This window comes from Panulirus ornatus, chromosome 40, assembly GCF_036320965.1.
Source record: "Panulirus ornatus isolate Po-2019 chromosome 40, ASM3632096v1, whole genome shotgun sequence".
Classification (NCBI taxonomy): domain Eukaryota; kingdom Metazoa; phylum Arthropoda; class Malacostraca; order Decapoda; family Palinuridae; genus Panulirus; species Panulirus ornatus.
In genome coordinates this window covers 11,660,062-11,721,009 of record NC_092263.1, presented here as the reverse complement: position 1 = coordinate 11,721,009, position 60,948 = coordinate 11,660,062, and the positions used below count along the sequence as shown (strand labels likewise).

General features: G+C 37.3%; 4 protein-coding genes and 2 long non-coding RNA genes across 11 annotated transcripts; 3 read left to right on the top strand and 3 right to left on the bottom strand.

The window, feature by feature from the left end:
- The first annotated feature begins 948 nt into the window (after positions 1-948).
- Positions 949-7,891, top strand: Mdh2 (malate dehydrogenase 2). Its single transcript, XM_071685539.1, has 7 exons — positions 949-1,113; positions 2,476-2,670; positions 3,262-3,429; positions 4,186-4,308; positions 5,552-5,689; positions 7,101-7,243; positions 7,368-7,891. Exons 1-7 carry the CDS (start codon positions 1,036-1,038, stop codon positions 7,543-7,545), a joined length of 1,023 nt encoding a protein of 340 aa, XP_071541640.1. The 5' UTR covers positions 949-1,035; the 3' UTR covers positions 7,546-7,891.
- A 2,908-nt stretch (positions 7,892-10,799) lies between these two features.
- LOC139761401 (uncharacterized) lies at positions 10,800-19,488 on the bottom strand. 5 transcript variants are annotated; one of them, XR_011715507.1, is made up of 5 exons: positions 19,248-19,488; positions 16,483-16,696; positions 14,632-14,844; positions 12,796-13,009; positions 10,800-11,174 (listed from the first exon to the last, which is right to left on the bottom strand). It is a non-coding gene; the product is annotated as an uncharacterized lncRNA (long non-coding RNA). The 5 variants fall into 5 exon arrangements; XR_011715510.1 differs by having other exon boundaries at positions 12,889-13,009; XR_011715509.1 differs by having other exon boundaries at positions 14,724-14,844.
- Positions 19,489-21,290: 1,802 nt separating this feature from the next.
- Positions 21,291-26,417, top strand: LOC139761400 (cystatin-A-like). Its single transcript, XM_071685543.1, has 4 exons — positions 21,291-21,416; positions 22,412-22,499; positions 24,735-24,824; positions 25,573-26,417. Exons 2-4 carry the CDS (start codon positions 22,422-22,424, stop codon positions 25,690-25,692), a joined length of 288 nt encoding a protein of 95 aa, XP_071541644.1. The 5' UTR covers positions 21,291-21,416; positions 22,412-22,421; the 3' UTR covers positions 25,693-26,417.
- A 132-nt stretch (positions 26,418-26,549) lies between these two features.
- On the bottom strand, positions 26,550-31,620 carry LOC139761402 (uncharacterized). Its single transcript, XR_011715512.1, has 3 exons — positions 29,851-31,620; positions 27,473-27,578; positions 26,550-26,735 (listed from the first exon to the last, which is right to left on the bottom strand). It is a non-coding gene; the product is annotated as an uncharacterized lncRNA (long non-coding RNA).
- A 32-nt stretch (positions 31,621-31,652) lies between these two features.
- Positions 31,653-43,176, top strand: LOC139761397 (ganglioside GM2 activator-like). Its single transcript, XM_071685540.1, has 6 exons — positions 31,653-31,789; positions 32,779-32,938; positions 34,399-34,455; positions 35,330-35,431; positions 37,327-37,503; positions 38,476-43,176. The coding sequence occupies exons 1-6, from the start codon at positions 31,653-31,655 to the stop codon at positions 38,632-38,634; spliced, it is 792 nt and encodes a 263-aa protein (XP_071541641.1). The 3' UTR covers positions 38,635-43,176.
- LOC139761398 (uncharacterized) lies at positions 42,056-52,851 on the bottom strand. 2 transcript variants are annotated; one of them, XM_071685542.1, is made up of 7 exons: positions 52,702-52,851; positions 50,298-50,382; positions 49,748-49,886; positions 48,870-48,952; positions 45,920-46,114; positions 45,277-45,348; positions 42,056-45,010 (listed from the first exon to the last, which is right to left on the bottom strand). In XM_071685542.1, exons 2-6 carry the CDS (start codon positions 50,373-50,375, stop codon positions 45,289-45,291), a joined length of 555 nt encoding a protein of 184 aa, XP_071541643.1. In that variant the 5' UTR covers positions 50,376-50,382; positions 52,702-52,851; the 3' UTR covers positions 42,056-45,010; positions 45,277-45,288. The 2 variants fall into 2 exon arrangements, with proteins under 2 accessions (XP_071541643.1, XP_071541642.1); XM_071685541.1 differs by having other exon boundaries at positions 42,056-45,348.
- Positions 52,852-60,948: the final 8,097 nt, after the last annotated feature.

Genomic DNA, 60,948 nt, shown 5'->3' with positions numbered 1-60,948 from the left:
AGACCTCTTATTATCTCCATTTAGAAATGAACATTTGAAGGAACACATTTTATTCATCAAAATACACAAGGGACCTGATTTTTACTTAAAGTCTTGCCAGCTTTTTCTTTAAAAAGAATGAAATAAATGATTAAGCTCTGATTTCCACATTAGAATTCAGTGAAGTTTATTATTTAAGTTTCATCCATCTAAAATGACTCTGCTTTCACTTATGTGTTCATTGTTCAACTCTCTCTCTCTAGATATTACGCAACATATCACTAGTTATCTAATGTTACCTCATACCTAAACTGTTTCAACTGATATATTTACATATCTATATTCATACTGAGTATTTGGGTATCCATTGTGTACCGCATTTATAAAAGCTGATGTCCTGTTCAATGTTTGAAAATGGTGGCGGGGTCGATTTTAAAGATAGCTTGGTCATATGTAAAAGGGAGTCGAAAATAGAGTCGTCTGGCTTTCATTTAAGGGAATGGTACCTCGAAATCTCAAAATATCCATAGATATGTTCAGGTCTCCTAGAAATCACATCAGAAATGAGATAGTAGTCCGTCATAATGCGTTTAAGAGTCAATGTAATCTACACCAGTTGTTGATATGATGATAAAATGTATAGTTTTGTGCCGTAGAAGGTTTGGGTATTTTTATCTAAATTATATATACTTTTCTAGTATTATTTCATCATTCTGTTTACCATTTAAGTCCCTCTCACCTGTGCATTTATTTTTGACTTGGGACTGAGACCCTTAGCGCAAATGTTACATTCAGCATAAATACTTTGTACACACAGGAGTTATATACCCGGTCGTCTTATATCATTCCCTTTATCAAAATATGAAGTACTTATGGCCCATGATATATGGAGTCCTAATAAAAGTATATATAATTTTTTTTTTTAACTTTCTCTGCAAAAGCGCTAAGATGAGCAGTTCCTGCTGGGGACATAGTTAGCAACACTGCCTTTGTCAGCCGGCCTCACCTTGGAGAGACGTAAATCCTTCACCAGAGGACATTAGCCATATATCCATCATGTTTTCCAGGATTTTAAGGCCCCAGACCGTCACCGTTCTCGGTCAATATGCCAAGACCTTTTCCACAACCAATCCGGTGAGGAGACTGTCGTATTTTATGGTTTAAATAAAGACGAAAGCAAGGTTGGTTCATGGCCACTTTAGGATTTCTATCGATTTATGTTGTTATTTTGTTCTCGCCACTTGTCTTAATTCTTCGTCCATGTGGCCTTATAAGGTGGTGGAGCACTGACAGATGTCATGACCTATGAGGGTAATTATTTTGGTTAATATGTGAGGCGAGGAGCCTTGACCATAGGGGACCGGACGGTCATGCAAGGTGCGGCCCACCACAGGTGACTGGGACACCTTTGGGGCTTCAATTAACCTGGTCTTGGCCGGCGATTTTAGCCCATAATACAGTTATTCAACCACACTATACACTAGAATGATAAAGTTCTTATGAATGGGACACTAGAGAAATGAAATGTGGATTTTAAAGTAATTCATATTGTCATAATACAGGAGGAGGGGACCTACACTAGGGGAGACCATGACTGAGGATCTTATGATTAATTTATCCACTGACGGATAAGTGATTTATTGGATTTATATATGGTATTAACTATTTCGTTAGAGTTATGAGGGGGATGACTCGGGGTTATTTTTATTGGCACTCCGTCACATATCAAAAGAGGAATTCGAAAGGTAAATGACAAGTTCAGATCTTATGTAGCGATAAGGGAATTTGACCCTGTGTGGAACAGATGCCATAAATATCCAAACTCACCCTATATATATATATATTTCCAAACTTGATTCATTTGGATTCAGACATTACGATACATTTCACAATTCTGTGGAATACCTCAATAAAGGATATTAGGTATTTGTAATCCTCACAAACAATTTTCCTTTATACACCAACTTCACTCAGTTTGTATATTGACTTACAAACCGAATAAAGCTATTTAGAATCCACACAGGTGCAAGTTGAATGTTTAATATCGCCATCCAGAGGACGATCACTTTTCTAATGTCCTGCTGTTGAATACCTTAAGATAAATGAGTACTACTACAAATAATGCAACACTGTGTCACTTCCTTAAAGTAAACTTTTTACCATGAAAGCAACTTGTATTTTGCTGTACCACACCGTGGTAGGCACAAAACTCAACTAGGGAGACAGTGGTAAGGCAGACGTATTTACAATCTGTTCATGAACAGGAGAAACAGCATATGCTTGAAGGATCATTCTGTACATCAACCCAATCACCAGTATAAAACTTCAGGAAGAAAAACCACAAAATAAAACCATACTTTAATCGCTTAAGTTTCGACCAGAGGCCTTTTTCAGCCTCCGAGTTTCTTAACCACCATACTTCCTCAAATCAGTTATATCTGCAAGTTATTTAGTTATGAATAAAATTAGCATAGAAAATAACTGTTATATTTGCAGGTCACTAAGAAGGTTGGAGTGATGGGTGCCAGTGGAGGAATTGGGCAGCCACTCTCCCTCTTGCTGAAAAACTCCCCCCTGGTGACACAGCTCTCGCTTTACGATATTGTTCACACCCCAGGAGTTGCAGCAGATCTGTCCCACATTGAATCCCCTGCTAAGGTTGTGGGCTACGTTGGACCTGATCAGCTTGCAGTAAGTGGTTGTTACTTAGTTCATAGCTCGTAAGAAGGTTATCAGATTTAAATGAGGGCCTATGTATGATTAGCAGTTTTCTTCCGACTAAGGTATGTGGGGATTGCGTAGAGTCCTGTGAAATTTTTATACATATGATAATTTCAGGCTCTAGTTGTCTGTGGAATTAGGTTTTCGGGAAACAACTAGGATGAATACGTTTTAGATTTTTCTTAACCACCATTCATAAACAAGATAGTAGTTGCTGAAATAAAGCCAAACAAGCGTACAAAATTAGAAGAGTGTAAACTCTGTATGGGTTAGTGCGTGAAATAATTTGAGGGTGTTTAAGATAGGAAGTTTTGGTCAGGTAGTAAATGTGTAGCTTTAAGTTTTTAGTATGTGAAAGCAAAGGAGATTTTGAATAAATATTTAATAGTAGGCTTGATGTGTGCATGTGTGGCTCTGTACAGAAGAGTAAAATGGTTGATAGTGTAAGGAGTGTCTTGGATAAAGTGATTAAATGGTATCGTATAGAAAGTAGCTTGAGGAATGTGGAATGTAATATTTAAAATCTTTGATTTTGTTTTGAGAATGTCCCTTCATTTGCAGGACTCCCTGAAAGGATGTGAAGTAGTAGTGATCCCTGCTGGTGTTCCCCGCAAGCCAGGTATGACCCGTGATGACCTTTTCAACACCAATGCTTCCATTGTTGCCAACCTGGTAAAGGCTTGTGCTGAAAACTGCCCCAAAGCGATGATCTGCATCATCTCCAACCCGGTGAGTCAGCTGATGTAATCATTTCTTTCTTGTGTTAAAGTTAATATATTTTTTACATTTAGTTGTATTTACAGAAGAAACGGTGATTATGATGTCAATATTATGCATAAAAAAGAGACACCTTTTATATAGAAAGGGGTTAATGTGAAGAAATGCTGAAGGGAGAAATGAAAGTGACAGAAAGTGTTGGATTCTTGGTAGTATACTTACAATGAGACACAAAACAGTAGGACTAGCATTAATAATTCACATGGGATGTGTAAAATTACAGTCGGGAAAATACCATATAGTGTTTAATAATATGCTAAGGTATATCTAGACAAATAAGCATATACTTACATTTATAAAGATGGTCCATGCAGCCTCCCACATCAATATAGCATAGTACTAGGGTTTGGATATTTTCTACATATGTGATGGATAAATTTTGTTCACAGTTCATGGAATGAAAGGGTTAAAGACAGATGAACATACTAAGAAAGGGTTAAAGATAAATGAACATATTCAAACAAATATGGCTGTTTCATGTCTTCCTCTTTTGCTATGGTGCTAGTATTTAACCAATAACCATGCCTTCTGCTATGGGAAATACCTCATGAAAAAGTTACCTTCCTTTATTTCTGTTTTCTATGATAAAATTACCTTAGGCTACACAAACAAGTTTTCACTTTTACCTTTGTTAATAATGCCATTTTGGGAATAGGAAGGCTTTATTTTGATAATTTGTCTCTGCTAAGTGTATTTCTTTTGCTACAGGTGAACAGCACTGTGCCAATAGCAGCTGAAGTATACAAGAAGGCTGGTGTAGATGCAAGTCGCATTTTTGGAGTAACCACTCTGGACATCGTTCGAGCTAACACCTTTGTTGCTGAACTTAAGGTACTGCTACTTTTTTTCATCCACCTGTTTTATCTTCTTAATATTATGTCATTCCTTAGGTATTAGCTAGATGTTCGATTTTGCAACCCACTCAAAATTGCATCTGTATGTTCCATTGCATTTGATGAACCTAAATCCGTCTATATATCTATCTCTATATTTCGAACAGCCCATTCCCTCTGGGAACTCCCATCAAAAGGGTGTCCACGACAAGAGTAAGTGCCTCCCTCATAGACTATCCTCACACTCTTCCACCATTTCTCTTCCCCCAGTATCTTCCGCTGTTTTTCCCCATGTCACCTAAAATATATTGTATCTAGTATTGTAAACTTTTTAAAGCATAACAAGCACGTGCATCTAGATAGTGTAATTACAAGAAGGCATATAATGTTGACCAAAGAACCTCTGGAGGTAGCACTGTATGACATACTATGTGTGAAATCTTTTAATCCTTTATGGGAATATCTGCAGAGGTGTTAGGGCATGGATGAATGAAGAATAAATGTCAGTAAACAGTTGATTATACCAGGGCTGTAAAGTATTACTTTAGTTGTCAGGGTTAGTACACACAAGGTGAGAGTAAGAACGCACAAATAGGAACTTAGTTATTTATTATACTTGATCGCCATTTCCTGCATCAGTGAGATAGCGCCAGGAAACAGACGAAGAATGGCCCATCCACTCATATACACACAGATTTTGGCTGCACACTGAAATGTCTTATCTGAGTTTATTGAGAAAGTTGTGTTAAGACACGATACAAATTGAATGAGCAAAGAAGGAACAGATTTGAAAAGACATATATGTAATTGTATGTTCAAAGAGTGTGTGAAAAGAGAAGCAAGGAAAGCAGTGACGACTGTGTAATCTGTAGAAAACAAGTATTTGAGAGAAGTGGAATGGGAACTGAAGAACATGAAAAACAAAATTAAGGTAAGTTTTGTATAGGTTTCCAAAGAATGCTTCAATAGAGGGGAGAACAAATGATTACTTTATAAGTAGGTATTAGAAAGTTGTGTGAATAATGTATGATTGGTATCGAGCACTAGTAAAGCTTATAAGAGGTGCAGAAAATATCTAGAAGAGATGTTAGTGTTGGTTCTTTGGGATGGGTTGAGGGAAAGAGTAATAAGTCTAGACAAGACATTATAGCAGAGGTGTCAAGAATGGTGATACTGCTCAAAAAAAAAAAAAAAGACGAGTTGAAAGGATATATATTTTAATGCTTAGAGTTTCTTTCAAGGGCCTGGATCCAACAACAGTCAACGTCCCTGTGATTGGTGGTCATGCAGGCGTCACAATCATCCCCCTTATCTCGCAAGCTACCCCAGCAGTGGAGTTCCCAGAAGACCAGCTCAAGGCTCTTACTGAAAGGATTCAGGTATGTATACTATTTTTGTTTTACTTATTTGTTAAAACATTGAGAAAGGGTCTTAATGGACATGGACACTCCTGGGGAACTGTAGTCTAAAATCTTTCGGAGACCTAGGCCTGTTACATCTGTGGTTCTTTAGTGAAACTTAAGTTTGTACCCATTCATCTTTAAAGAGTTGGAAGAATGACTAGCTAGTGAAGCTTCATGTTATCTTACACGCTTCAGAACTCTTCAGGTTTCATCCCTTTATGTGCGATTGACACATTACAGAATGTTCTAGAATTTTATTAGAAATCCTGGGGAAAAAAAATACTGACTGGTCATTAATAGAGTACTTTACTAAATGTACCCTAACTACAAAAAAAGTAAAACTTCAGGGTATGCAATTTTTTGTACTGCTACAATGAGGTTTCAGAAAATGCATGCTGTTAGCTGGTATAAACCATTCAGTGCTGCCATACGAGTTCACTTTGTTGCCTTTTCCTGTATTCACATATAACCACCCAGTGGTGTATATTGGTATTTTATTTGTAACCACATATATAAGGATACATATTTTTATGACGTTTCCGTCTATCTGTACCTTTGAAGCCCGTTGTTCCTTTTGGGAACTCCCTCAAGGGGGTAGACACAACAAAACCCATGATCTCACGAACATGAGCCAGGAATGCCTGGTCCCTCAGACAAGGTTGTGAAGTTGACTAGGAAGTGCTTAGCAAGAGTTTTATCAACTAAAGTTAGCAGAACGCACTTGATGACGTGACTTCTGACACTGGTCTCCTAACTTGTGAACTATAGTGATGCTTTTTAGCCTTCATTGCCTTTAGTACCAATAATATACCTTCCTGATTGGTGGCTACCTACCAACTGCAGCTGACTAATAGACTGTTATATTAAAGATATCCACCTGATTTATGAAATTTTTTGGATTCTCCATGGAAGTTTGATGTCATATATGCTTTTAGCATCTTTAAAGTAACTAAAACACAAACGGGAAAATTAATTGATCTGTTGCTTCACATGATTGGTGGCACTGGACATCATTAATATCAGTATTTTTTCATACACCTTACACATCATTTTAGAAAGCAGGAATCCATCCCAATGTGTACCATCTGTATTGCATGAAAATAATTTGAGACTGTACATGTACGATCTACTGTGAGGGCTAAGCATTGCTGTAAAGAAAGGTTTATCCCCCAGAAGTTTGAGGGAAACTTAGCATGAACAAGTAATGGGTATTCAGTATATAGTTATATATACAGTAAAATTTGAGTTGCATTGCATGCATAAAAAATACCACATTGATTAGATTTAAGAATGCAGATGTAACATCAGTGTTGTGCCATTGAAGTTAACAAAGGAATATCTAGTAAGATAATTTATAGGATGCTTACATTTTGATAACTTATTGTAGGATGCTGGTACTGAGGTAGTAAAGGCTAAGGCTGGAGCAGGATCAGCAACTCTGTCCATGGCATATGCTGGTGCACGCTTTGCTTTCTCCATGATCCGAGCCATGAATGGAGAAGCTGGTGTTGTTGAGTGTGCTTATGTCAGGTAAGTATCTATGTCAGATAAGTACAAAACATGTAATTAGCTTGTCTATGTTTCATACATATAAATTAAGGTTTACTCATCATTTATCTGAATATTAATTTCTCAACTTCTTGCCCTTCAATAGATCTAATGTGACAGAAGCTACATATTTCTCGACACCTCTCGTTCTTGGTCCCAATGGCTTGGAGAAGAACCTTGGTTTAGGTAAACTTTCTCCTTTTGAAGGAAAGCTTATTGAGGCTGCACTGCCAGAGTTAAAAGGTAGTATCAAAAAGGGGGAAAGCTTTGTTGCAAACATGTAAACTAGTCTGGTGAGAAAATAGAAGTCTTTGTTGTGGGCTAGATGTAAAAACCTTAGGATTCACTGTGACTAAATACAGAATTGCATGTGTATATAATGTGAAAATCGTTTTCTAACATGCATACAATACATACAAAGTTTTCCATAGATTCTGTCGACAAAAGGTCTTTAGGTTTGTAATGGTCATTCACAGTAATGTAGTCATTAACTTGGTCTGGAATGTACACAGTGTATTGGTTTTTACATCTCTTTATAGTCTCGTAATACATATGTAAAAGATTTAATTTTGGAAATGTAAATAAAACTTTTAAAAATATTTGTTGACAAATAAACAAAAAGGAACATAATAGTTTACATTATCCCAAGTACATGCTTAAAAAGTTTAGTGAAATACTTTTTTTTCCTATGCTATTGCTGATATACAGCATACAAGTATGAAGGCAAAAAGTCATAAAGTTGTAGTGAGTCAGGCAAACTGCTTTCATTATTTGTGGCAAGCCCATCAATACTATTAACATAACTTCAGCATGTTTTAGAAGCAACTAATGGGGTCTGAAAATCCTTTCCTGTCATCACTCTTTGGAAGTTGGCTTAAGTAGTTAATGTTCCTCAAGGCTTAGTTCCTTTATGCTATTTCAAGAAGGAAAAGGCAAGTGTGTGTAAAGGCCTGTCTACACGAGTGGGCCTGATCGGCGGGCTTGCCCATTAACGGGCATATTTGACAGGCAAACGATCAAATTGCCCTAAAGCCCGCTGAGCGAAATCACTGAGCTGGTGCCTGGTAGCTGTAGGTTCTACCCTGCCAGACGCAAGATAATATCGTGAACACAGAGCGGGCCTTCATCCCACATCCCATGGCATAGTAGCACAGTGAACATTTAACGATGGCAGCCCAGGATAACTCTAGTGAGCCACCAACAATTTTTTGGTCTAAAGCACTTACTAGTACTTTGATTGACCTTTATCGTAAGAATCCATGTTTATGGAATGTGAAGCTGAAATGCTGTAAGAACAGAGACAAACGCATAACAGCAGTGAAGGCTATTGCTGCATAGATGAGAGAGCATGGTACTTCTGATACGACGGATGACATAAAGAAAATAGACACACTGCGTAACCAATTTCGGCGTGAATGCAAGAAAGTAAAGCACTCACTCATCCTCAGGTAATTTGTGAAGTCGTGTTCCTCACTACTTTGTAGTTCATGAAGTATTGTTGCAGTGCTTTCAAACATACTTCTTTTCTTTAACCAATCTTTACACCATATCATTTTCTTCTTGAGACACAAAGCTATTATCATAGAGCACAAAATCTTCTTCTTGACAATGCTAGGCACCATGGTTCTCGTACCGCACTCCACCCACTACTGGCAACATCGTCGGGCAGGCCCGGCTGTTCATCACTTTGGTCGTGTTGACAACATTCACGGGCAGGCCCGCCAGAATTTGCACATTAATGGGCAAACCCGCTGATCAGGCCCACTCGTGTAGAGAGGCCTTTAAATATATAACCTTGTTAATATGACAGACCAAAGACAGAAAGGCAGCTGGAACGTGATGCGAGACAGGCTAGATAAAAACGTAAAGACAGTGGATGTGATATAAAGGAAGTACAGCAAGTGGTGTGAGAAGGGATGAACAAATAATAAATGATTGGGTGACAGAGAAGTTTGGTAGTAAAAGAACGATATATGACAGGTGTAGAGGTTGTGCTAAAATGGTTTGGACATTGTGAGAAGAGGATCACTAAGAGGGTATACATAACAGATGTGAAGGGAACATGGTGGAGGAACCAAGAAGATCGAACGATAGAGTGTGAATGTTTGGGGCCAAAACATGCAAGAAGATTTGAGGCACACAAGGAACAAAGCAAAAGGTAACAATGTAGTATAAGGGTTATGGAGTGCTGTCAGTGGGATGATCCAGGGAAGAAACCATGATAAGATCTGCTGGGCCTGGTTGTGGTTTCGGTGCATTAAACGTGACAGAATGGATATAATGTCTTTTCCTTGTGCTACCTTACAAACGCAGGAAATGGCAAACGCATCATTTTTAATGTGAAGCTGTATCATTGTCCTTTAACAAAAAGTACATTCTTGTCCAAGAACCTCTCACCCCAAAGGAACCCATCATTTCCCTGCTACTGTTAGTAGGAAAGCCATGGAGCTGTAACAGCTGCTAGTGTACAACCAGGGCACTTTCAAGAAAGGGGTCCAGAGGCAATTATAAGTACAAAAATTATGGCAGTATTGGACCCTGCCTGAAAATGGTTATGCCATGAGTAAGAAGGAACCTTCACCTCACTGTATCATCAATGGATGAAAGTCTCCTTAAGGCCTTTTCTTCCTCCAAAGGAGTACATAATATCCTTGATTCTGTATGGAGTGCTGCCTTGAAGCCCCATAATAGGGGTCCTGTTGTACCTATCAAGTTAAGGGACATTGATCAGTGGTGATGTAAAAGCAGTGGCAAGTTAAGGGACATTGATCAGTGGTGATGTAAAAGCAGTGGCAAGTTAAGGGACATTGATCAGTGGTGATGTAAAAGCAGTGGCAAAGAGGAAACAGATGCTGCAAGTTCTATTACCTGGCAGAGAAAAAGGGGATACTAGGTGTTATTTTGTTGTTACACAGCATAAACATACTCTTTTTTTTTCATATGAACTAAGCAGAAAAGGAACAGAGAAATGGAGTCACCAACAGGCTTAGCTTAGAAGGCCTGTAGGGCCATCATTAGGTTAGTTTTAATAAGAGGACAAACTATTTACTGGAGTCATGTTTAAACTATGCATATAATGGACAGTAGAATGACAGATTTTCAATGATTTACCTAAATTATGAATTAAATGAAAAATGATAAAAATGGAATGTGAGAAGAGATATAGTCTTAAATTGCTTTGTATAAAAGGGATCTTCATAGCCATTAGTATGGCTTTTCAGTTATCTAATGAAGGTACATAATCCCTGAACACAATTTCTGCAAATTTGTTCTAAGATAGTGATTTATTTGTCCAAAACATTTTCAAAATATTTCCCCAGAAGGCAAGGGAATAACAATTCTTAGAATACTTTCGATCAACTATAATGAAACTTACAAATCCTAGACAGTAATAATCCATACTCTGTACTTTTTCATTATCAGAACAATCTTGGCTACTTAATATTCCAAGGTCAAGTACATCCATTTTGTTCAACTTTCTTGTCATAACTAGCCAGATCAGTATTGAAAAAATCTGCATGAAAAAATAAAGTCTTCCTGAATGCTAAAAAATATATTATCCATGTGGTAAAGGAGAAACAAATTACATGATTTCACGGCAGTGACACAACAAACTAAATACTGTTTAAACAATGAATACCAATGCTGAATGTAGAGGAACGTACATGATTAATGAGCTGATGTCAACTTTTTCTTATAAGTATATAGAACCAACTGTTTTCAGCAATCTATCACTACAGATTTCAAGATATCTTACTATTTTCTGCAATCTATAACTACATATTTCAAGAAATCATCTTTTCTTAAGACAAATTAATGGGGTGGATAGACAGACGTCTTCTTCAATCTGATTTGCTGCCAACTTGGTTCTCACTTCCCTTTTCTAGGTAACATCCTGTAGAAATGATGGCACCTGCAGATTAAAGATGAGCTTTAATGAATATATAAGATCTGAATACAATTCTTACAGTTTTCCGAAGCTTTTCTTAAGCACACAATAAGAATAATCCTGGCTCAATAAATGCACTTTTCTTCAATGACTTCAAAAGGCTCATGAAATACTGTCGCACAAACTTCATTAATCCTTTTTCTTAAACCACAAAACTTGCATAACATTTCATGAATATTACTACAAACCCACTCATACTTGCAGTTCTATGAAGTTATCTAAATAATTATAACCTAATTTTCAGTATCTGAGCTATACTTCCTCAATGTCAAATGATAAACCACATGAACCAGTAACCTAGAACAATCTGAGTTCTTATGCTGTCTCTAATTACACCCCTAAATCTAAGAATAATCTGTATTCTCTTTTACCTTCATCAAAAATTCAATCAATTTCTTGCCACTTATCCCCACTTCACTCAGTTTTCGTAAAAGCTACTTCCGTGAGACAAACAATTGTATAAAGGCATGGGGAATAATTCTAATGTTTGAAATACAGAGGTATAAATTTAAGTATACTTAGTAAGTTGTATGGGAGACTTCTGGTATGAATGAACTATCAGAAAGTAAAGAAACAATGTGGACTGAAGAGTGGTAGAGGGTGTGTTGACCAAGTGTTTGATCTGAAGAATATGTGTGATAAATACTCAAAGGAAAGGGAAGGATTTATAAGTGGAATTTACAGATATGGAGATGAAATGAGCCCGAGGTGGGCAACAATTCCCTCAACGTTGAAATGTGTGCAGAAAGAGGACACTATCTGTGATAGCAAACACAGGTATGGTATAGTAATCCCAATGATGTTGCATGGATACATAATGTAGAAGAAAAAGGGGGACAGATTTGGAACTGAAGTACTTGAGGGCAAATATGTGGTATTCTTAAGAAATGACAGTGGAAGACAGAGGCATGGTAGTAGAAAGAATATGTTCAAAACAGATAAAGAGGGTATGCTGAAATGATCTGGTCATGGGTAGGGAATGAGAGGACAGTGTGAGACATCCATGGGAAAGCAAGAAATGAAGCTGTTAACAATGGGGAGTGTTAAAAGAGTAAGAAAAAAGGAAATAGCAGTTAATAATGACATTCATTTTCAAAGTGTATACAACTAAATGATATTAAAATAACAAAGCAAGCAATAGAATCATCAATCATATAACTCTTTAAGAAAAAAAAATGCTCTTGTATCTAAACAGACATAGGTTAAATCTGCTACTAAATGTACAGACCACTGCTCTAGTCATATCTCAATCATTAGTGAAAATTCTATATTAACATTAATTGTTCCACCATGAATGTGTTCAGTCAGCTCATCAGAACAATCTATGGGAGACAGATCACCAGAGCCAACTATTTGCTCTGCCCATCGTTGTAAGAGTCAAACCATTGTAGGTAAATCTCCTGTATCTGAGGGCTACCCATAAACTAACTAATGTTTGACAATAGTACAATTTCATTTATTCCTGAATTTTGCAAGTTCTGGAACTGGGACTGCCGAGTTTACGTAAGGTCTAGCACAACACGTTTAGGCTAGATTTTTGGGTTGAGACTTTATGTTAGATTCCAAGTTATATCCAAGAACTGACCTTAACAAGGTCTAAACCTATGTTTCTAATGTAAGAACCATGGTGGGTAAAGCTCTTGAATCTGAGGGGTACTCATCTCGACTATATTCTTGCCTTATCTTTTACACAAAGCGTCATGTTGGATAGTCGGCCGTCTTGTTCAATCTGATTTGCTGCTGACTCTGTTCTCATTTCCCTTTTCCAGGTAACATCCTTTAGAAGACCATGATGGCATCTGCAGATAAAAGATAAACTTTAATGAATTTATAAGATCTGAATACAATTCTTACAGTTTTCCAAAGCTTTTCTTAAGCACACAATAAGAATAATCCTGGCTCAATAAATGCACTTTTCTTCAATGACTTCAAAAGGCTCATGAAATACTGTCACACCAACTTCATTAATCCTTTTTCTTAAACCACAAAACTTGCATAACATTTCATGAATATTACTACAAACCCACTCATACCTGCAGTTCCATGAAGTTATCTAAATAATCATAACCTAATTTTCAGTATCTGAGCTATACTTCCTCAAAGTCAAATGATAAACCACATGAACCAGTAACCTTGAACAATCTGAGTTCTTATGCTGTCTCTAATCACACCCCTAAATCTAAGAATAATCTGTATTCTCTTTTACCTTCATCAGAAATTCTATCAATTTCTTGCCACTTATCCTCAGTTTTCTTAAAAGCTACTTCCGTGAGACAAACAACTGTATAAAGGCATGGGGAATAATCTTAATGTTTGAATTACAGAGGTATAATTCAAAGTATACTTAAGTTGTATGGGAGACTGGTGGTATGAATGAACTATCAGAAAGGAGACGAACAATGTGGACTGAAGAGTGGTAAAGGGTGCGTTGACCAAGTGTTTGATCTGAAGAATATGTGTGATAAATTCTCAAAGGAGAGGGAAGGATTTATAAGTATTATTTAGGGATATGGAGATGAAATGGGCCCGAGGTGGACAACAATTCCCTCCATGTTGAAATATGTGCAGAAAGAGGACACTATCTGTGATAGCAAACACAGGTATGGTATAGTAATCCCAATGATGTTGCATGGATACATAATGTAGAAGAAAATGGGGGACAGATTTGGAACTGAAGTACTTGAGGGCAAATATGTGTTATTCTTAAGAAATGAAAGTGGAAGACAGAGGCGTGGTAGTAGAAAGAATATGTTCAAAACAGATAAAGAGGGTATGCTGAAATGATCTAGTCATGGGTAGGGAATGAGTGAGGACAGTGTGAGACATCCATGGGAAAGCAAGAACTGAAGCTGTTAACAATGGGGAGTGTTAAAAGAGTAAGAAAAACGGAAATAGCAATTAATAATGACATTCACTTTCAAAGTGCATACAACTAAATGATATCAAAATAACAAAGCAAGCAATAGAATCATCAATCATATAACTCAGAAAAAACAATGCTCTCGTATCTAAACAGACATAGGTTAAATCTGCTACTAAATGTACAGACCACTGCTCTAGTCATATCTCAATCATTAGTGAAAATTCTATATTAACATTAATTGCTCCACCATGAATGTGTTCAGCCAGCTCATCAGAACAATCTATGGGAGACAGATCACCAGAGCCAACTATTTGCTCTGCCCATCGTTGTAAGAGTCAAACCATTGTAGGTAAATCTCCTGTATCTGAGGGCTACCCATAAACTAACTAATGTTTGACAATAGTACAATTTCATTTATTCCTGAATTTTGCAAGTTCTGGAACTGGGACTGCCGGGTTTAAGTAAGATCTAGCACAACACGTTTAGGCTAGATTTTTGGGTTGAGACTTTATGTTAGATTCATTATGTTAGATTCCAAAGTTATATCCAAGAACTGACCTTAACAAGGTCTAAACCTATGTTTCTAATGTAAGAACATGGTGGGTAAAGCTCTTGAATCTGAGGGGTACTCATCTCGACTATATTCTTGCCTTATCTTTTACACAAAGCGTCATGTTGGATAGACGGCCGTCTTGTTCAATCTGATTTGCTGCTGACTCTGTTCTCATTTCCCTTTTCCAGGTAACATCCTTTAGAAGACCATGATGGCATCTGCAAATAAAAGATGAACTTTAATGAATTTATAAGATCTGAATACAATTCTTACAGTTTTCCATAGCTTTTCTTAAGCACACAACAAGAATAATCCTGGCTCAACAAATGCACTTTTCTTCAATGACTTCAAAAGGCTCATGAAATACTGTCACACCAACTTCATTAATCCTTTTTCTTAAACCACAAAACTTGCATAACATTTCATGAATATTACTACAAACCCACTCATACTTGCAGTTCTATGAAGTAATCTAAATAATCATAACCTAATTTTCAGTATCTGAGCTATACTTCCTCAAAGTCAAATGATAAACCACATGAACCAGTAACCTTGAACAATCTGAGTTCTTATGCTGTCTCTAATTACACCCTAAATCTAAGAATAATCTGTATTCTCTTTTACCTTCATCAGAAATTCTATCAATTTCTTGCCACTTATCCTCAGTTTTCTTAAAAGCTACTTCCGTGAGACAAACAATTGTATAAAGGCATGGGGAATAATCTTAATGTTTGAATTACAGAGGTATAATTCAAAGTATACTTCAAGTTGTATGGGAGACTGGTGGTATGAATGAACTATCAGAAAGGAGACGAACAATGTGGACTGAAGAGTGGTAGAGGGTGTGTTGACCAAGTGTTTGATCTGAAGAATATGTGTGATAAATACTCAAAGGAGAGGGAAGGATTTATAAGTATTATTTAGGGATATGGAGATGAAATGGGCCCGAGGTGGACAACAATTCCCTACATGTTGAAATGTGTGCAGAAAGAAGTCACTATCTGTGATAGCAAACACAGGTATGGTATAGTAATCCCAATGATGTTGCATGGATACATAATGTAGAAGAAAAAGGGGGACAGATTTGAAACTGAAGTACTTGAGGACAAATATGTGGTATTCTTAAGAAATGACAGTGGAAGACAGAGGCATGGTAGTAGAAAGAATATGTTCAAAACAGATAAAGAGGGTATGCTGAAATGATCTGGTCATGGGTAGGGAATGAGAGGACAGTGTGAGACATCCATGGGAAAGCAAGAAATGAAGCTGTTAACAATGGGGAGTGTTAAAAGAGTAAGAAAAAAGGAAATAGCAATTAATAATGACATTCATTTTCAAAATAGCAATTAATAATGACATTCATTTTCAAAGTGTATACAACTAAATGATATTAAAATAACAAAGCAAGCAATAGAATCATCAATCATATAACTCTTAAGAAAAAAAATGCTCTTGTATCTAAACAGACATAGGTTAAATCTGCTACTAAATGTACAGACCACTGCTCTAGTCATATCTCAATCATTAGTGAAAATTCTATATTAACATTAATTGTTCCACCATGAATGTGTTCAGTCAGCTCATCAGAACAATCTATGGGAGACAGATCACCAGAGCCAACTATTTGCTCTGCCCATCGTTGTAAGAGTCAAACCATTGTAGGTAAATCTCCTGTATCTGAGGGCTACCCATAAACTAACTAATGTTTGACAATAGTACAATTTCATTTATTCCTGAATTTTGCAAGTTCTGGAACTGGGACTGCCGAGTTTACGTAAGGTCTAGCACAACACGTTTAGGCTAGATTTTTGGGTTGAGACTTTATGTTAGATTCCAAGTTATATCCAAGAACTGACCTTAACAAGGTCTAAACCTATGTTTCTAATGTAAGAACCATGGTGGGTAAAGCTCTTGAATCTGAGGGGTACTCATCTCGACTATATTCTTGCCTTATCTTTTACACAAAGCGTCATGTTGGATAGTCGGCCGTCTTGTTCAATCTGATTTGCTGCGGACTCTGTTCTCATTTCCCTTTTCCAGGTAACATCCTTTAGAAGACCATGATGGCATCTGCAGATAAAAGATAAACTTTAATGAATTTATAAGATCTGAATACAATTCTTACAGTTTTCCAAAGCTTTTCTTAAGCACACAATAAGAATAATCCTGGCTCAATAAATGCACTTTTCTTCAATGACTTCAAAAGGCTCATGAAATACTGTCACACCAACTTCATTAATCCTTTTTCTTAAACCACAAAACTTGCATAACATTTCATGAATATTACTACAAACCCACTCATACCTGCAGTTCCATGAAGTTATCTAAATAATCATAACCTAATTTTCAGTATCTGAGCTATACTTCCTCAAAGTCAAATGATAAACCACATGAACCAGTAACCTTGAACACTCTGAGTTCTTATGCTGTCTCTAATCACACCCCTAAATCTAAGAATAATCTGTATTCTCTTTTACCTTCATCAGAAATTCTATCAATTTCTTGCCACTTATCCTCAGTTTTCTTAAAAGCTACTTCCGTGAGAAAAACAACTGTATAAAGGCATGGGGAATAATCTTAATGTTTGAATTACAGAGGTATAATTCAAAGTATACTTAAGTTGTATGGGAGACTGGTGGTATGAATGAACTATCAGAAAGGAGACGAACAATGTGGACTGAAGAGTGGTAAAGGGTGCGTTGACCAAGTGTTTGATCTGAAGAATATGTGTGATAAATACTCAAAGGAGAGGGAAGGATTTATAAGTATTATTTAGGGATATGGAGATGAAATGGGCCCGAGGTGGACAACAATTCCCTGCATGTTGAAATGTGTGCAGAAAGAAGTCACTATCTGTGATAGCAAACACAGGTATGGTATAGTAATCCCAATGATGTTGCATGGATACATAATGTAGAAGAAAATGGGGGGACAGATTTGGACCTGAAGTACTTGAGGACAAATATGTGGTATTCTTAAGAAATGACAGTGGAAGACAGAGACGTGGTAGTAGAAAGAATATGTTCAAAACAGATAAAGAGGGTATGCTGAAATGATCTGGTCATGGGTAGGGAATGAGAGGACAGTGTGAGACATCCATGGGAAAGCAAGAAATGAAGCTGTTAACAATGGGGTGTTAAAAGAGTGAGAAAAAAAGGAAATAGCAATTAATAATGACATTCATTTTCAAAGTGCATACAACTAAATGATATTAAAATAACAAAGCGAGCAATAGAATCATCAATCATATAACTCTTAAGAAAAAAAATGCTCTCGTATCTAAACAGACATAGGTTAAATCTGCTACTAAATGTACATCTCATAACATTATCAACATTTTAGACTGCTGATATACTCATATGCTGGTCCGTAACATTGCCAATACACACTCCAATATCCTCTCCTCCTTCAACTTTATTTCAGGTTCTATGTTTCATTCCTGACGTGCATTCTTTAAACATTATATTCATAAAAATTTGTACACGTAAAAAATGCAACACAATCCCAAGGATAACATGAGGAACACAACTTATTTCTGCTGTCCATGTTTTCCTATGTGAAATTTTAAAAGCCAGTAATTAAACCAATCACTAAGTTTGTCTAGATCTTCCACTAGCTGCATCTGAAAAGTGATTTTCTTAATGCAGTTCCAAATTATATTTGAAGATATCGTTGCATTCCTCTTTACTTAGGCATATTATTTTTATATACGTGTAACAAAATTGGCCCAAAACAGATGCCTGTGGCAGTCTGCTATCAAACATACTCCAATCAAAGTCCTCTTCATATGAAGAGAATATCAGCGTCCTGTGGCTTAAAAAACTATCGATCCAATTTCAAATTTTGCCCTGAACACTATGCAATTTCAATTTTCAGAGCAGCCTTCGGTGAGAAACAGAACTAAATGCCAGTAGATGGTCTTCAAACACAGTAAAGTTATCATTTCCTTTATCGAATGCCAACATCCACTGTTCAAAAGCTTCCATCAGGTTGGCAAGGCAGCTCTTCCCAGACTTGCCCCCATGTCAAGGCGATGTAAACACATTATTGGTATATTAAAGTTAGACACAGGTCTATCTCTGACCACAGACTCCATTATTTATTATACTGGTCTACCACAGACTCCATTACTTATACCGGTCTACCACAGACTCCATTACTTATACCGGTCTACCACAGACTCCATTACTTACCTTATTACTCTGGTTGTCACCTGTTGTTGTTGTTTGCCAACATTATCCCTCTCTCTCTCTCTCTCTCTTCTGAAAATTGGTGTCACCAGCGTTTCATTCCACTGTGTGGGGACAGTTCCCTCATGACTGCTAATACAGCATGTGCCATGGTTTGGAGAGAGAGAGAGAGAGAGAGAGAGAGAGAGAGAGAGAGAGAGAGAGAGAGAGAGAGAGAGTGCATTTGTGTGCCATGGTTTGGAGAATGTGCATTTGAACACTGAGTAACACGGGTCCTGGTGATTCCATATAGGTTAAGTCGACCCAGTCTCTTTTTCATCCTCTTGGGAAATGCCAACGTTCTGCACAACTGAAAGGGCCATGATTCCCATCTCTTTGTATGTGGTAACCCATCCCCGATTTTCCTTTGAAAACATTTAATCCATACTTACAGCACCCTCTCGTTCCATCTCCACGAACGAGCAGTTCTTCCTTCTTTAACAGCTTTCTACCCGAATTTACTTTACCATTCATCATGCCAGTGTTTTGAAATGGGTCACTGCTGTAGGATTCTTGCTCACTATGCAATTTTGACTAGAGATGTAGGGCGATGTGAGCGACAATAATGATACCACGTGTTCCTCGGTCTAAGCACTATGACGGTTACCATTTAAAGGGAACCGTCACGGGTCAGCGTCAGACACCAAACCATAATATTACGATCCGCAAAAAGTTTCCTTAGTCACAAACATAATACAAATATATAATTCTTTTTTTTAATTTAAACTCCAGTTGACTGTCAATTGATATGATAATATTTTTTAAACTCTATTACTAATCTACTATTACTTATGGTTGTTTTATAATAGAAATCCCCAATGCTTTTCATAATATATACAATAATTTAGATATATTCTTGTTTCACATCCGATTGTATTAATTTTAGCTTTGAAGTAATTATAGGGTGATTCTCAAATAGACCTGTGTTTAATGAGTCTTGGTTTCTTAATGTGTTAGCAGGTCTTAATGTCAGTCCAGAGCTGCTATATAAGAAGATAGACTGAGTCTGCTTTCCCATTTAAGAGGATAGACTGAGTCTACTTTCCTAATATAAGAGGACAGACTGAGTCTACTTTCCTTAATAGGAGGATAGACTGAGTCTACTTTCCTTGATAAGAGGATAGACTGAGTCAACTTTCCTATATAAGAGGATAGACTGAGTCTACATTCCTATATAAGAGGATAGACTGAGTCTACTTTCCTGATATAAGAAGATAGATTGAGTCTATTTTCCTATATAAATGGATAGACTGAGACTACTTTCCGAATATAAGAGGATAGACTGAGTCTACTTTCCTATATAAGAGGATAGACTGAGTCTACTTTCCTAATATAAGAAGATAGACTGAGTCTACTTTCCCATATAAATGGATAGACTAAGTCTACTTTCCTAATATAAGAGGATAGACTGAGTCTACTTTCCTATATAAGAGGATAGACTGAGTCTACTTTCCTAATATAAGAGGATAGACTGAGTCTACTTTCCTTAATAGGAGGATAGACTGAGTCTACCTAAGTTTATGTGCAGAGATGTGTTGATGCTCTCAACTTCAAGTCTTTGGTTCTATGTATCTCTCCACAATTTCAAAAGCTGGTATTCATCCTTTATATAAATCCCTGTTAATATGTTGTATGTCTCTATCATACCACCTGGTAGTCGCCTGTAGCGTCCTAGCTACATCTCTTCGTTGTTTATCAACTGATTTATATTTCTCTCTTGTATCTCCCCTGATGATGTGATTATGACACGAAAGTGCACTTGGGAACTTATCGTGTTTCATTCCCCATTCCCCATGGACTCATATATATATATATATATATATATATATATATATATATATATATATATATATATATATATATATATATATAAATTACATATATGCCATTATTATAAACGCATGCAAATCCATTTACTTGTTCTTGGCAATACTATTTATAGGAACACGTCACTCCAAATCTGTAGTTCTCAGCATATATACATCCTTGACTGCTTTCCAATCAGCCGTAGTATCAACAAAGGCTGTTTATATAGTCATCACTTATCAATACACATTCCAGGTCAGCCAAAGCTTCGTATTATTGCCGGATATGACGAGATTCAGGTATGTGTTCCATATATTGGTGGAATACGACGTTAACACAGGATACAGGGGGCCCCTATAATGTGGTCCTTGTGTGTGCTAATATTTGTTTTCCTTTCCTTACTTGTTATTTATTTCCCTTGTTAGCAAAGGAACCTGAAATACAAATTTAAATACAAGGAGGGTGAGGTAAGTTCTCGCCTCAGTCCCTTATCGTACAAGCTTCCTAAATAAATTTCTAATTAAATCTCCGAATTAGCCCATTGCGTTTTAATCGTATACAGAAATATATCCATCTAAAAAAAATCGGTATAGATTCAATATTAGAGAGTGCTGTAGATGATAAAATGGCGAGTAATAATGAATCAATCCTGGATTCGTGTCCTCGACTGAAAGTGTCGTACAGCGCCGGCAGCCATTTGTTCAGTCCTCTTGTGATCTACTGTTTGAAGCCTTGTCCTAAGGTCTCTCCTGCTGGTAAATAATCTTTGTCATTTGTTATATATATATATATATATATATATATATATATATATATATATATATATATATATATATATATATATATATATATATATATATATTGATGGTATATATATATAGTCTTTAGTAAGTATATAATATATTTGTATAATTCTAATTTTTTTTTCGGTTTTTATCTGTGATTTATGTAGAAAATCTATACTGGAGCAAAACACGTCCAAAAGTTTGGAGGTTTATTATATTCCTCTTATAAACACTTGTCTTTTTTTTTCCTTTCCCCACGTATGAGAAATGAGTAGAAAGCTTATGAATCATACAGAGGTCATTCATAACTAGATGTAAGCTTAACTTTAACTGTGATTAGGTTAGATTAGTGTATGGTTGTGGGTATAATGTAGACATATCGTCCAAAATACTCTCCTCCACCTTGTAGCCATCATGGTAGCCGCGCCCCCCAACATTAAGCAGGAGCAAAAAAAAAGATAATTTTAAAAAAGAAATATTTGTCATTTAATTCATAGTTATTTTCATAAACTTAACACATGCAGAGACAGATGAATATATTTGCAAGTGATGAAATCAGAAGTTGTATGAGTTTAATAGCAATATTAGATTTCAAAGGCAGCATCAAATATCTTAATAGCATTTGCAATACAATATCTGTAATGAAAAGGGACATAACAATGCATCCATCTCCATTTCACTCAAAAGCTTCATAAAAGGAGAGAGAGAGAGAGAGAGAGAGAGAGAGAGAGAGAGAGAGAGAGAGAGAGAGAGAGAGAGAGAGAGAGAGAGAGAGAGAAACTAGTTTTGGGTTATGAGGTAGCGATATTATCATTTATTGTTCATAAATATGTTCATATATAATAGCCACAAGTCATGTATACGCACATCTACAGTATGATAATCATTTTCGCCGATGGGTAACTTATGAAAGCTGCTGCTTTTCGTGTGAGTGTGTGTGTGTGATAAATATATTATCATTTCAGGAAATACACCATGATGACTGGAGGTTTGACCGCTGAGAAGCCACCGAGTGACAAAGTGGAGCAACTCCTGCAAACCGTCAAGGGCCAGGTCGGTTTATGTTATTTTCAGGAAGCCAGACGTACGAAAACTTTACACACACACACACACACACACACACACACACACACACTTTCATAAAGTTTATTATATTATTTTTAAAAGTTTACACACACACACACACACACACACACACACACACACACACACACACACACACACACACACTTTCATAAAGTTTATTATATTATTTTTAAAAGTTTACACACACACACACACACACACACACTTTTATTTATTTTTTGCTCAGACATTTGTCTGATTATGATCAAGATTTTTTTGTTTTTATGGCAATTGCTGAATGTAAGATGAACTAAAGTGAGCTAATTTTCTTATGTGTGCAGTATGGAAAGACAATTTAATATTCACAAATTACCTTTACGTAAGAAGTTATTAAGAGTGTCATGAACAACGTAGTTATGGTGGACTTCTTGAGTTCTGTTATCGGAAAAATACCGGAAATCTCGTCAGCGTGACATATTTATTTTAGATTATAATGACTCAACTTCCCCCACGGTTATCACAAGACGCTCATGACATTATTATTACATAATTATGACAAGAAATGACCAAAATAAAAATCAACCCGCGTTCTCTTTATCATTTAATTATATCTTTTTACGTTCTGGTTCTGAGAAAATAATTCATTTATTAAAATGTATTTGCTTTTTGGTGTAGTCATGGGGTAAATAAATTATTGATCAGTGATAACTAATATATATATATATATATATATATATATATATATATATATATATATATATATATATATATATATGGATCAGGTGTTTGCTTTGAAGAATGTATGTGAGAAATACTTAGAAAAGCAAATGGATTTGTATGTAGCATTTATGGATCTGGAGAAGGCATATGATAGAGTTGATAGAGATGCTCTGTGGAAGGTATTAAGAATATATGGTGTGGGAGGCAAGTTGTTAGAAGCAGTGAAAAGTTTTTATCGAGGATGTAAGGCATGTGTACGTGTAGGAAGAGAGGAAAGTGATTGGTTCTCAGTGAATGTAGGTTTGCGGCAGGGGTGTGTGATGTCTCCATGGTTGTTTAATTTGTTTATGGATGGGGTTGTAAGGGAGGTAAATGCAAGAGTCCTGGAAAGAGGGGCAAGTATGAAGTCTGTTGGGGATGAGAGAGCTTGGGAAGTGAGTCAGTTGTTGTTCGCTGATGATACAGCGCTGGTGGCTGATTCATGTGAGAAACTGCAGAAGCTGGTGACTGAGTTTGGTAAAGTGTGTGGAAGAAGAAAGTTGAGAGTAAATGTGAATAAGAGCAAGGTTATTAGGTACAGTAGGGGTGAGGGTCAAGTCAATTGGGAGGTGAGTTTGAATGGAGAAAAACTGGAGGAAGTGAAGTGTTTTAGATATCTGGGAGTGGATCTGTCAGCGGATGGAACCATGGAAGCGGAAGTGGATCATAGGGTGGGGGAGGGGGCGAAAATTTTGGGAGCCTTGAAAAATGTGTGGAAGTCGAGAACATTATCTCGGAAAGCAAAAATGGGTATGTTTGAGGGAATAGTGGTTCCAACAATGTTGTATGGCTGCGAGGCGTGGGCTATGGATAGAGATGTGCGCAGGAGGATGGATGTGCTGGAAATGAGATGTTTGAGGACAATGTGTGGTGTGAGGTGGTTTGATCGAGTAAGTAACGTAAGGGTGAGAGAGATGTGTGGAAATAAAAAGAGCGTGGTTGAGAGAGCAGAAGAGGGTGTTTTGAAATGGTTTGGGCACATGGAGAGAATGAGTGAGGAGAGATTGACCAAGAGGATATATGTGTCGGAGGTGGAGGGAACGAGGAGAAGAGGGAGACCAAATTGGAGGTGGAAAGATGGAGTGAAAAAGATTTTGTGTGATCGGGGCCTGAACATGCAGGAGGGTGAAAGGAGGGCAAGAAATAGAGTGAATTGGAGTCATGTGGTATACAGGGGTTGACGTGCTGTCAGTGGATTGGAGCAGGGCGTGTGGGGCGTCTGGGGTGAACCATGGAAAGCTGTGTAGGTATGTATATTTGCGTGTGTGGACGTGTGTATATACATGTGTATGGGGGGGGGTTGGGCCATTTCTTTCGTCTGTTTCCTTGCGCTACCTCGCAAACGCGGGAGACAGCGACAAAGTATAAAAAAAAAAAAAAAAAAAAAAAAAAATATATATATATATATATATATATATATATTGTAAGATGACTTACGCTATATTTATAACACTATTTCGGCAGGTTGAAGAGAAACTGGGCCGAGCGATTGGGCAGTTCAAACTCGTATCATACAAGACTCAGGTGGTAGCAGGAATCAACTACTTTGCTAAAGTAAGAATTTCAATCTGTGAAAGTCATATATATTTTTTTTGGCCTGAAATATATTTACCTTCTTTCTTAATCATTGCATGATAAACTGATGGCTTCCTCTGTCATGTTTTAATGATCTTGATATATTTCATCATATGAAATAGCTTAATCTTGCAAGTATATATATATATATATATATATATATATATATATATATATATATATATATATATATTTTCTTTTGCTTTGTCGCTGTCTCCCGCGTTTGCGAGGTAGCGCAAGGAAACAGACGAAAGAAATGGCCCAACCCACCCCCATACACGTGTATATACATACACGTCCACACACGCAAATATACATACCTACACAGCTTTCCATGGTTTACCCCAGACGCTTCACATGCCCTGATTCAATCCACTGACAGCACGTCAACCCCTGTATACCACATCGATCCAATTCACTCTATTCCTTGCACGCCTCTCACCCTCTTGCATGTTCAGGCCCCAATCACTCAAAATATTTTTCACTCCATCTTTCCACCTCCAACTTGGTCTCCCACTTCTCCTCTTTCCCTCCACCTCTGACACATATATCCTCTTGGTCAATCTTTCCTCACTCATTCTCTCCATGTGACCATGTGTTTGCTTTTAGCCACACGTCCTTTTAGCTATTTCCCCTTTTTACTTCATGATAACCTATGCATGTCTTTTATCTCCTCATCTCCCTCAAACAGCTTTCCAATAATAACAAACTATGTATTTGTGATCAGATGGACATAGGGGAGGAGGAGCTTTTGCACGTACGGGTGTACCAGAACCTGAAACAAAACCTCTCCCTCGATGGGATCCAACATCCTAAAGGTCGAGAGGAGGAGATTGAATACTTCTAGCGTCAGGGATCGAACACGTTTCGATCCCATTGCTTCCTGACTCTTTGTCAACAAGACCAAGCCTCAAAGATAAGCTAGAATCTCACAGGATCTTATAGCCTCATTTACCTTATTGCTAACTTTAGCAGGAAGCTTTTAATTCTGTATACTCACTGTTCCTGTAATAAGGAAGCCAAAAAAATACATATGTAGCCTATGCATAAGTACTATTTTCGAGAATATATTTCATGATTACTTCTTATGTTACATGAAAATTATGAGGATAGTAAATTAGCGGGTAAATTTGTGCTCAACTCATGATAAAGATGGCAGTAGATTACGTCAGTATCTTGTGGGTTAGATAAGCAAAGCACAAGAAGAAATACCAATTGACTAGCAACAAAAGTGGTTAGGGTATTCTTGTAACTATATGGTTCTGATATTCAAATCAAACTATTTCGATATATGCTACATTATGATGATCGACTGTAGCCAACCAATGATTATAAAAACATGCATTAACAATCCCTTGTTCAATATTATTCCCCAAACTCGTAGTATCATCTCTAATTCATTATGGCTTTTAAGAATTTCACTAAGTATTATGCTAATGTATGATCAGATTTAAGATTTAACCGATATTTTTTTCTGAAACTATTTTAGAACGTAAATAGGACTCGAATTGTAATAAATAGGACTCGAATTGTATTTTTGGGCAACAATTTGATAATAAAAAGGACATGCAAGTTTTTATTCTATTTCCTAAATATCTTCACTCGTGTCTTAGGTTATTATTCTTATATGTTCTTTAATTTCACAAATTAAAAATTGTAGATTATAAATACGATGTTTGGTTACAGCTGTTGTGAAAACACGAAATCATTTTATTCCTTTACGAATTTATTCCTTTTACACCAGTCTCTATGTCATTTGAACACATCTTTGGAAATTTGGATGGCATAGACTTTGGAATTTTTGTATATTTTGATAAATGTGAGTTGCTTTGTCACCCTAGACTAGCCAAGAGAGGTTGTAGCAGGGAACCCACTCATTTGAAAACCTTGCTGATGAATGAAAGAAAACGACGTATATTAATATTTTTACGGGTAACTAAATCAATAGTATAACTTCCACTACTGATCCTCCAATGAAGACAGTTAACACTACTACCTAATGATTTTAAAGAATACTACATAATACACTAATACACTAATACTACAGAATACTACAGAAAGGCTCTGTATTGAAGATGGGAATTACTTTATAGCCCTGAGAGCAATTTAGGTGTATGTTTTTTTTTCCATTAGAAAAATTTACCTCACCTACACACTAAGGAACCTCTGTTACCAGTCAAGGAGAAAAAAAATAAACTCCACGCCATCTATGGTGATTAAATACATAACCTTATCACAAACTATCCTAAACAATAAACATATAATGTGTGAGACAATGATATTGATGTGAACAATAAACATATAATGTGAGAAAGGATCACAATTTTGCGCGTGATCAAGATATTCCTATGAGTCCACGGGGAAAATAAAACATTATGGCTATAACAGTCAGTTGATATACATCGAGGAGACGAAGCTAGGACGCCATTTGTATATCAACTGACTGTTATATTTCTCTCTTGTGTCTCCCTGATGATGTGATTATTACACGAAAGTGCACTTGGGAACTTTTCGTGTTTCATTTTCCCCGTGGACTCATAGGAATATAATGTGAGATGATATTGATGTAAACAAAACAGCCTCTCTTGATGAATTAAAAGCTTACAAAATGGAGAACTTTAACTTACCATCACATTAGTGTACAAGCTTTTTAGCTGCCTTTACCATCAATTTGCACCACAGGGGGTAGTATTGGCGTCTGTAATGACCACATGGTTAACACCTTTCCCAAACCTGAAAAGATAACACGAACTTAGGTCAAGGATGTATTGGACCCCATTGAGACATTGGGTGCTTTTGATTTCGTGAAAATATATGGATGAAGACGCAATCAGAAGTGGTAACTGTAGATGGAATGAGATTTGAGTAGTAATCTATTGTATGAAACAGTATAAGCCAGTCCCAGGGTCTTTGACTAGGGGGAAGGGGGTTCAAAAGGGAGAAATGGGGGGGGTGGGTTCAAAAGGGGGGCCCCGGAAATTTTTGGGATCTCAGACAATGTTTGCCTATATTAGAGTCTTTATATAACCTGAACAGGTTATAATATTGACCTGTGTGCACCGTCCATGTTTAGGGCATTGACAACTTAACTGAGACAAGTATATTGTCCATACTTCATAATAACTGGTATTTTAATCTATAGGGTTTGGATCCATCCTACCCTGACCCCCCCTTCAACCCTGACCCACCCCCTCCTCAACCCTGACCCCCCCCCTCCAATCTCTTATTCTCAAACCCCCATCATTTTCCAACCTTTCTCCCCCCCCCCCTCCTCAATCTATCGTCCCATATCCCCCACTCTGCAACTCATGACCTCCCCCCAACCCGCAACTCATGACCTCCCCCCCCCCCGCTACTCATGACCTCCCCCACCCAACCTCATCATCCCCACAACTCATGACCTCCCCACCCAAATCATCCCCCCCCCCGCGCAACTCATAACCTCCCCCCACCCAACTCATCCCCCCACCCAACTCATGACCTCCCCCCACCCAACTCATCCCCTCCCCCCCGCAACTCATGACCTCCCCCCACCCAACTCATACCCTCCCCCACCCAACTCATGCCCTCAACCCAAGATCATAACCAAGTGCACATCAACTCCAGATAAACAAGATTACACAGTTGCTTAGCAGACATTTCAGAGAAATATTCTCCCTCCCTCCATAGCTTTAATTCTTCTTAGGTGAAATAAAAGGCATAAGGAAGAGAAAGGACAAGTTCCAAATACGATATATGTCAGAGTCTAATGGAGATGTGTATACTTATTCCTTTTCCATTCATTGACTATGAATATATTCCTGTTATAGGAAACATTGTTCCATCAGCTGAAATGAAGACAATTTGAATGCTATATATAATATGTTATTCTAATATATTTCGTCTCATTTGGTCACACCTCAGAGACGTGTCACACCTATATTAAAAAAGGTCTGTTGTACTTCATGAAGACTAGATCCATTAATTCCACAAAATCTTGGAAGGATAATGTCTGGAAATGGACATTTTTCCATACAACTCATAATGCATTTATGGTGTGAAATGGCCTCTGGAGCTTCCATTTTTTGGTCTTGTGAACAATGCATAGTATGGATGAATTAAAACTCAGTCTACAGCCTAAACCCCATGGACTCCATGACTGTTAAAGTTAATTGATTGAATGAGTTTGGCCACCCTTTCCAAACCTTTGAGAGATAAAGACGTAGTGAGTTATGTAATAGTGCATTTGCACTTGACTCCTGGGGATGATTTGTAGAGAGGAAGGAGGAGACAAAGGGCTAGAGACAGTGAGGGCGAGCTGGTCAGCCATAGAGACACACTCTTGCCACACAAATAGAAGGTAATGTAGCCATACTAGATATAATTATATGTTAATTACGTACTTGTTCAGAGAGGAAGTGTTAATCTTGGGGTGGGGGGAGCTCGCCTTATCTCTTGACGTTCCTTTGGGGGATTCACAGATGTAGAAAATGATGTTGGTGAGGTATTGTTCAATAAAAACCTTTTTTTGGTCATATTTTGGCGAATTATGTCTTGATTTGTATGTTCCACCCACTAGGCCAGGCTGGGAAGGTCGAGTGTTGGAGACCCAAAAGAAATCAAAATTTGGGGCTTTGTTGGCATGGTAATACTATTATGCATTATCTAAGTTTTAGAGATGATTTTGTAAGTATCTTTCAACCTTATTTAGTCTACATTACAGTTTTCTAGATTCTCTTTACTGTATTTTTCCACTATTTTGCCTATAGCTGATGTAGCCCCAGGTAGAAAGTAGTTGTAGGAAATGGCAACGTAATGTTTCAGGTGTCTTTCCTGTAGTTCGTTCTAATTACAGAATTACCTGTGCTGGACTGATCTATCTGTTTTATCTATCTTAATGAAAGATAGTCAATATCTCCTCATGAATAATCAGAGCATTGTGATATAAATTGATGTCAAATAGGTTAAATACACATGATAGATAAACCGAACCAATAATGAACCAATAAAAATCTCAATTAACTACCTTAAGCAGTGAAGATGATGTATATAGATGTTCCATATTGTACTGATAAATGGCGAATTTACTCATGACCAAAGACCTTGGTCATGAGTGTGCACTGCCACCATCATGACGATTAGATATGTTAACAAACAGATGACAGCGGCAAGTCGCTCGGCCACGGGGACCTCAGTAGGACACAGATGTAATGGTATATTTCTACCATTATTATTCCCGGCCCCTTACTGAGGTTTCCATTGGCGTTCATGATTATATTTAATAAGTTTGTCCATCCTTCCTTTCTCCTTCGTTATCGACATGCGTAATAGGGCTCAATCAAATGCTACATCTATTTTTTTTATTCCCCAAACGTAATTGAAGCAAAATGGAATAATAAAGCTAATCCTCATGATTAGCTAATTCAGAGTTTACAGAGAAGTTATTAGTAGTTTAGCAGGGGGTGTTGTCAAATAGTGGAATACACTGAAAACCCCCAAAAAAAGGTTTGTAGTGAGGTTGGTGAAATATTCCTGTAATACTGATGGAGACTGCAGCTGAATAATCAAATTTATGCTTATATTACTAATAATGTTATATCACAGTATGTAATTTTATTAATTTCTTTACCAGTCTGTCTCTGTAGTGCAGTGCCTTGCTTTTCACTATGTAGCAGTGTCTTACCTAACCTAACTAGCCTTATCTCTTTTTATTCCTTAGATTAGGGATTATTAAATGCTCCAGGTTTTTATGATTTTGTTACATGGTTTGTTATGTGGAAGTACTTCTAACGCTCCAAGTTTTTATGATTTTGTTGCATGAAGTTTGTTACATGGAGGTACTTGTAACGCTCCAAGTTTTTATGATTTTGTTACATGGAGGTACTTGCAACGCTTCAAGTTTTTATGATTTTGTTACATGAAGTTTGTTACATGGAAGTTCTTGAAATGCTCCAAGTTTTTATAATTTTGTTACATAAAGTTTGTTACATGGAAGTACTTGAAACGCTCCAAGTTTTTATGATTTTCTTACATGAAGTTTGTTACATGGAAGTACTTGTAACGCTCCAAGTTTTTATGATTTTGTCACATGGAAGTATTTGTAATGCTCCAAGTTTTTATGATTTTATCTCCTGAAGCTTGTTACATGGAAGTACTTGTGTTGTCAGATATGCAAAAATCATTATAATTGCTAGAGGTCGTATGGTTTATCCAAACCAGATTTTCATAGCCAAGAAGTGCAAGATAAATAATTTGTGGAAATTCAGGTCAATATTTGATGTCAACTTAACCTTTGCTATTTAACTGAATCTGACTGCAGATTTACACACTTCAGTACCTTCACATAATGATTATTTTTCAAGTGAAAAACAGAAACCATTAGTTTAACAGTACTAGCATAAACTATTTTTATTGATATTTGAGTTATTATGTCATGCTCTTCTGTCTTGAACAGTTTTCACATTTTTATTTATATTTATGTTTTTGTGAGTTAATTTTTTTTGGAAACTTTCCACAGCAGTTCTGGCATTTGGTGAGGATATGTGTATATGCATACATTTACCCATTGATCTTGCATGATGCATCGTTAATCAGGTTTTGGAAATAAGCTTTTGTCAGCCGTAGTACATAGTAGAGGATGGAAACTTTCTAGGGTCTTGTTGTGCTGTGAGTGCATGCTACATTTTGGCCATCGTCCAGGTTATCCTTGTATCGATAATTTCTCTTTAAGTGTTTAGGATGAGTGAGGGGTCAGTATTTGCTTGTTTTATATTATTTCTGATCAATGGCAGGGAGTGTGAGGAGAAGCCTTCATGGTAACCTGGGACAATGAAGATTCAGTTCGGAGACAAAGGGGAAGTGTCATGGGATGTGTTGTTAAAGGTATTGGAGGAAGAACAGCTCTATCAGCAGCAGCAGCAGCAGCAGGAGCATCGAAAGGATGATTGCAGATCACATCTGAGGAGGTAAGAATAATAGTCATTTTAAACGTGTAACTAGTTTTCTGACGTGCTTCAAGACTGTAGAAATTCCCGATGAGCAAGGTGAATTTTGAACAAAATTATTTTTGCTGTGTATGAACCAAAACTTCACAAAGTGGGCTAAATAGGAAAAGACACTTTATGGTTAAGGATGATTCTTATCTGTTAACATATTACACCATTTCATATGGGTGACTGATTGGAAATACAGTGTTGATGATTGATGAATAAATGGGAAGACTTGGGAATTTTTTTGCTTTTCATAATGGGTCTGTTCCAGTGTCCAAAATAGGGCAGTCTATTTAGGAGGGTCAGATTATAACCACAGGAGAATAGTAATTGCAAACAGAATACTGTAGTATGAGTATGATAGTAGACATGAATATGGGCCGGAAAATCTATATTGTCATGTCATTCTTATGCCTGATTTTAGATGACAATCTATGTTTACCTTACAGTTACTATATATGAATGAAATGATTGTAATAGGTTTGACACAAAACTTGAAAACTTTGAATATAGAAAATTAACACTTGAACAGCATATTTCCATATGTCCATGTATAATTAGAAGAGCCAACCCCCCAGGTGACTGCCTTTCACCTGGCCAACTTATGATCTCACTTACATGATTATTGATCTTAATATCTGAGCTGCATACCCAAGTCATGACTTATCCATACCTTTGCATTAACATAGGTGGCTGCTGTCAAAACTGCTGAAAGGTAGTGCAGTGATAGATCGCGGAACCTGCATTTATGCTTGTGCATTGACCATGTGAGATTGGTGAAATGTTATTCATTGGCTGTTTGATCTTCCATTGCTTTCAGTATAATCTATGATTTTTTTTTTATATGTTCAGAACCACTTGGCTGCTCAGTTTATGCCAGAAACAGACAAGCTGCATACCGCTGAAAAAAGATGTTCATAACACTATTTTGCTCTTATATTCCTGTTGTGATACTTCTTCCCCAGTCTGCTTCGCAAGTGCTGCGGAGGATCTTGGTTAACCCTGGTGCTTTTAGTGATTGTGGTGATATTGTCACAGGCATGGCTTGTTTTTTACCTCTTAAGCTGCTGGTCCTCCTTTTACACACCAGCTGGCCACGTGGTTTTTGCAGATTCTCAAGGAAATGTAAGTTATACATAATTTCATGAGATATAAGAATCTTCTGTATATTGATATACTGTTCCATTTTTTTTTCTTTTACCCATGAGTGATTGCTCTTTTACAAAATATTCTTTAGATGTATCAGCCACCATGCTTTTTTCTTAGTTATCCATGCTCTTATCAAATTATTAACAAAGCAGTCTCTTTTTATTTCTTTAAAGTACGTGTGGAGAGATTCTATGGTATTTTGGATCATGCTGAAAGGTGGAGCTAATGTATGATTTGTTGTAATTCTGTGTAACACCAGCAAGGCAAATGTCCACTGCATTCATTCTGTGGGAAGTAAACTGTTACAATTGTAGGAAAGGTTAGCAGTATACTTTACACAGCAAACATATTATCATAAAATAATATATATTTATATTCATTTATTATACTTTGTCGCTGTCTCCCGCGCAAGGAAAGAGATGAAAGAATGGTCCAACCCACCCACATACACATGTATATGCATACAGGTCCACACATGCACATATAAATACCTATACATCTCAACATATACATATATATACACACACAGACATATACATATGTACACATGTACATAATTCATACTGTCTGCCCTTATTCATTCCTGTTGCCACCCCACCACACGTGAAATGACAGCCCCCTCCCCCCGCATTTGTGCGAGATAGCGCTAGGAAAAGACAACAAAGGCCACATTTGTTCACACTCAGTCTCTAGCTGTCATGTATAATGCACCGAAACCACAGTTCCCTTTCCACATCCAGGCCCCACAAAACTTTCCATGGTTTACCCCAGAAGCTTCACATGCCCTGGTTCAATCCATTGACAGCACGTTGATCTTGGTATACCTCATCGTTCCAATTCACTCTATTCCTTACACGCCTTTCACCCTCCTGCATGTTCAGGCCCTGATCACTCAAAATCTTTTTCACTCCATCTTTCCACCTCCAATTTGGTCTCCCACTTCTCGTTCCCTCCACCTCTGACACATATATCTTCTTTGTCAGTCTTTCCTCACTCATTCTCTCCATGTGACCAAATCATTTCAGTACACCCTCCTCTGCTCTCTCAACCACACTCCATTTATTACCACACATCTCTCTTACCCTTTCATTACTTACTTTATATTTATCTTTGAATACATTGAGAAGTCCAGAAAAGTAAAAAGATATGACAGTATCCAGGTCTTATGCATTTCATGTGGTATATGTTGTACTTTTTTTTTTTTGGTACTATTCTTATTATTTGGAATTGCATATTCAGATACAGTGAATAAAGAAAAAGAGATATGGCTACTGAGTGTTTTACTTTCATTATGTATGAAGGAAGGTGGACTCTATACTCCACAAACCCAAGTACCTAATTTTGTAGGGATGATTAAATCAGAACAATTCTAGAGCCATTTGTTTTGAATTAGGCTAAACTTTTTTATGAGGTATTGATTTTTTATTTCCTTTCAGCTGCGTCACATACACTTTTCCTGGTCTAACTGTGGTAGTGCCTCAGATCCTGTACAGGTATTGGTTATGTACAGTAGTTTGTTTTTTTAGCTGTCTGAATATAGAACCTTTGACCGGAATGGAATGAGGATGTGTGATCATGTATTATTATTAGGTAGCACAGAAGGCTTTGCAAAGGGTGTTGAGAATTTTGATGAAAGATGCGGTCTTTGAAAAGATGTTTGATTGCCACATATCTGTTAGATTTATGGCAGGTGATCAGTGGAAACATCTGTAGGTGTTTAATTGATAGGATGTGGAGGAAAGTTCTATAGTGACTTCAGGAGAAGAGATTTAGGATCAGGATGCCAGGGGAATGATTTTTTGATCATGTTTTCTGGGATGTTTTGTATGTGAAGGTTGAGGAGTGAATGGCGATGTTAGTCTCACTAAAAGAAAATAATTGAGTGCAACGTGAAAAATTGAGAAACACACACGTTAGTGGGAAGCCTTTGTTCCTCTAAGCACTGTGGACATATATTTACATTATATGAGTAGAATAACAAACTCCATTCTCTTGATCCACCCTAGGTAAGTAAGAATAAGATGAAATCTATTAATAAATTTCTCTGTTAACCTGTTAATGATCTGGAAGGGAGTTTCTATTATCTCTACATCCATTAGGGAGGATAGTTTTGTATATCTTGTAAATTATGCTGATATGATGTATATCCTCATATTTCTTACTCTGTTAAACAGAAAATCTCACAATTGTATTCATGTTTTATGTAAAAAAAAAATTCAGATGAGAGAATTTGTCATGATAATTATTGGTATTTATTTATGGCTATATTTTGGAAATATCAGTTTTATTCTATTTGTAAACCAGTCAAGTTAAAGAAATGTGCTATGATTTTTGTGTTATGGAACCTAATTTTAGGACTGTTTACAGTTGATGAAGTTAAACGTGAGTCCAGACCCAGTGATGTTAGAAGGAAACATCACTCTAGACCTGAACTCTTTCATAGCGCAGAGTTTTGATGCACCCATTTCGGTAAGATATTTCGATTTACTTTTAACTCTTTTCATTTGTAATCTGTTAATGGAAGCTTGATAACAATGTTAGAAACATTTCAACAAGAATTACACTTGCATGCTTTTTGGTGCAGCCTGCATTCACACGTAGAGTTTTTCTCTTTTATACAGTCTAAGAAATGTTAAAACACAGGTATAGAGGTGTTCCACACAGGGCACCTGTCTGAGATGGATTTTCCTTGAGTATTTTGTTGGACTTATGATTAGACAATGAAAAATGAGAGGATGAATGGGAGATAAAGTGAGAATACAGTAATTGTTGACACCTTTATATATATTTATTTATTTATTATACCTAATTTCTGTTTCCTGGATCAGCAAGATAGCACCAGGAAACAGATGAAGAATAGCCCATCCACTCATATACACATATATATACATAAATGCCTATACACAAACATGTACATATACATATCAACAGATACACTTGTACATACATACACATACAAAGACATGTACATATATACATATGTACATATTCGTACTTACTTGCCTTCATCTATTCCTGACCCTACCCTACCCCATGGGAAACAGCATCACTACCCCTCTTACTTCAGCGGGTAGCACCAGGGAAACAGACATATAAGGCTACATTTGTTCACACTCAGTCTCTAGCACCGCTACCTCGCTAACGCAGGAGACAGTGACAAAGCAAAATAAATAGATGAATAAATAAATAAATAAATATATATATATATATATATATATATATATATATATATATATATATATATATATATATATATATATATATATATATATATTTTTTTTTTTTTTTTTTTTTTTTTGCTTTGTCGCTGTCTCCCGCGTTTGCAAGGTAGTGCAAGGAAACAGACGAAAGAAATGGCCCAACCCACCCCCATACACATGTATATACATACGTCCACACACGCAAATATACATACCTACACAGCTTTCCATGGTTTACCCCAGACACTTCACGTGCCCTGATTCAATCCACTGATAGCACGTCAACCCCGGTATACCACATCGATCCAATTCACTCTATTCCTTGCCCTCCTTTCACCCTCCTGCATGTTCAGGCCCTGATCACACAAAATCTTTTTCACTCCATCTTTCCACCTCCAATTTGGTCTCCCACTTCTCCTCGTTCCCTCCACCTCCGACACATATATCCTCTTGGTCAATCTTTCCTCACTCATTCTCTCCATGTGCCCAAACCATTTCAAAACACCCTCTTCTGCTTTCTCAACCACGCTCTTTTTATTTCCACACATCTCTCTTATCCTTACGTTACTTACTCGATCAAACCACCTCACACCACACATTGTCCTCAAACATCTCATTTCCAGCACATCCATCCTCCTGCGCACAACTCTATCCATAGCCCACGCCTCGCAACCATACAACATTGTTGGAACCGCTATTCCTTCAAACATACCCATTTTTGCTTTCCGAGATAATGTTCTCGACTTCCACACATTCTTCAAGGCTCCCAGGATTTTCGCCCCCTCCCCCGCCCTATGATCCACTTCCGCTTCCATGATCCATCTGCTGCCAGATCCACTCCCAGATATCTAAAACACTTTACTTCCTCCAGTTTTTCTCCATTCAAACTTACCTCCCAATTGACTTGACCCTCACCCCTACTGTACCTAATTACCTTGCTCTTATTCACATTATATATATATATATATATATATATATATATATATGTGTGTGTGTGTGTGTGTATATATGTATATATATTTGTTTGTGAGTGAATGTGTCTTTCATTGTCTGTTTCCTGGCACTACTTCACTAATACGGGAAATGGCAATCATGGAAAAACATAATTTCTCAAGATATGCACTTTTACATATATTATCATACTTCCTGTGTTCTACTTTCCAGGTTGATGTTAAGGTGGAACGTCACATAGGTTGGTTTTGGGTTGAGATCCCATGCCTTGATGGTCTAGGATCCTGTCATTATAAAGACGTGTGTGAGCTGGTACCATTCCCCCCAGATGAACCCTGCCCTGATCCCTTTCCAAGATTCAAACTTCCCTGTCGTTGCCCTGTTTCTAAGGTATGTTATGCCTGAACTGTAGTGATTGTACAGTATCTGCAAAAAACCTCATACACCTCCCCATACATTTTCAAAGGCAACATCACACTTGCAGTATAAAGACAATAGTCTCAGTGACCTGATGTATAGTGACTTCACCTGAAACATTATATGCTTGTACCCACAATAAACCTTAGCTGTGTATCACCTCTGAAAATATAGGGGCCAAACAATGTTTTTGCAAACACTGTATGAATACAGTTTCATCTCTCAGAAAAATATAATCTTGAATAAGTGTTTGAGTGAAAGTTACAGTGGAGAGGACTTGAGTGCTGGAGTTATGTAGAAGAGGATATACCAGCAGATGAAACCATAGGAGCAGAAGTGAAGTGTGTGGTCCCATCTCATGAACATTCTGTACTGTCATTAGAACTTCTTGAATTTATTTTTGCCATCTGCAATAATCATGACCTCAGTCATTCTTTTCCATTCATCTACCACTCTTATACTATACATACATTTCCTTACATCATCTTTAGCAAGATTCTTGCTTAATTTCATGTTATGTTCTGTGGTAGCTCTACCCTACATCTCTCAAACTGTTCACTCACCACATCATCATTGTATTTTATAAAACAGCTTTAGGAATATTATTTTACTTAATTTATTTCCTCTCACTGCATATCTTTAAGGCTATGGCACAGAATCCTCTGATAACACCAGACTTTGTCCCATCACCGTCTTTGCTCTGACTGTGTGTTTCTCACTCCTCTCATTAGCTGCACTTTTGCCATAATGGATAAATTTTATATCTTTGCGATTAGTAGTATCATTTCTGTTAATTCCTAAATAATGTTAGATTTTACCCAAAATATGCCTTTTTGGTGTATGTTGTCAAGTTTTTGAACATTTGTTTTGTTCTAGCATAATTTTAGTGCCTGGAATGATAGTTCAAATAGAAATTTGTATTTTATTATTCTCATCTCTTTTCAGGGTCATTACATTGTAAATAATGGTGTATTCAGCATCCCAGAGATTGTGGATCTTCTCCCAGCATGGCTAGTCTCTGGTGATTATTATGCTCATGGAATTGCTCACAAAGATGGGAAAAGGCTTGGTTGCTATAAGGTGTATGCTTCTGTCTCTTACTGATTCACTTATTTTGAGTTTTATTTTTTAAACTAGGCTTTTATAAACTGGTGTAACTTATGGCATGAATATGTCACTTTTGACAATGATATCATTAATTTTACATGACTTGTATTAATTATTTTAATAAACTTTTACTGAAACTTTTAGTCAAACTAAAGATGATGTATCACTTCATTATAGTAGCAATATATTTGATGAAAACTATTCCATTATGAAATGGTGTGGATCAATGTGAAATGACTGTTGGTTGGAAAATTATGATAGCTTCTGCCTGATAATGTGTTAGACTTCCATTTGAAAGTTCTTGTGCATGTGCTTTTTCCATTTTTCCTTCTTCTCTCACTCTTACTTACAGTTTGAGTCAGGTAATTTTTCTTAATAGGTATACAAATTATTTATGTGAATATAAGACTCGCCTTTTTTTCTTGCCTTTGACATAAGCCTTTGACATAATTCATATATTATGTATTGTTTAGCATAGCCATGAAGCTGCAGGTGGCTCTTAATAGGGATCCTGGGGTTATATAACTAAATTGATTCAATCTCATATTGTCTGTGTCATTACTTACTTCTTACCCCTGGAGTAACTTTTGTATTTATGAGGCTCTTGCAGTGCATAATAAGCCAGCCACATCCACCATTCTGGACCTCAGGTTATAAATTGTAGTGATGTTCTGCGTGCAGAATGATTGAGTAATAAGTGCTTGGTGCCTTTGTTATGATAATTGCATATGGGCTTATATGAAGGGGTCTTGGAATATGCTGAAATAGTGTTTGTAGTGTTATAGGGATAGGTAATCTCCAGATCATAGACAGGAAAGGGTTATTCTTGTTTATATGGGGAGTGTGGTTTCAGATGTCTTGTGGGTTGTTCAAGACTAAGATGGGAGGTCAGTTGTTTAGTGTTTGTAAGGTTTTTTCATTGTTTGTTTTGTCAGCATTATTTTCATTGGGGATGAGAAAATCTGTGAGTACTTGTCGCTGAAGAATAAGGTCAGGATAAGCTTTTTATTTTTACTCGAAAGTTGGTTATGGAGTGGTTTGGGTAGGAGTTGTCTTGTGCTGTTGTGAAATGAGTGCTGAGTATGTTGAGGTGGGATTGTTTTGGGAGGATCTTTGTTTCATTGTGTAGGTGTTGAGTGTTTGTGGTTGCTTGGCAACCGTTGATTGTTTTGAGTACATTATTTTGCATGGTTTGCCGCTTTGTTATATTTGTTCTTAAAGGATGGAAGACCAGGTAGATGAGGCATAGTTGAAAGTGGAGCAGATGAACTGTTTGTAGAGGATGTTAAGGGATTCTTTTTCACCTCTAAATTTGGTGCCATTTTGTATTCTGTGGGCATTTACTTTGTGTGTTACTTTTGGGTTGATGTTATTGATTTAGAGAGTGAATCTCTTGTGTGTTTATTTGAAGCCTAGAACTGTTGGTGTTTTGTTCACGGGGATTAATTCTTCATTTAATGTGGCTGGAGGGTGATAACTGGATTCATTTCTATCTTGGGTGAAAAGCGTGATTGAAGACTTCTGTAGAGTTGAAGGCTTTCTGTTTTGGGTGAGCCATTGTTCCAATTGTGTTCTTTATTGCTGCATGTTTGTTGCTGCTATAGTTGTTCCAAGGTGTTGTGATGTGATCTTAAGGTTGTCTGCATATGAAGGGTTCTTTATGTTTTGGTTTGCTAGAGATAATGGGAAGTCTTGTAGGAAAAGATAGAAGAGGGTTGGAGAGAGAAATGTTCTTAGGGAACTCCATTGTAGAGTTTAAGTGTTTTAGAGATGAAACCATTGTGAGTGACTCAGCCATGGCAGTTGGCTTTGAAATTTACCGACCACTTCTTGTCATAATTGTGGAGGATGGTGTTAAGTATCTTTTGGGTTAGAATGTGTCAAGGAACAGTGTTGAACGATTTGTTGATGTCTGTTGCTTCTTGCATTGTGTGGGAGGGAGACTGTGGTTAGTTGAAGCCATCTAGGAATTATTGTGTTCAATCAGTGTGTAGCATGGTGATGGAGTGGTTGGGTCTGAAGCTATGTTGTTTGGATAAGAGTGGGAGGTTTGATTGATTCTTTAATGGATAAATTTTCCTAAAGTTTGGATGCTTATCATAGAAGTAATGTAGGGCAGTAGGAGTAGGGTATGTCCATTGGTTGGTGCCATAAGCCGTAAAGTGTTGTGGCATTTGTCTATGGGTAGAGAGGGCAGGGTAGTTGAGTAATAACTGGTTGGTGTCTTCTTTATGGTAGTTACATTGTGGGCTTGAAGGGTGTTGGGATATGTTGAAACAGTGTTTGTACTGATGGGTGATGACAGAGTATAGAAGGGAAAGCGGAGGGAGTTTTACACTTGTGAGGCCCCATCTCTTGCAAATTCTGTACTATCGTACAACTGCTTAAATTTATACAAGCTGTCTGCATAAACCATGTACTCAGTCACTCTGATCCATTCATACCCCCGCTCTTTTACTGTAAAATTACTTATTTACATCTTTTATGAAAACGTTTATTGCTTAATTTCATGTTATGTTCTCTGATTTCTCTATCCTTACACCTCTCGAAGAACTGTTCAATGTCCATGTCATCAGTGTTTTATAAACTTGAAGGTTGTGATCAGGTCAGGCCTCACTCTTCCCTTGTCCAAGGACATCAAATTTAAGCCTTTAGCCTTTCCTTGTAACTTAGCTCTCTTAAATCTGATACCACCTTTGTTGCCATCCTTTGCACCTCCATTAGCTCTTTTATGATCCTATAGGTGACCAAACTTGAGAAGCATATTCTATTACTAGCCTTTTGTATGACATGAACAGCTTGCTAAATATTTCCTTATTCATGTACTTGAAAGCTATTTGGATATTTGCTGGAAGACAGTTCGCCCCTTTTACTTTTCTGCTAGTTTAAGGGTTTAACTCCTTTTGCCAAATAATTGTTTAAGTTGTTCATTGTCATGGTTTCTATAAGATCAGCCTGGGACTTAGAAGTAATCAGCCTCCTTACATCTTAAAGAGTGGTATTCTTCTGTAATGATTATGACATGAACTTTTGAAGAATATTTCTTTATCTAAATGAAATTTATGTTGAAATCATTTATCTAAATATTGAATTTTTTCTTATGTAGTAAGCAGAACCACTTGTGCCTTGAAACTTTGGACATTTTTTCTATTAGACCTATGAAATTGATGTATATATATATATATATATATATATATATATATATATATATATATATATATATATATATATATATATATTTTTCTGAATACTTACTGTTAAAGTACTTCTTTGCCTACAAAGATGTGTTCATTCATAATCAGTCCTACGCTTGCCAAATATATATTTTTACATATATTTTTATGATGGCTTTCATTGTACATGATAAAAATACTTTTTATCTATTTGTTACCATAAAAGGATAAAATAATAAGAAATCTGAATAAAATCTTTTATAAGTACAGTATAAAACATGAAGGTATTTCATAATATTCAAAGCATTATATCATGAACATGTTTTAAACAGTTTAAGGATTTTTCTAATCTAGTATCTATTGATCCCCATTATGTAGCAGTCAGTGTTCCTGAATGTGATGCATTCACAGCCTGCCAAGGGAAGAGCACATAGGCACGATCCTGGTTATGGCAGTCAATGCAAAGTCAACCCAGATATTCATCCACCCACTACAGGATGGTCAATATAAACTGGGCAATATATATATATATATATATATATATATATATATATATATATATATATATATATAACAGAGGGGGGGCCAGGTGAGGATGTTCCCTCAGAGGCCCAGTCCTCTGTTCTTAGCGCTACCTCGCTAACGCAGGAAATGGCGAATAGTATGAAAGAAAGAAATATATATATATATATATATATATATATAAGGCCCAGTCCTCTGTTCTTAACGCTACCTCGCTAATGCGGGAAATGGCGAATAGTATGAAAGAAAGAAATATATATATATATATATTTCTTTATTATAATCACCATCTCCTGCATTAGTAAAGTAGCACAAGGAAAAAGATGAGAATGGCCCAACCCATAAACTTACACATGTATATACATAAACGCCCACACACGCACATATACATACATATACATAAATATACAGACACAGACATATATACACATGTACATATCCATACTTTTTGCCTTTCATACATATTCACCATTTCCTATGGCCCCCTTTCTCTGTTCCTTCTAGTATTAAAGTAAAAACTGGAGGGGAGGATTTCCAGCCCCAGAGAGAGAGAGAGAGAGAGAGAGAGAGAGAGAGAGAGAGAGAGAGAGAGAGAGAGAGAGAGAGAATGAATCAGTGAAATGGCCTCAAGTAGAGCTTCAGTTGCCCACTGTCTCAGCTAACAAAAAACATCTAGGTTGTAATGAGTGCAAAAATTAGATTTTATAACACAAAAGGCTGACTGAGTCTTTGAATATTTTTTTGGTGGTTATCATGTCCTTGTAAATTTTTTTATTTTTTTTCATTAAAACATATTCTTCATAATGCTCTTATAAATGTGAAATAAAATAAAGGACTACTTGAACACATGCAGTGTCAATATTCACAGTATCAAATTTTACTCAAGCATTTGATATACACATGCCATCTTACTCACATAAAGAAAATCGCACTAATACACACTCACATACGTACATATTACCATATCTATTCACACAAAGACAATTTGGCTCAACAGCAACATGCCAGCCTGCATTCTTAAATGTTTGTCCTACCCAACATGCATTTATGGTCAAAAGCATATCTGTTCCCATTTTAATTTGTGTATGAATGGGGGAAGTTTTATACCAATGAGTTTCACCTTTGATATGTTTCTATTAACAGTCAAGCCTAATCATGCAAGTAGTTATTGGCTAATCTACTATTTAGATACAATAACAGAAATATAGAGATTCAAACATCACCCATTTAAGGAAAACATTGTGATATTTCCAGCTAAATCTAAATGTGCATATCTGAGGAGATAACTTATCCTTGACATTCATCAATGCCATGAAGGGAGTTACTCAAGTAGACCAGACAATTCAAGTCTTAAAATTTGCACAGACTTTGTGTTATGGCATGTATATAATTCCAAGGAATGCATGGACAGAATTCTCTTGGTGACTATAAACAACATATCAACAGCCTCTGATACTGTACCTCACAACAGGCTGTCAATAAAATTGGTGTTTTATGATGATATTTAAGTGTTGAAAATGAAATACATGAGGACATTATGTGGTGAGATGTGGTTTGAGTAAGTAATGAAAGGGTAAGAGATGTGTGGTAATAAAAAGAGTGTGGTTGAGAAAGCACAAGAGGGTGTGCTGAAACGGTTTGGACACATGGAGAGAATGAGTAAGGAAAGATTGACAAAGAGGATATATGTGTCAGAGGTGGAGGGAAGAAGGAGAAGCAGGAGACCAAACTGGAGGTGTAAGGATGGAGTGAAAAAGATTTTGAGCGATCGAGGGCCTGAATTTACAGGAGGGTGAAAGGAATAGAGTGAATTGGAACAATGTAGTATACTAGGGTGGATATGCTGTCAATGGATTGAACCAGGGCATGTGAAGCATCTGGGGTAAAACATGGAAAGGTCTGTGTTGCCTGGATGTGGAAAGGGAGCTTTAGTTTCGGTGCATTACACATGACAGCTAAAGACTGAGTGTGAACGAAGATGAATAAAAGGAAATGAGTGGTATGATTTATAAAGAAATATAGGCAAAAACTACATTTAGGAACTTTGAACTTATTTAAGTTACTGCTTCCTTATTCTAAATGCTACACAGGTTCAATTTGAGAGAAAATATGTTATGTGCAAGAAAAGAACAAGTACCAGAGTAAGGGGAGGGCTATAACTTGAATTATATAGAATGAAATAATTGGAATAAGGGTGAACATGGTTGGAGGCTATGGAAAGATGATCATTTATGGAGAGAGGAAAGAGGGTAGGTGACAGGACAAGATCCTGAGGGAGATCACAGCTGAAAGAGTAAAAGGGAGATGTTGCTCCATCAATGATAGATGCATTACACTAAACAGAAAGAAAACTATTCATAAGACAGCCAGGAGAAACAGGGAAGCCAAAGACACGCTACACCCTGTAAAATGCGGTAAAACTTCAAGGGCCATGACAAAAAGTTCAGCACAACTCCTAAGAGGGGAGGAACAAAGGTAGGTCACACAGGAGAAATCAGCAGACCTTGCTGTGCAAAGCAATATTGGCAATTAGGAAGACAGAAATGAAATTCTATGTGTTAGTGGCCTTCTCAAACAGAAGTGGTACAATACATTCAAATCTGCCAGGTCCTAGATTCCAAACATGGATTTGTACAATACCTTAATTTTTTTTTTTAACTTCCCAAGCTCATTTGTCACTGAAAAAAAAGTACCTTGGTGTAATTCAACCTCAGTTGCACTTCAAAACAATAAGTAAAACTATTAAGCAATGTCTAATGGTATAACTAGAATTTCCATCCAATCCAGAATATATATGATCATAATCTGCATTACAAGTTATAAAATCTACTGTTGTTAATCAGATTAATTACAAACTATTAGTTAATAACAGTGTTCTCATTCTGATGTTAACAGTTAACAGATGTGTTAACCAGTGAGAATAATAATACTGTACAATTCTTACATCTAGCAGTCCTTATAAGTCTACAGGTTCCTCCTCTAGCATTACATGGCTCTCACTTAGGTCTTCCTTCATCTGGAAAAAGAAAAAACGGTTATAAAAACAAACAGGCATGTTGATCCATGCCTTTTTTTCTCATATGCAAGAAGTGTAAAAATATGAGGAGTCATCTACATATAATTACTCAAGGACTCCATTCTGAAATGGCCCTGATATTATCGAGGACCTCTTCAGTCCAAGCTGTGTTACTCTCAGCAGCAGGTACAGAGGGATCCCTTGAATTAAAAAGATCTTTGAAGAGACTGTACTTTGTTATGTCAACTGACAATATTAAAGCCTTGCAAAAGGTGAATTCTCACTTACATCATAACCTCAAACAGGAAGAGACCAGTAACAATCCCAAAGAAATTGAAAAAACATATATTCACCTATCAATGTATCTGGTGTGTTCCCTCCTGGAACTCCCTTACAGGGGTGACCACAGCAATGGTCTCCATAACCAGTGAACTCCAGTGCCCCTTCTAAGCATTAAGTGCCTCCCCCTTAAGGGGTCTTTCATTCATATAGGTGAATGTTTTTTACAAGGTATTATATAGATATGCTTATACAGATATTTAGTTTGTACATGCTACAGGAATTCACTCACCTTAAAGTACTGTGCACGGCTGACCAGCAAATATAAAGATTCAACGACAGCCAGAATGATCCAAAAAACTAGGAGCATCACTATAATCTCTGGCATGTTGAAGTATACAATGATGCTAGACACACTGCATACTAAGAATATGCTTAGACGGATGAGAGTCCAGACCATGTAGGGAACCATAAACCTGGGACGCCCCTACAAGAAAATTAAATTTGACTCTTAGAAGCTTTTCTGTTTTAGATAAAAGGAAATCATCTAAAACTGATTGAAGTTCAGTTTTGGACTATGCATTACATGGCAAGTTCAAAAACAACAGTATAGTGGTACCCACACCTAGGCATTACTATAAATTCTAAGAATTGGTTGTTTACCAATATACAAGAATTTATAGTAAACCATTCACATTCTTTGTAAATAAAATTCCATCATTTCTCCAAGAGTCTATCAATGCAATGTTGACAAGGGACGAATGAAAGCTCTGAAGTTAAAGCCTGAGCCCATTCTCAATGCACCATTTACCTTTTAAATTTAACATTTTGGAACCCACTTAACCTAAGGATGCAGATGAATCTAAATACATCGTAACTCTACAAAGCTTCAAGAGGTATACAGAATTGTAAGCTTACAGAAAGTGATATCCTAAGTATTTAGTTTATATCAGAAGTGCTGTAATGAGAAAGTTTGCTGCTTTTTATTAGTGAAGCTGCTGAAGGTCAAGCCCTAACACACTATAAAAGACCTCAGGAGGGGATTTAATGGCAACCTCATGGAGATACAGAGGAATAAGTCAAGAGAAAGAAAGGGGTGCCTGAATTAAAGACCCTCAGAGTATATTTGGATTCTCCAGAACTGTTATGGGTTCGAGGAATTCATTGCATAAACTGCAGAATGGCAACATAAGCACTCCTGAAACTCAAAAAGTACCACTCTTTGCAGCACATGGGAAAAACTGGAGCAGACTTGCTAGATTTTGCAAGAGGAATTCATAAAATTTACTAGAATTAGATTAAAGATACAACTTATAGCATGACCATTAATGTTTTATCACTGCTTCTAAACATTAGAAACATGCTAATATGATATATGCTTTTGTGTCTTGTGTTATTCCCCTGGATTTGCATCATTAAATATAAATAGTGCGATAAAAAAGGTTCCATGTGAAGATGTGGGATATGTACTGTGAAAAATCCAATAGCACCACTATTTCAAAAGGTTCTAATGAGCTCTCCACAGCTACAGATATGCATGAATAAGGATGCTTAGCCTGAAAGCCTAATGAATTAGCAAAGATACTTAAAACAAATTTCACCATTATATTGAACACATGATAGGCCTAAAGACCAAATGGCCAACAAGAAAACTGGACTGCATGTATTCATATCTTATCATGTATGTGACAGCTGTACATCTCAACAAATAGTTACAAAAAAGTAGAGCAACTTCATATATGATCTTTTTGGTGCTGCTAGCAAAAACATGAACTCTTACTGTCCAAGTATGCTAATTAAAGACATAATCAAGTCATTAGTTGGGTTTCATTTCACCTTAACTGGCAAACTAGCCTAGGATGAATTGTGGTATAATCTTCTCATCTAGTCAAAGATATCAGTGTTTCAAAGTCTTTGAGGAATTTTCAGTAAGATTTACACAGTCTAGAGAGCTGGCAAAAGTGTATATTCAAACACTTTTATTCTATGAAAGCATACGTTCAAGAGTTTTTAAACTGCTGTGACCTCCTAACAAAAGTGAACTGCTACACAGACAGACAACTAGGGATGGCCTGAAGTGGGGTAATGCATTCTAATGATGGGCTCTAGCAACTGGCTTTTTTTTTTTTATTGGAAGTTCCATTCATGAACAAAAGTCCACATTAATGCTGAGCTTTAATTGAAATATAAAGAGGTTTACGCAATCTAATCTAAATATAATGTTCTTTTCGCCATATCTGGTAATGGAAGGGCCACTATGCTGAAGTTTTCAGAACTCATATATATCACACAATTGGGTTTGCAGATTAACATCTCTTTGAAAACTGAAAATGGCTGATCACAGGTATGCAAAACAAAGAATACAAAATTTTCAGTTCTATCTTCATCCCTCATTCTTTAACACCATTTACATCCTTGTGACTTAACCATCCTAATTCTATCTTACTTTTTCAACAATGAATAAAGGCAGCAAGTATGAATTATGTACATGTGTATATATGTATATGTCTGTGTATGTATATGTATCATCCCTGCATGTCGCAGAAGGTGACTAAAAGGGAAGGGAGCAGGGTGCTGGAAATCCTCCCCTCTCGTTTTTAGTTTTTCTGAAGAAAGAACAGAGGAGGGAGCCAAGTGAGGATATTCCCTCAAAGGCTTAGTCCTCTGTTCTTAACACTACCTCGCTAACATGGGAAATGGCGAATAGTATGAAAAAATTTATATGTATGTATACATTGAAATGTATAGGCATCTATATGTGCGTGTATGGACATGTATGTATATATACATATGTGTATGTGGGTGGGTTGGGCCATTCTTTCGTCTGTTTTTTTGCACTACCTCGCTAACATGGGAGACAGCAACAAAGTATAATTTTTTTTTTTTTTTTTTTCATACGATTCGCCATTTCCCGCGTTTGCGAGGTAGTGTTAAGAACAGAGGACTGGGCCTTAGACGGAAAATCCTCACCTGGCCCCCTTCTCTGTTCCCTCTTTTGGAAAATTAAAAAAAAAAAAAAAAAAAAAAAACGAGTATAATACAAACATATTTTTCAACAACCATTAGATTTATGTATAGTGATAAGTTTGTTACAAATAACATACTATGTACAGAAAGAAAAATATCACACCAAATGAAATTCCTTCAAATCATCCTGAATATTTGCACTACTGTATTCAACTATTCAATCCTAACTAAATATATATGAATTAATAACAGGAAGGCAAAAAAACAAAACATACCTTATGAATCCCATAGATAAGCAAAATGCACATCAAAGCCTGGACTGCTTCTATAAACACCAGTGCGATGGAAAATCCTACAACTGTAAAAGAGAACATTTAAAAAGAAAAAATGGAAACATTTCATGTCTATTCCCTCTCCCACATATAAATAAACACACTCCAGTAATACCCTAATATGTGTATCAATAATGTTTGATCATGAACAAGGAACCACACACTAGAATTCATTCAACAATTCATGTATCTCGTCAGAATAATGACTGAAACATCTGAAACACCAGCATGTTTTTTATTACAGTAAAGGAGAAATGGTAACACTTGCATAGCAATAATAATAACAGTATGATAAAATTAACAGGTATAATATTGAGAAACTAATTATAAAACTTCACTGCTAATGTTAATATAAAAATAACTTTTTTACACCCATTGGCATTTTTGGTGCAATATACATGAGCCAGAAATATGATGTGGGCGACTGAGGCCATTTCTTCATTTGTTCCCGGCACTACCTCACTAATGCAGGAAACAATGAGCATTTATGAAAGAAAAAATTATAAGGCATGTATGAGATAAAAAGAATTGGAATGGTGTTATGCAGGAGGTAAATTACTGTGAGTGGGCTAAACCAGGGAATGTGAAATGGTGAAAGGAAACCACAGACAGGCCTGTGGGGCTTGGCTGTGGATAGGGGTCTCTAGTTTTTTTAGCGCATTACACATGACAGTTAGAGAATGGATATGAACATATGTAGCCATCTATTCCTGGTGCTATATGGGATATGGCAAAAACAAGTATGAAAAAAATCATTCCTATGCACAATTTCTTTTCCCCCTTGAATGTGTTAGCAACCACTAAAAATAAAATGAACTTACCATAGTTCTGAACTTGCTCAAAACAGAGGTCACTTGTCACGTCTCTTAAACAGCTCATCAATTTCAACTTGGCAAGCCACTGTATTACAAGGGCATAAATTCCTACGCAGCCAAGAATTAGGTTGCATATAGCATACACCTGCAAAAGATTTTTATCAAAAAATGAAGATCAATTTGCTGAAGATTCATCTACACCATTTTATCATATGAAAAAGACAATAAATGAGTATGAGTGAAATAGGAAGACATCTATACTCTCTTATCACCAAAAATAACTTGCACCAAAACTAAAAAATTGAGGCCCATATCAATTAGATACCATAAACTACAATTTGATGTATCAGAAGCATATGAGGGAAACAAAGAAGAATTACAAAGAATGAGGATTTATACGAGTCAATGACATACTTTATAACTATTTACAGATTGGGGAAAAAATACTTTAAAAAAGACTTATCACAAAAATACAGGTGTAGTGAATATAACTGGTTTAGAAAACAGCATTTTTATTTTTCTATAACAGAATCTATAAAAGAAAGCTATAACATACCAGAGCCACTGAGCCCACGACCAAACTACCAGTCTGCAAGCTGCAGCAGTAACAGCTGCTTGGTTCCCAGATCTTCATTGTTTCTCTGAAAAAAAAGTAATAATCTAAATGCAATTCACATCAAATAGTTATCACTGTATCTATTGGATATGTAAGTGATAACAAGTTTAAATGCTAAAACAAACAGGTTTTCAGTAAACTGAAATTATTCCTTTGTGATTTGATTCTTGTTCTCACTAAGACTAAGGTGTTCAGCTTTAATATGTAGTTCTTATATTTTCATAGTATATTTTCCTTCCACACATTCATTTCACTAACTAATTGCTACTAGATTCTGTGTGTACTTAGATGAATACAACTGATTTCTAACCTTTACTGCAAAAATACTAAATCAGGTGGCCAGGAAACAGGCACTGTCTCCAAATTTTGGTGAAGGGATAACTCTTGCCAGAAAAGAAATCAATTCAACACGCAACAAATCTTCAACAACAAATCTATGATCCATATAAGCAAAGATGAACATGTCTAAAAACTATGGTAGATGATATAACCAAAGTGTGCAGGATCCAATTCAAACAGGTAAGATTTCAGAGGTTGATAGAAGGGAGGGGTATGAAGATCAGGAGAAGAGTGAGGTTAATATTGCGGGTGAAAACTGAAAAACCAACAAGCAAAACTTAAGAAAACCTCAGCTAACTTCCCCTACGAACCAACACATACTTTGTATTTATTATTTGAAAAATGTGTTACTCATGCTTTCATGTATGCCTTAAGTTACTGGGTAGCCATGGATGCTTGCATGCAATGGACTGCATAAGTCTTACCCTGTGGCAGGGTACAACAGGAAACAATAATGCACGTATGTTACAACAATACCAACAAAAATTAAGGTATATCACAGTCCTTAGACAAAGTCAGGTGAAATTTTCATTAGGCATCTATATTTCTTGCTGCACAATTGCATACCTCATAGTTTTTTTTTGTTTTTTGGGGGTTATATTACATCATAGCCATTACTGATAAAGTTAGGTTAGGTTAGGTTAACTAAGCTTAGGTTTCAATAATTCAACCTTAAGTTTGGTTGCCTATTTAAAGTTTCAATACTTTTTTATTACGATTAGTTACTTTAGATCTAATAACTCTTATGTTTTGTTTTATTACCTGTAAGTTAGTTAATGACCTATTATTAAATTCTGTTACTCTCAGTTTTGGTCAGATTTGGTTATACTAAGTAATGCAATACTGGGCTGGGAATGCATTGATTTAGTTAGGTTTGAGTACTTTCATGCTACATCGGAGAATGTGTATAAGTTCATGTGCGACAATAATATACCCTACTCTTACTACTTCAGTGCCCTCCCCGCTTTTTAGCAAAGTTGTCTCCACACCTACAAATGAAATGTACTGTTTGTCTGGAGTCTCTTGCTATTCAATACTAGATAGGACTGTGGTATATCTTCACAAGTTCTACATATCTTCACCTCACCCTCGATGCCCTACCCCCCCTTCTGTAATAATATTTCTGCACCTACAAATAAAGCGTATCAATTCTTTGGAGCCTCATGACACTAAATCTGGGAATATTCAACTGAAAATAAATGGGTAAACTGATAAAAGTACCTACATAATTTTCAATGGGTGCCAGTTTGCAACAGAGAGATCTTAAGCGGAAAATATAAGCCGTCTTTCAATCAAATGGGTGGGTAACAGACCACTGTTCTCCTGCAGCCTACAACTGTCCCTCCCTATGTCCAAGGACATGTAACAAAGGGTACATTGCGTTAAGTTAAATATATTCTACGTTAGGTTCAATAAAGTACAGTTAACCTTCCCATTTTGACTTTCAGAACACTAAGGCAGCCCGTGGACCACATGGGAGCTTGGAAGGTCAAAGTATAAGACTGTCACTTCCATTTTGGGGGAAAAAAAATATATGCCTGTTCACAAAACAAGTCTTTGTCAATTTTTATGACCTGCATGTGATGCACTACTGTATCAATGTATCACCATAAAGTAATTTGAACATCCTAAGGACTCTAAGCATGAAATATAATTAAGGCAGAGGACATACATCAAATTAAGAAGTATAATGGTAGGTTTTATCCCCCAAAATGGCCCCATGGGTGTAATACTCCCTCATCATGTAGTACAAATAGGTTATTACTATCAAAATATACCCTCTTCAAGTACAAATCTTAATCTATTACATTGTATATAATCCTTTAATCAATTTCCTAAAATATGTTTCTGCCTGTCCCAAGTATGTGTCCCAATACACCAAAAATTGGCTTTTAAAAGGAGTCAGTGCCAGTGTAATAGACTCTGACCAACCCCTAAAATCAAGAGGGAGATGTTCACCTAAGTTAAGAGGACTTTCTTACACTTAAATGAGAATAAAACTTACCTGCTCCACACTACTGACTAACAGTGATTATCTCTTAAGAGTCTGGTTAACTTTTCCTAAAGTCTAGGGAAATCCCGTTACTCAACTCCCGTGTCACCCATGACACTATGACGACACTTTAATTCCTTTTTATTATCCATCATTATCATTCTTTATCTCATGAATAACCTCATTTAAAATAAAAAAAAAACTATGCAATTATTATAGTCATCTTCAGTAGGAACTATATACAAAGAAGGTCTTGTTGAAAACATTAAAAAAAAAAGGTGATAGGAAATGGAGTGTGGGATTTTTTCAGGGGGGACTTGTATAATTGTGATCATATAATTTCTTTTTTATTTTCCTCCTCTTTATCTCTCAGGTGAGTTGTTTTGAAATTAGGGAAGAATTGATGAGCTAAAAGACTTGAAATGAAGCAGTGGAAAGAAAAGTAAGAAAATGTATGATAGGCTGCCTAGTTCCAGTGTAGAGGAAGCATAGAAATAACTAGAGGAGGAGCATAGGCTGCCATATCATTGAACTATTTATACTTAAAAGTTTTAGACAATAGGGGAGGGAAATAATGAAGTGGAATATATCTAAGCTCTGGATATAGTTTTTACATCATTCCTTTAAAGAAAGAAAGCGAGAGAATAAATGGAAGTAATATTAATTATGGAAGAATATAAGAGTTGGGAGAGGCTACCACAGGAATTTTTCATATTAGCTCCCCCTCAAAAAAAAAAGAAAATAATTTCCCTTATATATATTGAACAGAATCTTCAATTCTTCATTTAGGTGTGAACCTTAATTATTTTTTTTTATTGCATCTTTAGAGAGACATATTTCAGTACCTTGAAAGAGGTGAAATCAACAAAGTTATTGCTCTTCAATGTATTTAATCAAATTACAGAAGTTTGTATTGATTACATGTATCACACGGTGTTCATCTGTGTCACACACACACACAAACACACACACAACTCGAGGTGGAAATACAGTTACAAGTGCAATAAGGCGAGTAATTAGCATTAAAAAAACATATATAAGGCTGTTAATGTATTCGTGTATGGCATAGATTTTTTACCCAACTTTGCCACGATGGCTTGGCTTTTGACCTAACCCCCTATAGGGGTTGATGTACTCTTATTTATTCATCTTATTTATCTATTTATCTATTGCTGGTGGCTGGTCGACCAACGGTTCATTATTTCCCCCTTAGACCTGATGCATTTCTGTACAAGTAAGTCTAAAGAAAATGGGGGGCTGAGTCCCTACCCTGTTTTTTTTTCCAAAGTGGAGGGGCTTCAGCGCCCCCTGTGTATATGCAGTAACGATGGGTTTTTTTTCAGTGGCTAATGCTGGAGGACTGGTGTATTTTGTTCCTTCAGTGATCAAGGGTTGTTTCAGTGGCTATAGTTAGCCGGGACTGAAGTGTTTGCATCAATCACCGTGGTTGGTTACCTTGTCCCCTTGTTATGGCGATACTGGTTGCTGGAGCTGGAGATGAGGTTGACCACTGATTAAATCATGGGCCATGCTATTGTAGTTGTTGTTATTGATGATGTAGGTGTCTTTGTCTTTCATTTTCTATGCAGTGGTCGACATGGCAATTGGTATGAGAAGATGGGGGGGAAATAAAATAATAAAACTATACACTGCAAGAATGAATTATTACAGTTCCGGGATTTGGGTGGCTAAAAGAGACTTAAAGGTCGGATTGCCACAGTTGCTAGAGATGCTTTTGGTTGAGAATAAGAGAGATTTAGCTGCTAAATGTGGCATCAGGAATTAGTTTCCCCTTTTACTGAAAAAAAAACACGTTTTCTTTGACAGCCTGTGAGACGTCAGGGGTCGTGGAGGCGCGCGACACACTAATGAATGTCAAATTTTGCCATGGCAGAAAGGCTCTAGGCCAGACAGCATTTGAAGAGGTAGGAGAGAGAGAGAGAGAGAGAGAGAGAGAGAGAGAGAGAGAGAGAGAGAGAGAGAGAGAGAGAGAGAGAGAGAGAGAGAGTAAGTGACAGCCACCGAAGTGCTGGCCGAACTTGGCTGCCTGCCAGCCATTTGAAGCGCCCACTTCTGATGACGTTATTGTAGTGGTGATGATGTTGTTGTGTATGTTGTCGATGTGGTAGTTGTTGATGTGGTAGTTGTTGATGTGGTAGTTGGTGATGTAGTTGTTGATGTGGTAGTTGTTGATGTGGTAGTTGTTGATGTTGTAGTTGTTGATGTGGTAGTTGTTGATGTTGTAGTTGTTGATGTGGTAGTTGTCGATGTGGTAGTTGTTGATGTGGTAGTTGTTGATGTAGATGTGGTAGTTGTTGATGTGGTAGTTGTTCATGTGGTAGTTGTTGATGTGGTAGTTGTTGATGTTGTAGTTGTTCATGTGGTAGTTGTTGATGTGGTAGTTGATGTAGTTGAGGTAGTTGTCGATGTGGTAGTTGTTCATGTGGTAGTTGTTGACGTGGTAGTTGTTCAAGTGGTAGTTGTTGATGTGGTAGTTGTCGATGTGGTAGTTGTTCATGTGGTAGTTGTTGATGTGGTAGTTGTTCATGTGGTAGTTGTTCATGTGGTAGTTGTTGATGTTGTAGTTGAGGTAGTTGTCGATGTGGTAGTTGTTCATGTGGTAGTTGTTGATGTGGTAGTTGTTGATGTGGTAGTTGTTGATGTGGTAGTTGAGGTAGTTGTCGATGTGGTAGTTGTTCATGTGGTAGTTGTTGATGTAGTTGTTGATGTGGTAGTTGAGGTAGTTGTCGATGTGGTAGTTGTTCATGTGGTAGTTGTTGATGTGGTAGTTGTTGATGTTGTAGTTGAGGTAGTTGTCGATGTGGTAGTTGTTCATGTGGTAGTTGTTGTTGATGTTGTCGATGTGGTAGTTGTTCATGTGGTAGTTGTTGTTGATGTTGTCGATGTGGTAGTTGTTCATGTGGTAGTTGTTGATGTGGTAGTTGTTGATGTTGTCGATGTGGTAGTTGTCGATGTGGTAGTTGTTCATGTGGTAGTTGTTGTTGATGTTGTCGATGTGGTAGTTGTTGATGTGGTAGTAGTTGATGTTGTAGTTGAGGTAGTTGTCGATGTGGTAGTTGTTCATGTGGTAGTTGTTGATGTGGTAGTTGTTGATGTGGTAGTTGTCGATGTGGTAGTTGTCGATGTGGTAGTTGTTCATGTGGTAGTTGTTGATGTGGTAGTTGTTGACGTTGTAGTTGAGGTAGTTGTTGATGTGGTAGTTGTTCATGTGATAGTTGTTGATGTGGTAGTTGTTGATGTTGTAGTTGAGGTAGTTGTTGATGTGGTAGTTGTTCATGTGATAGTTGTTGATGTGGTAGTTGTTGATGTGGTAGTTGTTGATGTGGTAGTTGTTCATGTGGTAGTTGTTGATGTGGTAGTTGTTGACGTTGTAGTTGAGGTAGTTGTTGATGTGGTAGTTGTTCATGTGATAGTTGTTGATGTGGTAGTTGTTGATGTTGTAGTTGAGGTAGTTGTTGATGTGGTAGTTGTTCATGTGATAGTTGTTGATGTGGTAGTTGTTGATGTGGTAGTTGTCGATGTGGTAGTTGTTGATGTGGTAGTTGTTGATGTTGTCGATGTGGTAGTTGTTCATGTGGTAGTTGTTGTTGATGTTGTCGATGTGGTAGTTGTCGATGTGGTAGTTGTTGATGTGGTAGTTGTTGATGTGGTAGTTGTTGATGTTGTAGTTGAGGTAGTTGTCGATATGGTTGTTGTTGATGTGGTTGTTGTTGATGTTGTTGTTGAGGTAGTTGTTGATGTGGTTGTTGTTGATGTTGTAGTTGAGGTAGTTGTCGATGTAGTAGTTGGTGATGTAGTTGTCGATGTAGTAGTTGGTGATGTAGTTGTCGATGTAGTAGTTGGTGATGTAGTTGTCGATGTAGTTGTTGATGTTGTAGTTGAGGTAGTTGTTGTTGATGTAGTTGTCGATGTGGTAGTTGTTGATGTAGTTGTGGTAGTTGTTGTCGGTGTGGTAGTTGTTGATGTAGTTGTGGTAGTTGTTGTTGATGTAGTTGAGGTAGGTCTCGGTGTGGTAGTTGTTGATGTTGTAGATGAGGTAGTTGTCGATGTGGTTGTTGATGTAGATGTGGTAGTTGTTGTTGATGTAGTTGTTGATGTGGTTGTTGTCGTTGATGTAGTTGTTGATGTGGTTGTTGTTGATGTTGTTGAGGTAGTTGTCGATGTGGTAGTTGAGGTAGTTGGCGTAGATGGTGTGGTTGTTGTCGATGTGGTAGTTGTAGATGAGGTAGTTGTTGTCGATGTTGTAGTTGAGGTAGTTGTCGTAGATGATGTGGTTGTTGTCGATGTGGTAGTTGTAGATGAGGTAGTTGTTGTCGATGTTGTAGTTGAGGTAGTTGTCGTAGATGATGGTATTGTTGTCGATGTGGTAGTTGTAGATGAGGTAGTTGTTGTCGATGTTGTAGTTGAGGTAGTTGTAGATGATGTGGTTGTTGTCGATGTGGTAGTTGTAGATGAGGTAGTTGTTGTCGATGTTGTAGTTGAGGTAGTTGTCGTAGATGATGGTATTGTTGTCGATGTGGTAGTTGTAGATGAGGTAGTTGTTGTCGATGTTGTAGTTGAGGTAGTTGTCGTAGATGATGGTATTGTTGTCGATGTGGTAGTTGTAGATGAGGTAGTTGTTGTCGATGTTGTAGTTGAGGTAGTTGTCGTAGATGATGGTATTGTTGTCGATGTGGTAGTTGTAGATGAGGTAGTTGTTGTCGATGTTGTAGTTGTGGTAGTTGTAGATGATATGGTTGTTGTCGATGTGGTAGTTGTAGATGAGGTAGTTGTTGTCGATGTTGTAGTTGAGGTAGTTGTCGTAGATGATGTGGTTGTTGTCGATGTGGTAGTTGTAGATGAGGTAGTTGTTGTCGATGTTGTAGTTGAGGTAGTTGTCGTAGATGATGTGGTTGTTGTCGATGTGGTAGTTGTAGATGAGGTAGTTGTTGTCGATGTTGTAGTTGAGGTAGTTGTAGATGATGTGGTTGTTGTCGATGTGGTAGTTGTAGATGAGGTAGTTGTTGTCGATGTTGTAGTTGAGGTAGTTGTAGATGATGTGGTTGTTGTCGATGTGGTAGTTGTAGATGAGGTAGTTGTTGTCGATGTTGTAGTTGAGGTAGTTGTAGATGATGTGGTTGTTGTCGATGTGGTAGTTGTAGATGAGGTAGTTGTTGTCGATGTTGTAGTTGAGGTAGTTGTAGATGATGTGGTTGTTGTCGATGTGGTAGTTGTAGATGAGGTAGTTGTTGTCGATGTTGTAGTTGAGGTAGTTGTAGATGATGTGGTTGTTGTGGATGTGGTAGTTGTTGATGAGGTAGTTGTCGATGTTGTAGTTGTTGGTGTGGTAGTTGTTGTAGTTGAGGTAGTTGTCGTAGATGATGTAGTTGCAGTAGTTGTCGTAGGCCCTTCCGTGGTTGTAGTTGTCATTTTTTCTGAAAGGAAAAAGGAAAAGAAAAAAAAGAGTCATTCATTCATCATTATAAAATTTTGAGTCTGGTTGACCCACCGGAACACGAGCAGTCGTGCTCCTGGGTCGTACCATTATGGTCATGGGGGAGTCGTCGTCCTCCTCCTGGGTCGTACCATTATGGTCATGGGGGAGTCGTCGTCCTCCTCCTGGGTCGTACCATTATGGTCATGGGGGAGTCGTCGTCCTCCTCCTGGGTCGTACCACTATGGTCATATGGGGGAGTCGTCGTCCTCCTCCTGGGACTTACCATTATGGTCATGGGGGAGTCGTCGTCCTCCTGGGACTTACCATTATGGTCATATGGGGGAGTCGTCGTCCTCCTCCTGGGACTTACCATTATGGTCATATGGGGGAGTCGTCGTCCTCCTTCTGGGTCGTACCATTATGGTCACATGGGGGGGAGTCGTCGTCGTCGTTCGGTCCGTCAGGTCATCATCATAATCATACTCACGGGATGTTCTTATTAGCACAATTAACGGGAAGAAAAAAGAGGGGGACGGGCAAGCGCGGGAAGAGAGAACTTACTCGGTTGGCAACACTTGCACTTCTTCCCGTCACATTTGCCGTGGATGACGTAGGGAGGCTTGCAATGTTTCCGGTCCTCGACGCAGAAGCCGCCGGACTTGTGGCACTTCTCGGTGATCCGGCAGTCCGGCGCACAGCAGTGGCAAATGGGTGTGGCACAGCCCTTCTCTATCAGCCGCTCTTTGCCCGAGCAGGCCTCCTCCTTGCACTGGCCGCGGAATCTGTCGCATTTCTTCTTTGGAACACAAGTACCTGCGTAAAGAAAAAGAAAGAAAAAAAGAAAGAGACTTTGGCGTAATATACAGATAATGCCGGATTTGGAGGACCCCCATGATGCCGGATTTGGAGGACCCTATGATGCCGGATTTGGAGGACCCCCCCATTCAATGGCTTCCATTAATAAATGAGACCTGGCGATTTAAGAGGGAGAAGGGTTATTGGAGGACCCCATTCAATGGCTTCCATTAATAAATGAGACCTGGCGATTTAAGAGGGAGAAGGGTTGTTGGAGGACCCCATTCAATGGCTTCCATTAATAAATAAACCCTTGCCATTTAATAGGGAGAAGAGGCAGAAAAGGGGGGAGGGAGGAAAAGAGAAATTAGTGTCCTAATCTAAGGACATTGAAGTCTAAGCGAATGAAGCGAAGACCACAATGGATTGTGATGAACAATATGAAGGGACATAAAAGCCTAATAAAAGTCTATCGTAAGTCTAGTAGATAAAGTAACTTTGACTCCAAATTGTATCATTTTTCGTTTCCTCAACTTCCAAACCACCTCGTTAACGAGGCGTCTTTCCGTTCGGGCTTTGAACAGAAATCACCATTGGCTGAAGGCTGGCCCACCTCTTCTTTGAACAATTTTTTTTCCTGTTTTCCTTCTTTGTTTCGATATACTTCGTTTGATAGTTACGATGTCACCCCCCATTAAATTTATAATCATCAAGTTTTCATTGACTTTTAATTTTTTGGATTGTAAATAAGGGGCCGGAAAATTGATTTAAGTTATTCATATTTGGGACACGGTGGTCAGGTCAAAACACAAAGTTGGTTAATCATAAACAGCGAACAACGATAGAAAAAAATGATATATATATATAAAAATATAAGTACACTTTACCTACTTATATTACTTTCCTTTTCTATGTTCCACTGAATGTAAAGTGGAACTCAGAACACACAAGATCAATTGAAAGAGGAAAGAAAACCCATTCGCTGGGGCAAATAAATAGTCATCCACGCCAGCAGCTAACCTATTCTTGAGAGATGAAACAAAAAAAAAAAAAAGGGTCAAACCATCCATCTTGTGGATGAAAGACTTACCCTTTTCAAAGCAGCAGACACAGCCTTTTTTGCAGCCTTTGGTGACGAACTGACCCACCCAGCAGTCTTCCTCCTTGGTACATTGTCCTCCCATATTCTTGCATTTTTCTCTCGTCTCGCACTTATCTTTAGGTTTCGGTACACAACACTTGCATTTCCCGCCCTTACATTCTTTGCCTATCTCGTCCATTCTGTTGTTGCATTTTTTCTTGCAGGTTCCTCCAGCTTCACTACACTGGTCGGTAGGTGTGCAGCCTTTTTCTAAAATCAGAAGAAAAGAAATGCAGGAACAGACGAAGAGATGAACAAAGAATATTAACACATGGATAGGTCGACAATTATAATGTATAAAATGGCAAGTTCTATAAATGTCATTGTCATTCGCCAAGTGTTAATTTAAAAAGGCTCTTGATAGAACACAATCTCTTACTTTTCTTGGGTTTGCAACACCCGCAGCGTTTCCCTGTGCAACTTTTGTGTTTTCTCCATTTCATGTTTTTCTCCTTTTTGCAATCCTTCCTCGTCTTACATGTCCCCTTCCCGCACTTTCCACTGCATCCTTCTGGGCGCTCTGGGGACAGAAGGCGAAATTAAGTTGCACAATGGATGGTGGATGATATCCCTTGGAATATAGATATAAACAGGAAGAAATGGAAAGGGGGGAAAAAAGGGAAAAGGGGAAAAAATATGGTCTTTCACTTACCCTTGCGTTTACAACAGCCACACTCAGAAGTTGGGCAGCCTCTACATGCGGTAAATTGGCATTCTTTCTTCTTCATTTTCCACACGCCATCTTTACATTCCACGCGTTTGGTACACATGCCCTTCTTACACGTCCCAAGGCATTGACCTGTCCAGAGGATGATGAAAGAAAATGATAATTGCGAAGGCTTTTATTATGATGTTTTCCATCGGCCACTACACTTTGTTGGTCCCT

Coding starts and splice junctions, on each gene's coding strand:
- Mdh2 (XM_071685539.1), top strand. CDS start 1,036: ATGTTTTCCAGGATTTTAAGGCCCCAGACCGTCACCGTTCTCGGTCAA. Junction 4,309..5,551: donor CCTTTGTTGCTGAACTTAAG/GTACTGCTACTT, acceptor GTTTCTTTCAAG/GGCCTGGATCCAACAACAGT. Junction 7,244..7,367: donor GTTGAGTGTGCTTATGTCAG/GTAAGTATCTAT, acceptor GCCCTTCAATAG/ATCTAATGTGACAGAAGCTA.
- LOC139761400 (XM_071685543.1), top strand. CDS start 22,422: ATGATGACTGGAGGTTTGACCGCTGAGAAGCCACCGAGTGACAAAGTG. Junction 22,500..24,734: donor TGCAAACCGTCAAGGGCCAG/GTCGGTTTATGT, acceptor CTATTTCGGCAG/GTTGAAGAGAAACTGGGCCG. Junction 24,825..25,572: donor GAATCAACTACTTTGCTAAA/GTAAGAATTTCA, acceptor ATTTGTGATCAG/ATGGACATAGGGGAGGAGGA.
- LOC139761397 (XM_071685540.1), top strand. CDS start 31,653: ATGAAGATTCAGTTCGGAGACAAAGGGGAAGTGTCATGGGATGTGTTG. Junction 32,939..34,398: donor TTGCAGATTCTCAAGGAAAT/GTAAGTTATACA, acceptor ATTTCCTTTCAG/CTGCGTCACATACACTTTTC. Junction 37,504..38,475: donor GTCGTTGCCCTGTTTCTAAG/GTATGTTATGCC, acceptor ATCTCTTTTCAG/GGTCATTACATTGTAAATAA.
- LOC139761398 (XM_071685541.1), bottom strand. CDS start 50,375: ATGAAGATCTGGGAACCAAGCAGCTGTTACTGCTGCAGCTTGCAGACT. Junction 49,887..50,297: donor TCGTGGGCTCAGTGGCTCTG/GTATGTTATAGC, acceptor AATCTTTTGCAG/GTGTATGCTATATGCAACCT. Junction 45,349..45,919: donor GCCGTGCACAGTACTTTAAG/GTGAGTGAATTC, acceptor TTCTTTTTCCAG/ATGAAGGAAGACCTAAGTGA.